Source organism: Lissotriton helveticus, chromosome 2_1 (genome assembly GCF_964261635.1).
Source record: "Lissotriton helveticus chromosome 2_1, aLisHel1.1, whole genome shotgun sequence".
Lineage (NCBI taxonomy): Eukaryota > Metazoa > Chordata > Amphibia > Caudata > Salamandridae > Lissotriton > Lissotriton helveticus.
The window spans coordinates 1,769,824,279-1,769,896,367 of NC_136059.1; positions in this window are offsets into that span (position 1 = coordinate 1,769,824,279).

Below are 72,089 nucleotides of genomic sequence, written 5' to 3' on the forward strand. Positions count from 1 at the left end.
ATACACTATACTCAATAGTATGTTGTACTATGTTATACTATGCATAGATTAGTAAATATGACCATAGTTAGCGTGGAGTGGGTGTCATGTATTCCTATAGGTTCTGAATCGATCCCCCTATTCCTGACCCTATTCTGGTTAAACTAACTATCAAGTTAACTAACAGTCAGCCCATGAGACAAGAACAGCCCCCATGATGCAGATACCGTTATCTGACGCAGTCACACTACGGCACAGGAACGTGTTATCTGATTAGGTCATAACGCTTGAGATCTAATTAGACAAGCGACATTCCTCCAGCCCCTGATAAGGCATACGACGTTCTCATAACAAATCAAACCTATGACAACCTGGAAAATCCGCGCGGCCATTGTTTTGATTTCACAGAGAACTTCAGTAAAAGAATGTGCTAACGAGCAAGTCGTATGACATCTTTATTGACGTATCTATGTCCATCCTTACGTCAATCTCGGCACCTTTAAGGTATAAATATTGCCGATCTTGCCCTATGCAAACACACGCGTGGTGACAAGACGGAGCAGCCATACTTGCCGAAGCCGAGAGCAGAAGCAGACCCCGCTGGCGCAGCCCCGCCTTCCTGACGCGCTGAGAGACGCGCTGCTATCTCAAGCCGAGAGACCCAGCACCGGCGCTTCTGGGCAGCCCTCGCAGGCAGCCTGGAATATCGAGAGCAGAGAACGAGATACCATTCCTCATTCATTCTAACTTCCAGGTACAGAACTGAATAACCCCTCACAGAGAATTCTTTAGTTATTCACTTGGCAAAAACAAACTTAACTTAAACTGTAACTTTCTATTCCCGCCCACGCATTAGACTTAGGTCAGGTACGCGGGGTAGGCGTATTTAGAAACACCAGTTGAGTACGTTTAGTCAAATGTATATGTGTATGTAAATATATTTTAATCATTTTAAACATCATATGGCTCAGAAACCATATCAATGTTTTTACAGTATTATTTTATACTATTGCCTTTAATGTATGCACTTTACTTAACTATAAGTATTGCAATAATATCGATCCATTTCTCTTGTACGAGAAAAGAGACTGATCAATAAATAACACCTTTTTATTGAACACGCCCGTCTCTTCCTTTTCTCTACAATCTGATGAGACTAAGAATGCACGTACTGACTGAGTAAAATAATTGCCTTGTGCTCACACGACTCTCGAGATTGACTCTTGATTAGGGGAGAGCAAAGTTGTCATGTTCTATGGTTGTCAGAAACTAAATCCCTTCTTGTCTAATCAGGGAAGTTAATTCCTCCTTGAACATTCGAGAAAGTTTCTAGCGAACTCTGAGCTACGCTGGCAAACCCAAAAATTAAGTCTAGTATCGACAGTAGTAGACCTAGTTAACGTCTGGTCTAGGCCTTTACTGCTGTAGGTATTATTCCAATGCGCAGAGCCTATTGGGAAAATAGGAGCTACACTACAGTATGCACCATTCTGATTATTTGAGTGTCAAGGATTTATTTTTCCTTGCTCCTTGGTTATCAAGTCATCATAGAATGTAAACATTCGTAGTTTCAAAAGTACCTTGTCATGCCTAGTATGTGCCATCTTATGCTATTTGTTTCTCAGTTCTTTTACAAGAGCTTTACTGAACCACACAGATGTAATTTCCGTCAATGAAAACATTGTGTGTAAACATAGCTTCATATGGTGATTGAATCAGTGATATACTTGATGATGTCAAATGTGATGCCAATTTGTGACATAATTTGTGATGTCATCAGTACTATTTATGATGGTTTGTGTGGGGTCATTATTAAGCAAGGTGGGTTCAATGTGTAGCTTGCCATAACATATACATTGCAATGTCTTTTGGGCTCTAGGCTTCTAGGCACTGTGTTCACTTAAATCTTTAAAATGCATATCTCTGGTTTTACTTATTGGATTTTTGTAGTTTTGGTGTAAAATTATTTATTATATTTTACTCTATTGTTCTAAATTGGTGTAGGGTGATTCTTCTGATTTTTTTCACTTTATTACTCTTTCAAGTGCTGCATTAATACTTTACACATTGCCTGTAAGTTAAGCGTGACTGCTTTTGTGCCAAGCTGCCAGAGAGTTAAGCACATGTTAATTTGGGGTTTAGTTGTGGCTTTACCCTGACAAGGATTGTGGTTGCTGCTTGATTAGAGTTTCACATTTCCTCAACCCGTAACCCAGTGTCCTACACTAGGCATCACACACACACCCTTGCAGTGTGGTGTAAGGGTATGCAAATGGCACAAGGCCTAAAGTGCAAAAGAGCACAGTGCTGTATTTTAGAAGATATAGCACTGTCCTCACTACCTTTCATGCAATGCAGTGCAACAACTTTGGTCTTTGTGCTGTATTGAGTGAGAATTTCGTACATGTGCCCCTAACTTTTGCTGCTTTCCTGCTACTCAAAGAATCGGAAGCTCAATCTCACAAGAAATTTCAAAGCACACACAAAGGAAAATGCTTTGAAAATGTTAGTTTACACCCAGCTTTGCCTTACATCCGATTGCCTGCAATTCACAAAGGTGACCCAACTTTCTACTGGAACACATGAATCTATTTGTGCATCATGGTGGTGATATATGTATCTATTGCTGCTACAAACTCTCTAAGGTCAGTTTCAAAATCATCAAAATGTTTGTGTAACTTCACAAAACAGTCAGATAGAATATGCAGTAAACAGTTAGATTATGCAACATCTCACAGATGTCTGCTTGTCATTTTTACAAGTTCTTTATCTTAATGTGATGTTCACCCAAGTCTCCCATGTCTGATTATCCTTATTTGTACTGTCCTTAACCCCTTCGACGCTCATGACGAGCTGGGCTCGTCATGGCGTAGCCTCCTCGCACGCTCATGACGAGCCCAGCTCGTCACGTAACATGCGCTTTCGCAAAACCCAGCGTACGGGCGGAATTCCGCCCGCACGCATGCGGTTAAAATTGATGAGTTAACTTCCTTTATGAGTTTGTAGTGGTAGCACTTGTCTGATTGCAGGCACCTTTTCCATGAGACCTCATCTTACCACAATGCAGCACATTCTTGAGAGCTTACCAGATACTGATATTCCTTCCCCACAAGAAACATTTGCATTCTTCATTATGGATATCTAATCTGTTGGAAATTGGGTTACAAGTTGAGGGAGGTGAAACCCTTCTCAATCAGCAGTGCAATATCTGTCACTGTGAAGTCACAAGCAAACCCCCAAATAATCTGTGCAGGTGGTACCACTTTACTAGGGACTTACAAGTAAATTAAATGGACCAATTGGATGTAATATCATTTCCACGTGTTTAAAGGAGAATGTGCACACACTTTAGCACTGATTACCAGAGTTCATATACTCCTAAGGCCAACAAAAATATGATCAGCAAAAATGTAGGTGTAAGGCAAAAAGTTTGAGGGGAAGACCACCCTAAGGCTGACAGGTCTATATTCTAGTTTTACACCAGATTAACCCCAGCCACCCCGCTGTGGCTGCTCTGTTGGACGCCACAAAGGCATTCAACATGCTTGAATGGCCCTTCTTATTCTTTCTTCTACCATGCATGGGCTTCAGCAATATATATTCGTAAGATATCGCTTCTTTATACTAGCCCTTCGGCTCGCCTCCGAATTAACGGGCAGATTTCCGATCCTATCTGTATTGAACGTGGTACTCAGCAAGGGTGCCCTCTATCACCTATGCTCTTTGCCATTGCAATGGAACCTCTCGCGGCCAAGCTTCGACAGCACCATACTCAGAGGGGAATTGGTTTCTTGGCCCTCTCTCTTCTCGTCTCCATGTACGCGGATGATATATATCCTTATATGTACGCCATCCCCAAGACAATCTCAGCCCTCTTGTGCGTGAGATCATATTGTTCAGCGGACTGTCTGGCATACAGGTGAACTGGGGCAAGTCCGTGCTGTTCCCTCTCACTGATGCCACAAGGCCATTCACAATGGATTTTCCTTTTGTATGGGCCTCTGATCCAACTCGCTACCTGGGCATCTGGCTGAGCAGGGACTTAGGCGAACTCTGGGGATCCAACTTCAGGCGTGCGGTGGATTGGCTGGAATCCAGGGTTCCGAACTGGAGTTGGCTTCCATTATCTCATGCCGGCCGGATCGCCATTGCTAAGATGGTGGTTCTGCCAAAATTCCTTTACTTCTTCTTGAACATTCCTATCTCCCTCACTGCTCATTTTTTCCGCAAACTGCGGTCATTAATCGTCTCACTTGTTTAGACCAGTAAACAACCAAGAGTCGCCTATGATGTCCTCACTCTTCCTATGTCGGTCGGAGGTATGGGTGCTCCAGACTTCAAACTTTACGCCTTATGCGCTCAAGCTAGCTTTCTGGATTTTTGGATCTATCCCTCTCCATATCAGCCACATGTGGCTGTGGAAACTGATATTGCACCCCCCTGGCTGTTGGCCAAGGCACTATTTGCTCCAGCGAGGTGCCAGCGCGCAGAGGTTGATATGGTCGAGACATTGCGCTGGACCTGGTCTGGTCTGTGCCGACTCTCTGATCTCTCGATGCTCTCGGCTAACGCATGCCGATTGTGCGTCATCCTGCTTTTCCCCCTCTCCAGACATCCGGCATGTCCAACCATGCATCTCTCCTGGGACAGCTGACAGTGGCAGGCTTATATCCAGGGAATACGTTGTATTCTCTTCCCGACTCTTCTGGCCTGCTTGATACACTCTTGTTTTATCAGTTGTGCGCGGTCTGCCGAGAACTGCACCCCAAGTTCCTCCAATCAGCACCTACGATGCCAGCTCTTGATTTTATATACACATCCCCGACCCCACACAAAATAGTCACTAAATTATATGCCATTATGTTGGCATCCACTACCATCACCACAGATCGAGCGCGCGTGGCGTGGGGTGCTGACCTGGGCATGGACATCGCACAGACCGACTGGCTCTATTGTTTCAATCAGATGAAGAAACTGTCACCCAACTACCGATTTCGTCTTATATACTTAAAGTATTTACACAGGCTATACCGCACTCCTGTTCAGCTCCACAAACTAGGACTCATACCCAGTGACAGTTGCATGCGCTGTGCTGCCCCTGCTGCGGACTTTGCTCATCTAGCATGGTTATGCCCTAAGGTGTCAGAATTTTGGCAGGCGGTATATGTTGCCATCTCAGAAATACCTTCCGCAACGGTGCAGCCTGATCCGTCCCTGTGTTTACTCGGCTTTGTAAAATTCTGTCCAGACGCCTCTCGCAGGCTGATTTCGATGATGCTGGTCCTTGCCAGGCGTAGGGTAGCCATGTGCTGGGGTCGCAAACCAGCACCCATGCTCGGTTGCTAGTTGGAAGATGCCTAGAGGTGTAAGACCTTGCTGTCAGAATTTTGGGACTTACTACCCGCGAGGTCTCGTCCTATTGACAAATGGGGACCCTTAGTGACATATCTTTACTACCAGCCCCATACAAGCCAAGCTGCCTCTCCAGCGCTCCCCGCCGGCACCCTGCCCATGGTGGCCGCCGGTGCTGGTCAGTAATTGTTTCCGTCTAATTCCTCTACCTCCCCAGTCCGCTGCACAGACTACTATTGCCACAGCTGCACCCACACCCCTTTTTGTGGGAGGGACAGTATGGGTACTTTTGATGTCATAAATATGATTGCACAGAATTGTTTTTTTTACAGATGGGAATGTCTTTTTCAACTGTGATGCTTAACTTGGAACTTACTGTGTATGTCGATCTGTCCTGATGCAAACTGTAATTTGTTTGTTTTGCATTTCTCAATAGCGGTTTTGAAAAATTTAAAAAAATGCTGACAGGTCTAACAGAACATACACGTATTTAATCACAAAGTGGGGAAGGAGGGAGAAGCGATAGTCCATTCAGCTTCCAGATAAAGTACAAAGATCAAAAAGAGGGGGAATGGACCACTTGCACCTGTGTTACCAGGGTCAAAAACGGATGGTACCTTTCATACAAATCCTCATACACGTACGTAGGTGGGAAGGCGGTATATCTTGGTTCTCTGCCTAATCGTAACATGACAGCATCATCATAGGGTCATTTTCGGTATTCTGACCTCCACCTGGAGGTAAAACCACTGGTATTACAGTAGTGCCCAGAGACCAAAACGGGAGAGTGAAGTGTTCAATGTGAAGTGAGGTTAAAACTCTTTCTACATCCTCGTTTTCATAAATATATTTATTGTATGGGGATGTGGAAGAAGTTAAAACAAAGATTGTGCATATGTGGATCGCGTTACTGATCTTACTCACCAGTGAAGTCCATATGTGAGGTCGACATGTTTCAGCTCCATTATGCCCAGCCAAGTCTGGGGGGCTTTCTTCAGGTCCTGTGAAAGTGAGATGTTACTATTTGTGCGGCAGTGTAGAGTGGGTTATATTTTATCCACTGAATTGGCAGGTCTTGAGAGCACCGATTCCAGAGTGAGCAGAAGCAAGTACTCCTACAGCTGCAGAAGGCTGGGAGAGACTCGCCGGTCCCCCATGGAAGCCTACAATAGGGATCCCAAGGTACTAGTGACCTGCCAATTTAGTGGATAAAATATAACCCACTCTACACTGCTGCACAAATAGCAACAGCTCACTTTCACAGGTCCTGAAGAAAGTCCCCCCGACCTGGCTGGGCATAATTGGGCTGAATCATGTCGACCTCACATATGGACTTCACTAGTGCGTAAGATTAGTCACACGATCTACATACGCACACTCTTTGTTTTAACTTCTTTCACATCCCCACACAATAAATAAATTTACAAAAACGAGGACGTAGAAAGAGTTTTAACCTCAATTCACAATGAGCACTTCACTCTCCCTTTTTGGTCTCTGGGCACTACTGTAATACCAGTGATTTTACCTCCAGGTGGAGGTCAGCATACCGAAAACGATCCCTATGATGATGCTGTCACATTACGATTAGGCGGAGAACCAAGATATACCACCTTCCCACCTATGTACGTGTGTGAGGGTTTTTATGAAAGGTACCAACCGTTTTTTACCCTGGTAACACTGGTACAAGTGGTCCATTCCCCCTCTTTTTGATCTAACAGAACTTATGTCTTGCCACGCTTGTGTTACCACTCAAACAGTCATAGAAGATTTTTGGGGATTCAATTTTAGTACTATACGTTAAGATCACATCATTCCCTTTGACCTGTTTCTATTCCCTGTTTTCATTCACAAAGTCTCTGTGGTCTGGGAGGGCATTCTGGGTCTTTTTACTAAGGTCTATTTATCAAGGGCTGTTTCTTGGAAAACGTTTGACTAATACAAATATCACCATCAATCAACAATGAAATAAGTGGACTCATCAAGGTGCAGGTGTAGGGTGACTAAAGATGTTCATATGTCTGATGAAAAAGCTTTTAAAACAGCCTGCACAGAATAAAATAAACTTTACACAAAAGGTCTTAGACCTCTTATCCTTGGGGTGACCTTCCCTCAAACCTTTTGCTTTTTGCCTTCACATTTTGCTGAATTTGTTTGTTTGTTGGCCCTAGTACTCTGAACACTTTACGACTGCTGACCATAAATAAGTGTGCAATTGGTATATACCTGATTGGCATATTTAAGTTACCTGTAAGGCCCTTGTAAAGTTGTTTACCACATATCCAGGGCTCGTAAATTCAATGCTACTAGTGGGTTTGTAGCACTGATTGTGCCACTCACACAAGTAAGTATTCAAACCTGTCTTAGGCCTGCCATTGGAGGGCCTGTTTGTGCAGTTTACTGCCACTTTGACTTGGCAGTTAAATTTACATGCCAAGCCATAAACTTGCCTTTTACTAAATATGTCACTCCTAATGTAGGCCCTTGGCAACCCTAAGGACAGGGTGCTATGCAGCTGCGGCCCATGCAGGTAAGAGTGGTGGGGCCCTGAAGGAGGGATTTTGACAGACGATGACAAGGGAAAATTAATTATTTATTTAATTTTCCCTCGTCATCATCCGTCGAAATACCCCCCCACCATGCCCCACTGCTCTTACCTGCACAGGCCGTGGCTGGTGCTATGTAAGTAAAAGGTAGGACAGGCACATTTATGTTTTGCTTGTCTTGGTACTGACAAACAGCTAAATTAGTTTTCACTACTGTGAGGCTAACTCCTCTCATAGGTTAGCACTGGGAATTCTCTTATACACTTTTTTTAAGTGGTAATTCCTGATCAGAAAGGAGTAGCTACTGCATGTTTTATGTATTTGAAATGTTAATGAGAAATCCTCCTTACTGGTGAAGTTCGATTTGACATTACTGTTTTAGAAATGCCACTTTTAGAAAGAGTCAACTTACCATATGCCAATACTGCTTTCTATTTTGGCTCCTTTTTTGAGAGAGGTTATACCGAACATCCAACAATATAACCTTTAGACTTCTTTTTCTGTCTGAAATGAATCTTTCTTTTTATTTTATTTTCACATATCAAAAAATTTGACATTTTTATTATCTTATTTAGTCATTCTAAACCATGTCACTAACACTTATATTTGACCCACACAACTACTCATACTCATATTCACAGTCTCCCATTTTTCTCACATACCACATTCAAACTGACTTTTCATACATTCATTCACCAAACCACATGTACACACCCTAAATATTTCTTATTTTTTTAAGTTTTAAATTCCTATTTACAACTGACAGCCATAGTCCACAATTCCCCTAACTCTAAACAATATACACTATTTAAAACATCATTTTCAAAATCTTATTACTGGTATCATGAAAATGGTCTACGCGTTTCGAACTCCTATCTATTTGGGAGTTCTCTTCAGGACCACGCTGTTGAAAGAAGAAACAAAAAGAATTTTTAATAAAACTCTTAGCGACCCACCCTCCCTTCTTAGGGTCACATGACACTTTATTCAGACAATTCTCACCTTCTCTCTCTTGAACTGGATTCGATGTGGGCTCTTTCATTTAGGGGGTCAGATCTAAAAGGGATTTAAAGAGGCTTGTGATCAGTATGTGTAATAATTCTGTTGTTTGTTGCACAAACGCAACAGCCAAGGTTGCACTTATATATGCTTACTGGTTGTAGCATTTCTCTTCGGGCTATGGAGACTTCTTATTTCATGGATTCAAAGACCTATCAAAACAAGCATTTAAAATGCAATAGGTCTTGCAGCATTAAAGTTTGAGTTATTGGCATTGTTAATGACAATGCCAATAGTTATAACTTTTGCAAATGTGACACCTATAGCATTTGTAATGCAATATGAACACAGAAATTCATATCTAAAGTATTCTTGATTAACACAAGCTAAATATCTGGTCATTTTTGCTGGTGATCCCGCTATGTTCTAGCAAGTCAGACACTAGTTGACCCTGGTTGCTCCAGATTGGGCCAAGAGGGTCTGGTACGCTGAACCTCTGTGGAGGTCCCTCCTTAGTAATGAAAGGAAACAACAGGAAAAGGGTAGCCAGAGAGTAAATAGAAGAATAGGCATCATTTAAGAGGAGACATGGGAGTGATGGCAATTAATAGGATTTAAAATGTAAATAATACCAGGTGTAAGTTATACACCTGTGTTTGGTCGCAAATCACACATTTTGCTAACATACAAAACATGTTATCTTACATAAGAGTAACAAATACATATTAATGTAATTAAGGGGAAATGACACAGACACCTTTGGACCTAATGCTATCTACTTTTGCATAGTTTATGCATGTCAAGTATTCACCCCCGTTCACTGTTACCAAAGGTTTAGGCTCATTGAAATCTCCCAGTCTCCAAGTATTTCTCTGCTAGGAGAATGTGGGAGCTCAAGTGCAGCTCACACCAAAACAGTCTCTCTGACATTATTTACCAGGATACTTTCCAACAATGACTATTGGTTTTCAAATCTCTCACCCACCATTGTGTCACCACGACCCCGAAACATTTCCACCTAATTTGCAGCATCTCCACATGTACCATTTATTTTAAGGTTTGGCGTTACCCAAGACCTTTTGTTTACAATAAATATATTAGACATATTTGCAGAGGCTTTCACTCAGCACGTCATCCACTGGTCTGCTGAAAATTTACTCCAATTTTGCTTCCTTCCTCTACAGCATGGGGCACAGGGTCAGCCCACCTCGCCCACTAAGTTCCCTGACTTGGTGAGGACATTCTGCTCTTGCAGAACGTGGAATTCCAACCAAAAGTAATCCCATTCAGTTCCAGGGATTACTAGTTTAATGAGTGCTTCTACATAAAGAAACATACATTTTGGCTTTAGACAAAACCTGTTTTCATACAAGTATGCCTTCATACAAAAATCATTCACTAACATCAAAATAATAAGTATTGGCAAAGTAAAAAGTTCTTCAGTCAACGAAAGACCGATTGCCTTTGCCAATTCTCGTTTTCCATGCAAGAGCTTATTTTAAAAATTCTCATGAGGGCATCAAATTCCAAACTAAAATATGCTTGAGGCAATAGACGGACATGAGGAGACAGAGGTCCAAGGAGAGGTGTGCCAGGTGCACAAAACATTAGAACGGAGGTGCAAGATCGTGAGCTTAGTTATGAGGAATGAGAAGAGTTCCTGAATATTTCTAATAGCTTACAAGTTTCTAAATATTACACTGTGTAGTTACATTCCAACACAGTTTGTTTCTAATGAAAGCATGTACATGTTGACCTTTCTGCCCCTTATTTGAAAGATTTCCCTACTGTTTTTTTTCCTCAACATTTCAGTAGCTGTAAAAAGAATTTCCTCAGACTTGGCATGCTTATAATAGTGACCCCCTTGAAACCATGGATTAAGATTATAAAGACTGGTTATCCAAATTCACATGCTAATGGATTCCTATAACAGATGAGCATGTGCATTCTATCTTGAGCGGTTCAATGTGAGCACTACATCAGGCAGTGGAGAATCGAACCGAGGAGGGTCAATCTTCGGCATTATGCATCATAATACCCAGTGCCAAGAGCAGCAAACAGAAAAAGCTTCTGTTTGTCGAAAGGATTCAGGAGAACGCGAGTCCCTTTTAGAATGTTGATGGCTAAACTACAGCTTCCCTGTGGGCCTCAGCATAAACATTTGTTAGGGCCAGTATAACTACATTTCACCCTGCACAACAGGTAGTGATTAGCTTTTAAAGTGCCAATGTATGCTTGCAGTTACAGTAACTGAAGGATGATGGTACACTACAACTTTTACGGTGTGATGTTTTTACCCGTATTTTAGTAGTGGTCGCCATTTTATTGCAACGATTTTTATTAACTTCACAATAAAAGTAATTCTGATTGTACACTATCTCTCCCAGAGACTACCAAACACCCCTCAATTCATTATCACGTGACAATTCAGCGTTACAGTATCTGCACCTGCAGGGCAGGGTTCATTATTATTGTACCTGGCATGGTAGCGCAGCTGTCAAACACATTTGAAGCCCTTTACAAGACAGCAACAGTCAATAATGCAAAAGGGCAGGCAGCAAGCATATAGTAAACAGAACACAAACACATGATATCCGTCACATGGCATAAAGAAAGGTACTGCTAACCGGTTGCCAAGCACACAGCCAACAAGTAAATAGACCAAAAGATAAACGGCCCAAGCTACCGGCTTTAGTAGTGTGTGCAAGATAACCATGAATTTGTGGCGAGTAGGCTGATTATTCCACTGGAAGTTATAATGCACGTAAGAACATTGCAAAACAAAAATCGGTTCACTTCCCAATAAGTGGAAGTAAACATGCAATACCATTTCTCATGTTGAACACCAACAGAAGGGACATAAATGCAGAAAGAAAGAAAACAAGCAAACAAATCCCCCCGGCCCTCACTTACCTAACGCTGGAACACGCACACCGCAAGTCGGCCTGGAGCACGCCTCGGAAGAGACGCGGGAGGACAGGAGCGTGACGCGCGTGAACGTGCACGTTGACGTTCCCGCGCGTTCACGGACCTGAGTCAGCTCATGCCCAGGTTTGGAGCTGCTCGTTCACAGCTCTGACTCCCTTGGCAAGGAGGAAGACGGCTATAAGTCTCGTTGGCGCCAGCGCTTCGCCCTGCAACGCCAGCGAGACCTAAAAACGAATTTGTATGAATTATCATGGTGGCGAGGCTTATGTTAAGCACGTAATCACATTATCCGATAGTGACTTACTGTTTGGGAATAATTGCTTTGTATAAATCCAAAAAGGTGAAGACCCTTTCTCCTTTTATTCAGTTCGGGATGTTATTTTATTTGATGGCGAGGTGCCTGCCAATTAGAGGAATCAGAAGCTTAGTTTATGCTTTTCAACGGTATTGCACATTTCAACCTGCATGTTGGTGTGATATTGATGCCTTACTTTCATTCCGCCTTCGATTTAACAGTGCAGAAAACCAAACAACACTGGGTTTGGGCTCCCAACAGTAAGGCCAAGCCTCTGTAACAGTCAACTTACCATATGCCAACACTGCTTTCTATGTTGGCTCCTTTTTTGAGAGCGGTTATACCGAACATCCAACAGTATAACCTTTAGACTTCTTTTTATTTTATTTCATTTTCTATTTTGGCTCCTTTTTTGAGAGCGGTTATACCAAACATCCAACAATATAACCTTTAGACTCTTTTTTCTGTCTGAAATAAATCTTTCTTTTTATTTTATTAGAAATGTTTATTATCTTCTTTAGTCATTCTAAACCATGTCACTAACACTTATATTTGACCCACACAACTACTCATATTCATATTCACAGTCTCCCATTTTTCGCACATACGACATTTAAACTGACTTTTCATACATTCATTCACCAAACCACATGTACACACCCTAAATATTTATATTTTTTAAAGTTTTAAATTCCTGTTTACAACTGACAGCAATAGTCCACAATTCCACTAACTCTAAACAATTTACACTATTCAAAACATCATTATCAAAATCTTATGACTGATATCATGAAAATGGTCTGCACGTTTCAAACTCCAATCTATTTGGGAGTTCTCTTCTCTCTAATAAGAAATATTTAGGGTGTGTACATGTGGTTTGGTGAATGAATGTATGAAAAGTCAGTTTGAATGTGGTATGTGAGAAAAATGGGAGACTGTGAATATGAGTATGAGTAGTTGTGTGGGTCAAATATAAGTGTTAGTGGCATGGATTACAATGACTAAAGAAGATAATAAAAATGTCAAATTTTTGATACGTGAAAATAAAATAAAAAGAAAGATTTATTTCAGACAGAAAAAGAAGTCTAAAGGTTATATTGTTGGATGTTCGGTATAACCGCTCTCAAAAAGGAGCCAAAATAGAAAGCAGTATTGGTATATGGTAAGTTGACTTGTTAAAGAGGCTTGGCCTTACTGTTGGGAGCCCAAACCCAGTAGTGTTACTTTTAGAAAGAGGACATTTCTCTTAACTTACTGCTCTGTGTGCCTACCAGCCTGTCTGCACTACACATCTGGGGTGAATGACAACTACACTTTGTTCATTCCCTCTAGACAACCACAAACACAGGAAGGATAGGTATGTCTGAGTACCAATCTACAGACATCTGCATCTTGATGGCTCTGCCTGGGCAGAATGGAAGAAGGGGCCAACACTTCACTGAACAGGTAGTGCCCATTCCCCTACGCAATGGGTTGATTTATCCCCAAAGATAGTCTGGCAGACAGGGCTGTATTGAAAGGAGGACCTAAGCAGTTCAAGGAGCTGCTTTGAAGTCACCTGACATCAAAGGCACTTTTGGGTATAAGTACTGGGTCCATGACCCCCTTAAATCAGGCACTACTGGATTTGTAACTGAAGTGCTGCCAGAGGAGCTGCTGTGCTGTTTAAAGGGCTCAACTGGACTGCTGATCTGTAAGGCCTGCTATTTTGCTTGTTGACTTGATGCCTGCTGCTTTCTGACTTTGCAGAAGGAGAGCTGGACTCTGCATTCACTCCAAGTGTGCTCAAAGGGCTTGTTGGCGTGCCTCCAGTTATTTGAGACTCGATGATATCAAAGCCTCTACCCCTGCTCCTGTGCCTGGCTTACTGGATGTTGCCCAGATACTTGCAACACGGATTCTGATGCATCTTCTGTATGCATGTAGCAAAACCAGTGCATCAACCGAGTTACCTGAGTAAAACCGGCACACCACATCGGAACCAGTGCTTTGCCTCACAAGATCGACACATGGGAAAGCATATCAATGCAGCTGTAGCTTGGAGAGATCAACGCATCCACCTGACTGCATGGAGATATCGGGCGCATTGCTTGACACCTCTTTACCCCGGCAACCGTCTACGGAACCAATGCATCGCCATCAGTGTGTGGAGAAAATCCACGGATCATCGACTTGGGGGACTCGCATCAACACATTCGCTGTTGTGACCAGGCAAGACACTTTGCACACCGGGGCCTGTGAGGGTCCTGTAGCCAATGGGTGCTCCATTGCGGCAGGCCCAAACTTTGACTTTGCCCCGGTCCAGCAGGACCTCAAGTAACCCCTAATGCGTTATTTGCTCCTAAGTGCTATTTTTTGCTTATTCTTTTGAAATTCACTATCTCAATTTCCATACATTAGATTTTTGTTGTTTTGTTCTTGTTTTGTTCCAAATATAATAATCTATTTTTCTAAACTGTGCAATGTCTTTTTGTGGTGTATTCATTGGGTTACTGTGTGCCTGTGTGTGTTGTACAAATACATTACACATTGCCTCTTTATATGAGCCTGACTGCTCTGCGCCAAGCTACCAGACGGTGTTCACAGGTTATCTTTTAATGTGTACTTAGCTTATCCTGACTAGAGTAGTGGTTCCTGCCAGGCCTGGGTGCATACCTCAGCCTACCAGGAATCCCTGTTCTAACAGGGGCTATACAATGACTCACATTATATCACTGAAGTTCAGGTTAAAAAACATAGGCTATCCGTTAAAGGGAAATGCAAAAACAACAGGTGATGGACAGAATGCAGAACAATGTCATAAATTCACCCCAGTACAGAGATCTGGGCCTAAGTCCATCGTTTTTTTGCTCACCATGCCTTTCTTGTTTGAACCCAGCCATATGCAAATCAGTCTCGACCATGTGCCCCATGGGAACAGTCCAGCCCGAACTGCCAATCCAGGTCCTCCCTGGACTGAAAACAAGCATCCAAGGACCAGTTTCGGGCGTTTAGCCCTCATCAGCCTGGATAGCTTGATTCCAGTGGCATGGAGAGCTCGAGACTCACGTCTGAGCATACCCGTCCCACTCGGGGTGACAAATGCAAAAACAACAGGTGATGGACAGAATGCAGAACAATGTCATACATTCACCCCAGTACAGAGATCTGGACCTAAATCCATCGCTTTTTTGCTCACCATGCCATGTCTGACCTGGGGTGGTGTGGAGTGCAAAAAAACGATGGATTTAGGCCCAGATCTCTGTACTGGGCTGAATGTATTACATTGTTCTGCATTCTGTCCATCAATTGTTGTTTTTGCATCCTTTAAAGGAAAACAAGTGGCTGGCTGGCCCACCAGATGAAGAGAGGTTATGCCTGCTCCCCTTTGACGATGACCCTTCTGGCAGATTTATATTCCCACTTACTTCTTCGAGATCTCTAAGCCTTCAGACCAATTATGAGTGCAGCAGTTTCTCCGAAGGCTAAAGAGTTTTCTGAGTGAGTACTATGTTTGTTATGCTCACTTAACTGAGTTGTTTTTTAAATATACAGACAAAACAGGAGTTTGATGTTGAAAACCCAAAAATCAATGACCACAAAGGGAGATTTCTTCCTGCAAATGACAGCCGTCGAGTGATTTCATTACCCAGGACCACCATGCCGTGCATGGCAACCCTGTGTAAGGAAATCCAGCGACGGTCGCCATGCCCTAAAGAGGACATGGTAACTTCCACTGTGATCTGATAGTCCTGTATCAGCCAGCCCATCAGGTCGGGTTTTCTGATGAAAAACAGTGCAACAAATATTTTTCAATGAGTGCAGCCTCGTCTCATCTTTATTAACTTGGCCAGATGTGTAACAGAATCCTTAAACAAAAAGGCTTGAAGATTTTCTGTGTAACAACAAATCAAACAACAACATGTTAAAAATAAATAGTAAGGAATTTAAAAATCAAAGAGTATTAAAAGGTATGGAAAAATGGAAATATCACAGTAAAATATAAAAATATAAAATAGTTACAAATAGTGAAGATGGTGCCAAGTGAGTCTTACACCCTTAAATTGGTGGTTTGTCCTAGTGCAAGATTCTCTATCTATTCACCCAGGATCTGGCATGACAGCCTTTTTAAGCAGGACCCTCCAACCATTCTTCAATTTTAGAAAGAGCTGAAGAAATACTTCTTCAAAGAACACTACATTATGTCATTAAACTCGCACAATTTAGAAAGTAAAACATATATTCACAATGTGTCTTCTGCTGTATGCATTTCAAGCAAATGTGTCAATAAGCTACAAATTAACTTTAATCACCGTCAATCCAGTCAGTGTGATACCATAGGAGAAAGAAGAATATTTATACATTGTTCACACAAAAATAATAATGATGTCATATGACATAATTAAATATGCCGTATAAGTAATTGTGCAGGACAGTTGGTATGGCTGCAGAACCATATAGTCTGACAGATTTTAACATTTTATGTCTGCCAGTGTCTGTTAAGATGCCTGACTTTAGGCGAGTCCCACAGTAGTAGGATTTATGAAAGCAGAAGGGAATTAGCATTTTGAAGAGAGCATACAATGGTAGACTGGTATTTAGTAGACTTCCTGTGACAGCTGAGGTAACTCCTCAAACCCAGAACGTGAAATCAACTGAACATACTCAAGATGCTATACACTCCATCCCCAGCCTAAACATGGATGAAGCCAAAGCTAATAATATTTGTAGGCTGTGGCTAGTGTCACGCATCATATTTCATTGAGTCTTTGCACAGGTCATAGGCCCAGCCTGGACAGGCTTTGGTCTTTATGAACTGTAAAGAGAATCGTGTATGTGCTTCCGTAAACAAACTGCATACACTTTTGCATGAAATGTGACTTGTCAGAATTGGTTTCAGGCACCCACCCTCAGGAAAATTCCTATGAATTTGAATATGGTGTTTGCTAGTCAGAACTATCTGTCCTTTTGTTGGCATCCATATTGAAGGTTAAAGAGTGGGTTTACTAAAGATGGGGAAGATCAGAATATCACCTTCAGCTGTTCTTAAAGATTAAAGTCTTTTTTGGACTTAGTAAGAAAGATAACTAAAAACTTACTGGGTCATTTGGAACCTGTCAGGATATGCACCTTTTCACCAGGGCAGAGTAGGGATGTACTCCATAACACTGGTAGTCACATAGCCATCAGAAAAGCTGTCAATACAATGGTTCCTCTAAAGGCCCTGAAAATTTGCTTAGCAGTTGACATTGTTAATGTATAGGCTTAGCATTTTTTTTATTTTACCAAAGCAGAAGTTTGTTTTGTAAAACAAAAATCTAATAACCCTGACACCTCAGGATAGGGGGATATTGTTGTTGTTTACAAAACAAAAGTGTTTCCTGGCAGCCCCAAAGAGAAAAACAAGTACATTAGAACATCTGTGCTAAATAGTGTGGACAGTCTCAGGTATTAGCACCAACCACTCCAAGTCCAAAGGTCACCGCCATCGGAAGGCCTAATAGAGCGGGAAGCCCATCCGTTTAACCTGCCATGTTTGTGGAGGAATACTCTGCCCGCCATACTGTAAATTAGATCCTAAGTCTAATCAGGTAGGTGGTGGCTATTCGTGGTCTTGACTTATGTGCATATTTACAAGTATTGCATTGGTGTTCGACTGCAAATTGTGTGCTGGTGCTGGCTGAAAGGCCACGAATGCACCATATTTTGTAAATACGGTGCATCCCCCAAATATTCTCCCTCAAAAATTCATCTGTATATGTATTCCTCTTGGTATCAGTGGCTCACGGCATAGCAAACAAACAAACCAACACCAATTGAATTTCATATTCAATTTGTTTATACAGAGTTATACTTGCCTTTCAATTTTCATTACAATAGTCAGTACCAAGAGTGAGCTAATACAGAAATTGTATACGTTCCTAACACAATCACAGCAGCAAGATATATGAGGAGTTATGCACATTTATCAATTGCCCCCTTTAAAAAGTAACACAATACTGCAGCTGACATTTAAGAGGTGTATTGACTGTGTGTTTTAATAAAGTCAAATGTATTATATGTATATATCTGTAGTTCTGCTGCGAATGATGGATGTGTCCATTAAAGATAATCACGTGCAGGGGAGAGAGCAGACCCTAGATGCCGAGAAAGGACAATAAATGGGCACATTACAGTATGTTTAAATGATTCCCTAAACCATGGTTTTAGCATGAATAAAACATCTGTGTGTTTGACGGATAACCATTTTTAATTTCTCTGCTTGTATGCTCACACAAGAAACTGTTTTTTGTTTAATCAATCATATAGAAAAATTAGACATTAAAGGAAAAAAGGTACATATCAAATGTCTTTGAATGTATATCCATTCATGAATGTCTTAATCGATTTTGAATTGGCTTACACTACAAATGTAACATTCAGTGGTGGGATGACTGCATCTAGCATTTTACATGATTTAAACAATTTTATACTTTGTAGAAGTTAAAAAAATTCGTGCTGAAAAATATAATTGATTTATGAATGTGTGCTTCCATTCATTTTCATGTTTTCTCTCACTGCTTTGATTTGTTCCATTCTCTACACGTATCATTAGTTTGATGTCTGCATGGTATGTCATCTACTGAAAAGAATGCATATTTATCATTTTTTGAAGCAGACCTTAACAAGTAGTGAAGAAATCATCCGATATCTGAAAGAAATAGCTTTTGATGCATTTTTCAAGCAAAAGAAATAAAATATTTGCAGAAAGAGACTAAATATGCCAAGTCCTGTCTCTCTCTCTCCCATACACTGTCATGCTCCATGTGCTAAACAGGGACGAGCTCTTTACTCTAGTGTGTTTATGTGACACATTTTGTGTCCCAGGAGCATACTGCTGCTTGAGACTCAAAGAACGCCTACAAAATAGGTCGTTCCCGATTAAGGCACTAAGCAGGCTACAAGGCAGTCAGAAAACACAGTTGTATTTGTTGGGCACTGTTTTGTCGGTTAAACCTCCCCTTCTATCAAAGCCCTTCACAGGACACAAGTTGTGGGTAGACAGCGTCCACCTACTATTTTCACAGGGTGGACGCCATCCACCCTGTCAAGAAGTTGGGCCCAAATAAAATGTGCTGAATTTGCCCGGTGTCGGTTTAGACACAGGGACTCATTCAGCAGCCACTGCAATGTTGTCTGCTTTCTTCCCAGGAGCAAAGGGGAAGGGGGTAACAGGCTTTCTTAATTTTAATTCTAGCTGTCCTTAAACAAAGGCCAAAGTTAATGGGCCATCAACCCTCCTTTTATTTGAGTATACTGACTGAGAGCTATCTGGAGCCTCATAACTAAATGCAGGGGAGGGGGAAACAAAGTCACACAGCTTATCACTTCACAGGTACTTAAAAGTGGCATGCTTTTGACTGTTTAGAGATATGCATGCTCTATAAGAAAGTCATATGTATTGGTCTGTCCCAGTACCTACACAAATATTTAAATACCACTGTTCTTTTGTATTTCTTTTATAGTGCAACTCATCCCAATGAAGGCTGTCAGAGCGCCTTGGATTTGGGCTTAAGTACTCCTTGGGTATTAAATTCCCATGCGAATTGTAATACGAGTGGGGTTGTGTATATGATCTTGTGCCCATCTTCACTTATTTACATAGGAATGACTACAAGGAAGGTGAGACAGAGGATGGTGTAACATTGAAGTGCTTTTCGATGCAAAAAGACCAACACCCGCATGAAGAGACATTATGTAGACATGACACATCCTGTGGATGACTTTATCTGGTTCATCATTAACAAACCAAAATATGACATTAATATGGGGCCCCTAGATAAGGTACTTTTACGCAGAGAACAAAGATGGGTGTTCAGATTAAAAGTTATATCACAGGATTAAATGATGATATTCCATGTAACTTGTTATAGATATTGATCAATAAGAATGAGGTGTTGCCAGATACACTATATATATTCCTCTAATTTTTGATTAAATATCGGTTCTCTTGATTAAATATCGATATTGTGAGGTGGTCGGTAAGCTGAAGACACATGTGAGTTATGGACATATCTTAAGATGAAGGATGTCATATACCTACAAATATTGATGACTTTTATCTTTTGGTGACGCTGTAAACTAGTTCTGACAATAGCTCTGTACTCCTATTAAGAGAAGTATGGGTTCGCGTTCACTATAGTACACGTGTGAACTACGTATTCCATAATGCCTTATATACATACATGTTTGGTTACACTCCTCGTATTTTATTATATTTATTTTTAGAGAGTGTCAATTTCTAGAGAATTACATTGCATTTAGGACATCACTAATAACGTTTTTAGCTAATGTCTTTGTTTCGGGAATTCTCTGGTACACGCTACGGGACCTGGAAGTGATTTTGATTATTTCCGGTTCAGGAGATGTGCGGAGAGCTAAATGCGGCAAATGGGAGTACTCGTTCTCCCCTTCTGGCCTCTCTGGTGGAAATATACTCAGAAAGTCGGTGAGTGGTGCGAGTGATCCGTAAGGGGCGCGGCATGTTGTACGTTCCCGCACCTAAGTGAGAGTCGGGTCTTGCATATGTATTAAGCGGTATGGCTAATTCATGGGTGTTCATCTGACATAACTGGAAGGCGCCTTGGGGTTATACTTGTATGCTACCTGAAGCACTATCTCCTGAGTAGAGCTATATTATTGAGGAGGATGAGAATGATATATAGAACTAATAATAGCGACAGGTTGTGGTTACATATGACAGTATTGCCTACTCGAGGAAATAGGATGAATGTTGTGTATAAAGGTATACAGCACATTCAAACAGAGTTTTGATTGAGAATATTTCAAGGATTTTTGATGTGGTATTGTGAAGGATTATTATTCACACTACTTTGATCTTTTTGCCTTAAGATTCCCAGTATTAGATAAGAGGACCTATTGAAGGTAAAAGCAGAGAGTTGATCTGCAAATGGTGAGAATATTTATTTAATCTATTTTGTAGTGGGTGTCATGTCACGTGTGTTTTGTCACTTTATCACCTGCACCTGGGCACTATTGTATTGAGTTGGTTGTGAACTTGAGAATATATTTTATGTGTTGCAGAGGGCGGATCATACTGAAGCTGGTCTTGAAGAAATCCATACAAAGAATTAAGTATGTTTTTTTTGTTTGATTAACTTTCACGAATTTTGGTAGAGTGACAAGACAATGGTCCTGAAGAATGCTACGAATTTACATCATTTAGCAGAAACATGTTGACCTAGTCAGATAGGGAACATCCTTATCCCTACTGTTACACTGTTTTTAATATCATCCATTGGGGATATCTAATAAAGATTATTTTCCCATAATTAGGTGGTTTTAATCCACACATTTTGATATTATTTAGCACTTTGCCCCTCACTCACATATCACATTGGAGTAACACCTCACGCTCCTCTTCGAAGAGGGAGTTGTAGCCCACATTGTGCACCTTGCGGTCACTGTGTGCAAGAGGGAACCCAATGATGAAGCATGTCACCCTATGGGTGAGTGAGGGTTCTCGTCTTTAAAAAGCAAATGACCTTTGTTTTGCTTTAAGTTCACTTCTTGTTTCTCTTTATCTTATTCTTCAAGCAACCATCTGGTTACCTTTTGTGAGAATTTTATGTTGGAGTGGTACCGTGGATGGTGATAATTCCTCCATTAGAGACCCTGTTGTGATTTAATAAAATTAAGAGCGCTTTACATCACACATAAAATGTATACATAGACACATTTGGATGAGTAGCACTATAAAAGAAATAAAACAAAATAGTGGTAATTCAATTGTTATTTGTGTCAATATTGTGGCAGACCTAGACATCTGACATTCTTACAGTGCAATCGTATGTGTTTTTTCAATGTACATGATGTGTAAAATAAGACAGTGAGGGGTAAAAGGTGTAGAAGCCACATGTCTCCCATAGCTCAGTGCGCTATATAAGAAGGATTACAATTTTTTAACTGCAAGTAACAAAAGGATCTATGTGTCAAAAGCGCTAACCTATTTGCATAGCTACATAAAAAAAGAAATTGTCATCTGCATATTACACAATGTGCTTTGCAGTAGACATATTAACCCTCTGTGATACCTTGATTAAAAACTGGGAGTAGACAAAACACAGATCTCTCCAGCAAATGTGTTTCCCTCCTTTATTATTATTCCCTAAGATTTACGGGGCATAAAAAGAGCTCGCCAGCTGGTGCCTTAACCCCATAATATATTTTAAAATGCTGAATTTGCAGCTAATTAAGCTGAACAGATTTACTGCCACATTTCTCCTTGCTGCCAATATGTTTGTGGCAGAGTTAGTAAAGAAGGAGGCCCTTATTTACAAGAGGCCTGCACTGGCAAAGCTTCACTTTTTATGATGCTCCAGTGGCACAGGCCTCCCAATCATATCTATGTGTGGACACAAAGGCACCCTGCGTGGCTTCGCTTGGCCTCATAGATATGGAGTAAGGAAAGGCAGCACAAAGCACTGCGTTGTCTTACTCTGCATCAAGGAGGTGTTCTATTGGCATTGCTGTGGCTGTGCCCACTCCACACTTATGGATTTTGACACTTCCCCAGATTTACAACATCATGTAAACCTAGGGCAGTGCAAAAATCTTAAGCCTTCCCATAGCAGACATAATGAAGAGAACATTTTACATTTCTCCTCGTCTTTTTCTCTTTCCACATATGCTGCAATCATGGCAACAGCACAGAAACCTTGCACCATGGTGCAAGTGTGCCGGCATTCGTGCTCGGCTGCAAATTGTGCACCAGCTGAAAGGACAGGAATGCACCTTATCTTGTAAATATGGCGCATTCCCGTCCTTTTGAATTGGCGTATGGCAGCATAGTAAAATGACTTGAGGCGCAGCTCTACGCCAATTCTTTGTAATTGAGGCCCTACATTTATAAGTTGAGACCCAGATTTTGCATCAGGGTTGTGTCACTTTTTTGGCACAATGCTGACATAAAATCTCACTTGTCAAATCTCACAATGTGCTCAAATATACACTCATGATAGAACTGCTAAACATATGTATGAGGTGTTAAGATCTGATTTCACTTCTTGTGATGTTACTTTCTGTGATGTCATGGATTTTGAAGTCCCTCCCTGTGAAGCTACATGTGATGTCATGCGCAAATTTGCCACGTCCATACTGCCTAACTTCGTTAGTCCCCTCGCTTATTTTTTTAGGACTTGTGCCCTGGTTGCTCATTCTCTGGTGTGCAAGAGACAAGTAGTGGTAAAATGCCCTACATTCTAAAACCAGCAAAAATCAGCACAGGATGAAATACAGGAGGTCAGAGGCAAAAAGACTGGGAAAACCACGCCAAAAAATGTCAGGTCTAACAAGCACCTTTGTTATTTAATTTGGGGTAAACCCTTATTGTATCCCTGAAACATTTAGGACCAAATTTTGAGTTGATGGATTAGACAAAAAGCCATTAATTGGCGTTATTCCTGTCCTGCTAAACTCATGATTATCCTTCTTTATTTCAACTTGCGGGAAGCACTGGGGCCATGCTGGCGGGGTCTCCGCTGGCTCCAGAGATGTAAATGTCTGACCTGGCTCATTCCCCATGAGTTTGCCAGGTCACAATATTGGTAGTTCTAGTGTTTGTCTCAATCCCATCGTCGTCGCCAATAAATGTAGTAAGTGTCGGAATAAATTAATGAGAATGAGACTCCAGGTAAGCACCAAAGAAAAGGAAACTTCATTTCAGTTGCAGAGAACCACGACAGCCCCAACGACTGCTCCAGCAGGCCGAGAAGCAAAGAATGAAGCCCACATCAAGAGTTCTAGATCACTGAGTACAGTGACCAAATGCATTCTTTTACATCACGTTAGAATGACATACAACTTTATAGATAAACAAGTAAATGCGAGAGACTTAAAAATAACCAATATACAACTCTCTAGAGTAGTCCTGCCTTTTTGAAGCTGGGGCAACTGTCACTATTGTACCCTTCCTGAGCCTGCCATGAGAGACTTGGCAGGGAAGGTCAGGAACAACGAAATATGCCGCCCACATGCAAGTAGGAGACTCTGTGTGTGTGTCAGGGTAATTACTTTGTTTTTAGAAAACAAAATTCACTCTTTAGGATTTTTTTTCTCAATATAAAATAGTTCACCAAACAGATACTTTAATCATGGCGACCACTCTGGAAACCTTCAGTTCCAAAGCGGAAGTGGACACCTTCACAGCCATGTTGTGATCCACTCCTGGCAGATAGGCATTTTTTTGTAGGATGGGCTGTCCTTTTCTAGAGTTGCAGAGGCATGGCAGAGCCTCAGTCAATCTACTGGGCCCAAAATTGTCTCCTTCAATCTTTCCCAAAATGCTGTCCTAAGGCCTCTAATCCGGAGTATGGCGGTGAGAGAGTTTGGCAGCGTTGGACAGGGATTGAAATTTCATATTTTACGCTATATATCACACTCCCTTAATTTGTTCCTAACCAGCCTTGTCAGGTCAAACCTAATTAAATTTACTGGGGGTAATATGCAAAAAACTTCAATACATGTGGAAATGGCTGACATAAACACCTATTTCATGATCTACTTGCCCATTTTCCTCTGGATAAATCAGAATCTGGGGTATTTAATGTAGCTATTATTACCTCACCCTTGGGAATTGGTATTTAATAGAGTGGTGAATACCTTATTGGGTTTTACCAAGCTCAGAGTAATGGTCTATGTAATTTATTAAATTAAATAAGGGACTGTCATTTTTTATTGTGGTAGTTTAGTTTCTCATTTCATCTCTAGACAGTTTCAACCATGAAACCATTTGGTTTTTAAATTTTAGGAGCCAACAAAAATGAGAGTTTAGTGATTCCAAACAGATTTCACATCTTTTGGACCTACTTTTTTTGCTGTTAAGATCACTTTCATGTGATTGGAAATGGAACCTATGAGAGAAAACATATGCTAGGTTATAAAAAAGGAAATCTGTTGGGCCATGATGTATGAAAAAACCCTTTCACAAAATAGTACGTGCCAGTTGAAGACAGACCGGTGCACGAAGAGGGCTGCTGGCTGTACTGCGACCCACGTGCTAAACAGTCACATCTCAAAAGGTACTTTCACAGGTGATTGAAAAAGCTCCTTCCTTATTAATATTAATGAGGGGGAAGCCAATTTTAACCACTCTGATTTCCTCTGAATGCAAGGATAAAAGCCTGGGGGGGAGCACACCTATAGCTCTGTGCTCTTATTACCTGGAGTTAAACATTATTTTGTAAAACCTGCTCCTATCCCCCTCAAAGAGGCCCTCTAGTGAATGACAGAACAGATCTAAAAAAAAATACACCCTCAAACAAAGCAATATTCCAGAATGCTCATTATAGGTGATTGGTCGAGGTGCAGGGCTGGGTAAAGAGAATAGTTTCATTTACCTTGAGTGGCCCCTTTAAGGTGCACAGGCTGATTTTAGAAATGTTTAGATCAAGTGGTGGCTGCTCCTGGGAAACAGCAGCGGGGAGAAGAGAGGAAGAAAGGGTTGAACATCTTTTTTTACTCTTTTGCCAGTTGGCCAGCTAGCCGGCCGCAGCTGCCTCTCCTCCGTGCTCTTCCTGGATTCTGTGCAAGCAGGAAGCAACCGGGCTCCCGTGCTGCCCATAGCCATTGGTTTTGAGCGACGCGGTTCGGTGCTCAGCAAGGGGCTTGGGACCTGGGCATGTTTTCCACCCAGGCTGTAATGCACCCTGGGTGAAGAACATGCAAAGTGCGCATGACGGGCCGGCCAAACAGTCATTGCACACCTTACAGAGGGCCCACCACTCCCTCCCCTTCTCTGAGAGCAGAGCAACCCCACCCCGCCCGCAAAGCTGCCAAAAAACAGGGTTAAATTAAATTATAAGAACATCAAGTTGCTATAATTTAAATTTTCTTTCTTTGCACTGCTAAAAGCAGTGGGGCAATGCTCCTTCGCCTTAGCGTAGGAGCCGCCACTGCTTAGATTCAGCATCTGACATTAGAGCATGCAGTGGTCATCTTGAAGTTTACGAGTCCTTTACCACCACAGGCTGGGTGATGGTATCTGATCAGTGGCTACCTGTTATGCAAGACAATTCTGTTCAAAAATAGGGGAGAAACATAACAAACCTGTTGTAAATCCGTGCACTGCTGGATGAGAGGAAAGATGGGAAAATCGGTGTCTGAGTCTTGTAGCGTGGCAATTGCAATTGGCACCACACACACCACACTTATAAAGCCATAATTTAAATCCCTATTTATTCCGCTCACCCAATGTTATCCTCACTCTCCCGAGCTCGTTTGTGCACGGATTGACCTTTTCCTTCTTAAGACAGCGCTGTCAACCCGTTTTGTTCTAAACATTGGAAAACCTGATCAAGATGCAAATATTCTCCGAGCACCGCGTGACTCATTCGAATTGATTTATGCTCTGGTAAAGGCACGTTTTTTTCTCGTGATGACATTTGACCTTCTGCTTTATAATTGGGTGGTGACATTTCCTTAAAAAGAAGCGAATTACCCTTAACATTTGGTTATGGTAATCGGGGAATGCTCACGTTTCAGAATATGTCAAGCAATCAATAACCAGGTTGGGATTCATCCATATTGTTAAGATTAGGAAAGCACGTTGCAGGAGAACAATAATCAAATGTCAAAATTAAAATATACACTTTGCAGCGCACGGTTCCTCACTTGGAAGTCTCTTTAAATTATTTTCTTCATTCCAAGGTGATACAGGCATGCACTTAGGTTTGTTTGTTAGATCCGATTGGCTATCTGGAGGTATTCAATTATTTTGGGTAGTTCCGAATCCGCACTAGTTAGGGGCGGGTGTCTTGCTAGTTCACTGCAGGTATTCATATTCCTTGTTATGAGGTTAAAACAGGTTGTTAAAGCTAAGTTGTTATGTGTTGTACAGGGCAAATTTCATTTCCTAAAGCAGGACCGGTTTTAGCACTGGAGGCACCCAGTGCGTCAATGATATTGGCGCCCCCCCTCCCAATGACCACCTCCGCCACAGATTCCCTCCCTTTGACAGTCTCCATAGCCACTCTCTCTCAGATGCATTTAATAAATTTTATAGCATCACTCATAAAAATAAAGGGTGTCAGAGCACTGTACATAACGCAAACACTACACAGAGACTATCAATCATAGGTGTGTATATCAGTGTATAGGACATGTTACATAAGACAAAGGATAACAAGGGGGGAATTCACATGTCATCCGTACAGGTAGGCAGTATAGTTGAAGAGTACTTGGTCTGGAGAAGCACAAACGCTGAATTTAAAACGTAACACAATGGATTGGGGCCCTCTTTAATGCCAAGGACTGATTTGTACACAAGTAAACCCTTTTCGCAACATTAGAATAATGAAAGTCTGGGGAAAAACCCATACGCTCTAATCTATATACCTTGAAGTCTGCCAGCAGTTCTTTGATGACAGTTAATAGCTCATTGTAAAAAGCAACTAACCAAAAGGAAGTCTCTGACAAACGCAGTAACCCACTGACTTGTTTATGTTACATTCACTTTGTGATCTACATGGTACATGTTCTGCGTAGAAGGCATATTAACCCTCTGCACTACCTAACAAAGAATCAAAACTTCCTTGAGTCAAAACTTCTATTAGACAAAACTTCGATCACCTTGAAGAACTTAATCACCAGAGTTTTCTTGACATTTTATTTGCTGCCTGAACATTGCTAGGGGCCAGGAAACGCGGCAGCAGGTGCTTTTAGACACAATATAAACTAGCAAACACCAAAGAGGCGCCCCGTGCGAAGTCAGCACCCAGTGCGGTGGCACCGGTCGCACCGCCCTAGAGGCGGTCCTGCCCTCAAGCAATGTGTAAGCTAACGTTGAACTTCAGAGGCATGTCTGCTGATCTCAAGCTCATCGTGTTCAGGGGTGAACCAGGGATTTCATGGCAGGCTACATGCGATATCCAGTCTGGCGGCTCAAGGTTCCCCACTTTCCTATTGGAAATGGGCTCTGCCTGTAGCATACTTCCTAAAATTATATTCAGTCACATTGGCGTCAATGGTCCCACTTGGATAGAAGACTTATAAACATGTAAGTTTTAATGTCCAACTGCAGCATTTGCGCAGCGATCACGTTACATAGGGATCAGTGAGTTCTACCACAATGTATTAAGGTGCATTAAAACTGAAGCGACGGGTGCTCAGTCTCAATGAATCTGGTGTCGTGTACTAATGCTGTGTCTGCTGCTAGCCCGCTTCACTCATTAACCTTCTATGGCCTTTCAAACCTTTACGAGAGAGCGGTAGAGGTGCAGAGAAGGATAGACATGGAAGAAAGCTCAACGTTATATTTACCATTAATGCAGATGGTCTTAAGAAATTAGCATGACAACTTTAATACTTACAAGACCCACAAGTAACTAACACACAGAAACGTTAGTACTCTGTGAATGTTATCTTGCAATGTTTAACGTAAAATAAAAATTGATTTTGCTTTGTAAATTTATGGTGCCAAATTAGGGAAAGACTTTTTTTTATAAAAGTTCGTATAAATATCGTTCTCATTGTGCGTGGCCAGCCCTGTGATCCACAAGAAAAATATTAGGGAGCTAGCATGGATAAAGTATGTTATTGTGTTCCCAGATCACTTTGGAGTGTATTTTGTAATAGGCAATAAATTACCCAAAGTTACTGTTCATCACATGATATTAACTAGGCTACGCAATGTTCCCTTTCACACTTGGACCGGATGTAATATTTAAGGAAACGCAAAAAATAATGAGCTAATAATGCGTGGTTACTAGTGGCTGGGATTAATTCAAGTGCGTCTACCTGAATAAAGTGGGCCTACTCAGATATGGGTCTCACGCTCGCTATGGAAGAGAAATCAAGCTGTATCTTACTGAGAAGACCCAGCAAGGCCAAAACAAGTGTTGATTATCCTGTGTACTCATTTAGAGGTGATGTTGACTGGTGCTTCAGGCTGAACAATATCCCTTTTTGATTGTGTCAAGTCTGATTTGTATATAGATGATCCCTCTCTGATATGGTATGGACCAACTAACACCAATGGACTGAAAAGCGACCCATAGAGATTGTCAGCAGTTGAGTGAGATTTAATTCAAACAGAGATGAATTCATGCGTAGCCCCAGGATTTGGCATCTGTGCTTCACATGGTATTGCTTGTACTTATTGCATGGTTTTGACCCTAAAAATTCCTGAAGGCCTGGGCTGGAGGAATTTGCGTCATAAAAACATAGATCCAAGTGAATTTTCACAAAGTTTGTAATTTCAAAGTACATTTACTTCTGATTGTAAAGTTACAGCTACAGTCAGAAAGAAGCCTAGAGTCTTCTATATTGCCTACCCTACACAGCATTTTCAGTAAATTTAATCAGCCTTAGTATGTCACAGTCACTGGAGAGAGATCCCTACGGTTGCACGAAGATGTATCAAACACTCCTTTCTACCACAGAAATACGATTTCAGGCCTCCTTCAACCCCATGGATATAATTTTACTGTAGTCTATTTTGTCCCAGAATATTAAACAGAGGAAAAGGAAACCCTTCTGTTCATTCCCTTTCAGCCATATTTATGCACTCCCTTGCCAGTACATCAAGATATTCATAATAATCTATGTTTAACTGTAGTGGTTCTCAATTAAAGGAGACAGACAACAGAGTGTATTTCCATAGGGAACTGTAAAAAGAAAAGCTAAGGAATGAAAAAAATAAATGTCTAAAGGCATAAAACAGAACAAAACAAATTTGAAATCACAGTTTTACAGAAACTAGAAGCGACAGCATAAACCTCCTTCATTTGAAGAATATGTTAGGTATGCATATATTTTCATATGCTGTTTAGCTAAAAGAATGTCTTTTTGATATTTCAGTGATGTAGCGGTAATGACTTATCTCGTGCAAATAGCTTTCTGTTTTGAAATAAATGCTATTTTTTTAGGGTCTTCGAATCTGTATTTGCATTATCTTGGCAGGAAACCTAAATACATTTCTTATTCACGGAAACCTAAATACATTTCTTACCTATTCACGAATAGCCTGATTCACTTACACTTTTGAGTAATTTCCACTTTAGTGTAAGTTTACTATTTTAAACTTATTCAGAAATTTGATTTTAAGATACTACTAAAATAAAACAAGTTCAGCACCACACATGGCCAACGGCTGGTAATGCAAAGTCCACCAATAGTACATAATGGAGGCAGGGAACTAAAATGAATCCCCATAGGAAATAACGTGAGATTAAATTATTTAGAATAGTTAAAACTATATATAAATATAATTTAATGTTAAACAAATAAAGGTAATATATACTATAATATATAATATTTACAATACTCTATTTTTAACTTTGAAAACTAATATAAGAATACGTTTTGTTAAAATATATCTCAATTAATTTTAAATAATTCTAAACAGAGTTATCCATAGCATGCATTAGGAGTGAGCAATAGAACATGGCACGCTGAAGTCTAGCATATTGCTTTGTCTTTTAGATATAAAAGCAAGTTTGCTCAATGAAATACAAAGTTTAAACATTTGTATATTTATTTATTGAGATTGCATACTATTTTGAGGTACAAATCATAGAAATTGTTTAGTTTAGGGTTTTCAAATTCCAGTAATGATTGAGTGGAGGTGCACAGAATTCAAAAGGTTAAGAAACACCGAGTTAGAATAGTTGTCATTAATATTATATTCACACATGAAATCCAGTATGCAGAAGACATTCAAGCTTTGTCACATATGTGATGTTCTGTTTTTACAAATATACAACCACAGTATGCAATGTTTGAGGCGAATATGTCCTGAAACGGAAAATCCACAGTCAAGCATCTTCATCCAGCCTATCATGGTGAAGACTGGCTGAATTTCAGTTTCAAAATATCATGCTTACCAGAGGCTAGTCTTTTGTCTATGCACCTCAATTTACCAAAATGCCAAAAGGTAGTGGAAGTGATATCATAGGACAGATAGCCCACGATTACATCACTGGAAGTGAACTTGTATTACCTTAAACCTCCACAACATCACAGAAAGTGACTTTATCCAACCATATACCTTGGTGGCTTTAGAGAAAATTGTGTCACATGTTCTTTGTCTCTGCAGTGCAACTTATTGTGCAGTGATCAACACACTAATCCTTATTAACATTAAAGGAAGCATTCAGTGAATGGTGTCACAACAAATCTCAAACCCCCCACATATATTGTCAAATAAAGTCACATTATAGAATGCTAATATTTGATTAATGTTAGTGATGTGGGACTGGGTAAAATACGTGTTTTTCTTTTTACTGTATGGTAAAAGCACATTTTTTGTTTTGCAAGTAAAATGATGGAATCTGCACAGGGGATCTGTTGCTGAGTCATTAATACACAAATATGCTGTAGGTACTGTGCAGTCACCTTTAACCTAAAATGCCATTGTGTATGGTTGCCGAAGACCCTTTTATCTCTGTCAGCTTTCACATTTATATTTCAGAAGTTTTTCTTTTGGAAGTATTTCACACGTTGACACTTCCAAAATTAAAAATGAAATAGACCTCAATAAATTAAGTTGAACAATTAACAGAGAAAAGGGGTGAACAATGGAAAGAAAACAAAGATCATCTAGAGACCTCTTTATCTGAGCCAGGAGTCACAAGGATATTGCCAGGGGCAGCAAATGAGAAGCCCTGGATCACAACTGCGATTCCTGAAGACCTCTAGATAACATTCATGTTTTTGTCGGTTTTATCGTGTTATGTTTTTGTATGTTTGTTGCCAACAAATGCTTCAATACAATTAGTACTCTCCAAATGTGTGAAGCTTGTCCATTTGATTGGACTTCACCTGGAGCTGAGATTGCTCCACAAAAAATAACTTGCAGAAGTATCTTCCTCATAATGCTTATTTTTCTGCAAAATGCTCCCTCAAAAATAGGTTCTCTGTGTAGACCCATTGCAAGACCCATATCACATTTAGGGGAAGATTTACAAGCCCCTTGCACCACTTTTGCGTCACTTTTCCCATTAAAAGTGACGCAAACGTGGCGCAAGGGACTTGTAAATCAACCGCTTAGTCTCTGATTACATGTTTAAGTAAACCAAGAGTGTACATTGCACAACCACTAATTACCACTACTAATTATCAGGGGAGTGATTTACACTTGATTGAAATTGCATCCAGCTACAAACGAGGATTAAATGAAATTCGCATATAGTTTCACCGTCAAGTGGTGCACAACCCAGAATTGCACAGAAATCTCTGTTAATATATGAGGCCTGTGTTTCCCTGCTGTAAATTCCGCACCAGGCACCATTTGCACCTGACTAGTAAGCTAGTTTTAGACGCAAAAGCTGGATTACTGGCTCCTTCAACACGATTTCAATCTTAATGCAATGAACGTGACTTGTCCAGGTATAAGGCAGATGGTCACTGGCCTCGGTGCAAGAGTGGTTTGACTTTCGGGAAGGTCAGTAGCCATCAATAGCTTGATATTAACTTTCATACTCGGCTCAGACAAGGTCAGTTCTGTAAAAAACCTCAGACAAATTGTCTGAATTCCATAAAATGACTGACAGATTTCCAATACCTACCTCACTTAAAATTGTAATGTACAAGCAGAAAACCAACTGATGTGCTGAGCTGGGACACGGGACATTAGGAGAGGTCTAATAACTTCTAATAGTCGCATACTCTGAAAATAGCCATTATGGCAAATAACAGGTGTTCTGAGAATGCGTATTAGAGAAGGATCTAATAATAATCATTCTTCCCAATTTTACAGTTTATTGGACATATTTTTGAATGAGGATATGACCACTAAATAGGTCTGGCATGTACAAACCCTATTTTGCAAGTCGGTAACCTATTATTGACTCTCAAAATAGGGTTTGTGACTTGCTAGTAGGATGGGGCGTGCCAAAGGTGTCCCTTCCTAATTAGCAACTTCCTGTGCCATGTACGAATGTTTTGCGACCGAAATGCATTTGCAAAACATTCACATTTTACTGCCAATGGAAAGTTGGTGGTAGATCAGTCGCAAAGAGAGAGGGGTCCCCGAGGGACCCCTTGCCTTTGTCAAATGTGGGCGCAAATACTTTTTAAGAGCATGCAGTGGTCTCATGGACCACTGTCTGCAAAATGAAACTGAGATGTTTCATTTTTCTTTTTGAAATGCATCCCATTTTTCTTTTAGGAAAGCAGGCTGCATTAAAAAACATACTGCTTTATAAAAAAAGCAGTCCCAGACACGGTGAGTCCCTGTGAGTGTAGGCCATTCCCAATGGGTTGCAAATTGCGGCCTGCCCCATGAATATTAATGGGGCAGGTCCTTTGTGACCCATTTGAGAATCGCAAACAGTGTCTCAGGCACTGTTGTACATTCTATTTTGTGAGTCACAAATTGCGAGTTGCAAAAAGTTGCAAGTTGCAACTCGCAAAATGGTATGGTCGTACCACTGGCCTTATGTCATCTACTTTTACGTGATACATTATTATATCATACCATGCTAATAACATCCTTCAGATAGTTGAAACTCCAAAGAATGTAGAGCAATGCATACCCCCATGCAAATTATTGTATGACCAGGTTACGTTTTAAACAATAAACCTACTCTAATGAAGGGAGGAAATGAGAAATTAGTCGCAATCATTAATTCCATGTGGGTTATTTGTAATCACCCTTGTGTGGTGCACATATTTATATCTCATATGCGAGCAGCTAACGGCTGAGTCACTTATCTGTCATTACAGATATCTAACCTGTGTGCAATGTCATACAGAGATTCCATCATGAGGATCGTACGTGCAATTGCTCAGAAGCATAGAAGGGAAGCATGTTTTTAAAGACTAGGATTGACCAATGGTTTGCAGAACATGGGTATTGTGCTAACTCTGCAAGCACCTGCACTACAGAATGGAAGCACAGAGCTGCAAGCATCACATATGAACAATGACAAATGTATAAGTTCATCCAAGACTGCGTAGAGCACCCTTCATACTCCATGGCTGAGGGTGTTCTGGCGTGCTGATGACATCTAAAATGGCGGGCGGGTAATGCGATTCCAGTCACTGTACGTCGTTCCTGGCTGAGAAACCTAGATCCAATTAGTTACTTCATTCCAGCACCTATCTGTTTGTTTCCCCCTCTCACAGCTCCCTGGCTGGCTCAATTGGAAGGATCTTCAATGCCGGGAGAAGCAAAGCACAGGCGGCCCACTCAGGAGGTGAACTGATGGCATTTCTTGCCTTTGAAGCCACGTATTTGAGCCAAGGCCGTCGAGCAGAAGGAGGATTTAGAGACAGCAGCATAGTGTCCCAGGTTCTGCCCAACTCCCCAGCCTCAGATAAGATAATATCTTTTCTGAAGAGGTGGGGGCAGCCATTCTGGGGGAAGTTTTATGGTTATATATGCTGCATATGCTGCTGACAGCTAGGACGTCCACTTCCTTAAATATTTACTTGTTTTTGAAGTTTTCTGTGTGATCTGTTGTAGGATTTGTCCCTTTTTGGCTAAAGTTCCGTAAACTTTTTGCTTTCCCCCTAGACTTTTTTTCTGACATGGTGTAGCCAGCTTAGATGCTTTGGGCACTTTGCCACTGCTGATCAGTGTCAAAGTGCAAGTGCTCCCATAAAGTGTAATGGTAATTGGTTGTCCATGATTGGTACGTTTGCCTTACTAGTCAATGTCAATGTCAATGTCAGATATTCTTATAGAGCGCACTTATCACCGGAAGGTCTCAAGGCGCTTGCAACAAAAAAAAACAGCGATACAGACAGCGACCTGAACCTGAAGGCATGCTCACTGAGGGAAAAGCCAGGTTTTCGGCTTTTTACGAAAGCATTTGTCGACCACTATTGGCAAGAGGTGTGATGCTAATTTATTCCATAGCAAGGGGGCAAGGTAAGAGAAAGAATGGCCACCGTTACGGGATACAAATGCGCGGCTGAACAAGGTATGATTTGATGCCAGACTTTAACGATCTTCCCGGTATGTACCAAGTACATAGTAAAGTCCCTAGTAAAGTGCACTATGTGTGTCAGGGTTGGTAATGCAAATGCTACTAGTGGGCCTGCAGCACTAATTGCGCCACCCACACAAGTAGCCTTAAAGAGAGAACTCAGGCTTGCCTCTACAGTGCCTGTGCGCAGTTTGTTAAACTGCCATATCGTCCTGACAAGTGCACCTACTTGCTAGGCCATACCCTTCCCTTTCTATGCACATCAGACACCAGTATGGTAAGTCCAAGGTACCCCCTTGGCAGGGTGGCGGTCATGAAAAAGGTAGGGCATGTACTAAGGTTTATACCACGTCCTGACAGTGAAATACTCTCCATTTCATTTTTCACTGTTGAAAGGCCATCTTGCCCATAGGAAAGAATGGGGAGGCTGTTTAATATGTTTTCCAGCCTATCTTCCCAAAGGCTTAAGATGGAGAAGTGGAGTTTAGTGTGCCTGAACTCATAACGTAATAACACATCTTTTTATGAAGGTGGTTTTTGCATTGTGTGTTTAGAAACCACTCTTTTAGAAGTGGCTGGGTTTATGTGCTCTAACATTTCTGTGTGTCTCTGCCTGGTTGTGGATTGACTGTCTGCATTTGAAAGTGATAGGATCTGGGGAATGTCTTGACCCAGGGGAGGAGGTGAGACAGCAACAGACTGACCTGCATCTGGAGTGCAGGGAGAGGAGTAGCCCCTAGAGGTGAAGAGGCCTGGTTAGCTGCCATAAAACAGTGGTCCCATCTCCTGCTGAGTAATTGAGAATCCATACTCCCACTAATCAAAGGAAGAAGGTGTCACTGGCAGGGAGGCACCCAAAACTGGTTTGAACAGGGGTCAGTGCCCCCCTGAACACAAAGACTTCAAAGACATTTAGGGGTATAACTATGAGAGCTGAGGCCCCTGAACTTTGGAGAAATGGATTGATAAAGACTGAAAAGGATTAAACCTACATTGTGGTCAAGAGGAACCTCTTCCAAGGAGGAAACAGCTGAAGAGACTGTAGGAAAGGACTGACCCTTGGTATGTGTTCTGGAGATGGCCTGCAGTTTGCTGCTTTAACCAAGGAGAGGCTAAATGTACTTTGGTGTGTGCTGTGTACCCCTGCTTGAAAGGACTTTGCTGTATGCTGAGTCCGGAAGTAACTTATCCTCAAGTGATCGTGCACACCCGGAGTCCAAGTGAGTCTCAGCGACGTTGAGTGCGTGTGCTTCATGCAGCCTGAGACCTTTATGAGGAGTGCCCTGTGATCGTGGACAACCGAAGCTAAAGTTAGACACAGCAACGCTGTGTGCGTGTGCCCTGTTGCAGCCTGAGATCTTCGTAGCACCAGCAGCCCTGACTGGCAGTCCCAGAAGAGCTGAGCCACTGGCCCAAGCCCACAGTTGCCAGAGCGGGACCTAAAACCAACCCCGTAAAGGGAGGGCCCGAGTTCCACTGCCCGAAATCCACAAAGTTACTTCCACGGCCCAGGTTGCGGGCAGAGGAGAGGAGAGCGAGGTGGCACCCCCCAGGTAACATGTGTCACTGCCTGGGGTGGAGTGCGGACTCGGAGAGAGATGCTCTCGGACATTCCCAGTCCTGCAGCATGAGCCTCTGCTTCGGCTCATATCGCGGCCTGTACTTGCCAAGGAGTGGCAGTACCGGGGCCGGAGTGTGGAGCTGCCCTTCGGTTTACACCATACCCATGTGGGGGCATCAGTTGTGGAAGCTGACCGCGAGTCAGTTAGAGTGGCGGAGAGACTGCCTAAGGCACTATGTTCGGTGCTGGAGTGTATTCCGCATTGCATTATTTCTGCATTACGAACTACCTGATTGTCGTATTACGCATTGCATTATTTCTGCATTACAAACTACCTGATTGTCGTATTACGCATTGCATTACCTCTGCATTTCAAACTACCTGATTGTCGTATTATGCATTGCATTATTTCTGCATTACGAACTACCTGATTAGTGTATTTACGCATTGCATTACTTCTGCATTACGCACTACCTGATTGTTGCATTTCGCATTGCATTATTTTGGCATTACGAACTGCTTGATTGTTGCGTAACGAACTGCATTATTTTTACATTGCAAAGTGACTGATTCTTGCATTACGAGCTGCAAAGCACTGCATTAGGACTGCAGTGGATCATTCAGAATTGCTCATTAATATCGCCAGAAGTTACCGGGCTGGCTGGCCAAACAACAGGCCAGGAGGAATATTATATCATGTGGTCTCATTGTATATCTTTTTATATAAATGTATACTTGTTTTTTATGAAACTCGTGTGGAGTCCATTTGTGGTGTCATCATTGGGTTACTGGGAACGTGGTTGCAAATACTTTACACACTTACCTTGAAGATAAGCCTGGCTGCTCGTGCCAAGCTACCAAGGGGGTGAGCGTGGGCTATCTGAGAAGGTGTCATTCCTTTCCCTGACATGGAAGCAAGGTTCCCTATTTAGCCTAAGGTACCTACACTAGTGACTCCAAGGTCTAACACCTACCATACCACACAATCATGCTGTAGCCATGGTGTGGTGAAGACAGCAACTTGTATTCAGGAAGGGAGAGGGGTGTCTGGAGGGGGAGTCAAGAGATGGAGTATGAGGCATTTCACAGTGATTTCAGGTCGCGACATTAGGCCATTGGAAGCACTCAATAACACACATCCTGGGATTGGTTAAATTGTGATTTGTGTCTCATAGTTGGCAGCCTTATAGCTTGTGTTTGTAAACACACCTCGTGGTTGGAAATATCCAACCGCTGGAAGTGAGTACTCCTGTGGAAAGTCACAGAGGCGGCCAGTGTAGTCGCGGGTGCAACTAGCTGCTCCACTGAGCAACTCCCAGCACTCCTTTCCATAAATGATGAAGAGTCTGTCAAGGAACTAGACAACCAAGAGTCATGTGGCTGCCAATCATGTACGTAATGAAAAATATTTCAGCCATACCACCTCTCCTAGAGGAACATGACTTTAATTTCCTGACACAGAATTACAGTACACTTCCCCTGATTGAATGTCTGGTAAAGGAAGCCATCAAGGAAAGGACAAAGTAGCTCCTCAACACTTAGGGGTAGAATTGGTGCAGGGCAGGGAATCCCAGACATCCATGGAACCTAAAAACAGCGTCTCTGCATCCCCTGATGCACTATGCATGGATCTGACCAAGGGCAATGCGTTTAGCAGGATTACATTGGGGAGGTCTCAGGATGGACCAGAAGTATGGAAGAAGAGGTCAAGCTAACTGTCTAACAAACCTTAAGGAACTAAGCTATTTCAAACATATAGTTTGTTATTTAGCACTAGGGCCAAGGAGTAACATAAGGAAGAGGGACATTTGACATTGAAAGACAATCCACCTCAGAGGCTCGAGAGAGGGCAGCAGGTTTGAAATTAGCGACTATTGCTTCTCTGTTACCCATGGGATGGGAAGGCAAACGGGCGAACGAGGCAGGTACGTTGGGAACATCAGCTCCAATATCTGAGACCCTGCAGATTTAAGTGAAAGAGCAAACCTTTGGGGTAGTCGAATCCCAAGCTGCATTGAAAACATGCTAGTCCATCAGATCTTAGTTGAACTAAAACAAATAAAAATCTCCCAAGAAGAGGTACATAAGAAAAACAAAGCAACAACTCATCTTAATCCACACACACATTTCTTGTGTGGAACGAGTCTATGATTTAAAGGATGCTAAGCCTCACCAGAAATCCCTGGTTGATAAACTACAGACTGAACAGACAGCACTTCGGATGAAGATGGATGATGCAGAGAATGGGTCACATTGCTCCAATTTAAGATTTACAGAGATTCCTGAGGGCTACAAGAATGGTCAGTCTGTTGCTAGCTTAGTTTCGGACCTTTTCCTTAAACAGGCATATCCAGAGGCCACCACACAAAATATAGGCCTAAAGATTATGCAAGCCCATCGTGTCCCTGCTGTTCAGTCTCCTAATGCAAAATATCCTCAGATGATTGTGGTGAACTTTGGGGACTACGGGATTTAGCAGTGTATCCTGGCCAACACCATCAGAGATAAAACATACCAGACCTCCTAAAACGTTTCTTTCAAGATCTTCTCTGACATGTCCATATTTAAAAGTTCTCTATAAGGGGAGGGCACACATTTTTCAGTCTGTTGAGCAAGTGTGAGACTTTCTACATTCTAACCAAAATCCAAGGGAGAAACAGGGAGAGACAGATCCTTTAAGTACATGTTTTTTATATTTTTTCCAGTCCAGGGAAGACATGGATTGGCAGTTCGGCTGGACTGTTCCCATGAGGCACAGGGTCAGACTGATTTGCATATGACCATGTCTGAACTGGGGTGGCGGAGTGAGCTAAAGATTGGTGATGGATTAAACTCAGATTAGTTGACTGGGGTGAGTGTTTGATTTGCTCAAACGCTCCGTCCATCATCCCCTTTTGTATCGCTTTGTTCGCCCTAAGTTGGCAGGGTATGCTCAGACGTGAGTCCCTTGCTCACTTTGCCATTGGATTCAAGATAGCCTGGCTGATGAGGGTTATGAACCCAAAACCGGTCCCAGGATGCTTGTTTCCGGTCCAGGCAAGACATGGCTTGGCAGTTCGGGCTGGACTGTTCCCATGAGGCACAGGGTCAGACTGATTTGCATGTGGCCATGGCAGAACTTGGGTGGCAGGGTGAGCTAAAGAATGGTGATGGATTAAACCCAGATCAGTTGACTGGGGGTGAGTGTTTGATTTGCTCAAACGCTCCGTCCATCATCCCCTTTTGTATCGCTTTGTTCTCCCTAAGTTGACAGGGTATGCCCAGACGTGGGTCCCTTGCTCACTTTGCCACTGGATTCAAGCTAGCCTGGCTGAAGACGGCTGATTAGCCAGAAACCGGTCCCAGGATGCTTGTTTACGGTCCAGGGAATACATGGCTCTGCAGTTCGGGCTAGACTGTTACCATGAGGCACAGGGTCAGACTGATTTGCATATATCCATGTCTGAACTGGGATGGCGGAATGAGCTAAAGAATGATGATGGATTAAACCCAGATCAGTTGTCTGGGGGGGAGTGCTTGCATTGTTCAATACTCCGTCCATCATCCCCTTCGGTTTGCTTCACAAATGCTATACACACTGCCTCTGAGATAAGCCTTCCTGCTCGTGCCAAGCTACCACAGGGTTGAGCAGGGTTTATTTTATGAGTGCAGCCCCCTTTCTCTAACTAGAAGCAAGGGTAGCTATTTGGATAAAGGTGCAAGCCATTGCCAACCTTAGACCCCCAGTTCTAACACTCTTCAAATATTCAAATAGAAACACAGTCAAAACACACCACAAAACGATCCCACTAAGGACCAAAACAACAACAATCCAATTAGTAGAACCAGTGATATTAAGCACTAAAAATGTTAATGAAAATATCACCACAAGGTGTAAAGCACCAACTGTGGATATCTGATCGTGCCAGACAGGGACATAGTCACAAGTTCAGGCCGACCACGATGGAGCACAGCCCACCTACAGGTACCTAGTTAGCCCAGTTTAACAAATTACCTTAAATCCTGGCTTGCCGAGCGTTGCGACAATCCACGTCGAAGTTGCAGCACGCAAGCAAAGTGATGCATCAGTTCTGAGATGCGACGGGGTTGAGGTGTGATTTTCTGCTGCATCGTCATCAAAGATGCAGCCAGCAACGGCTTGCGATGCAAAGTCCAGAGTTGGGGATGCTTTGCGCAGTTGAGACGATGCAATGGGTCCATAGAGCTGCAAGGGATGTGAGGTCCTGCACCGAGGATATGTCTCCCAGCGATGGTTCCGATGCTGCGACATGCTGTTTTGCGATGAAGGTCCTTACAGTGGTTCCATTCCATTCAGCAGTGGCAATGCAACAGTTCTGCTTGGGATTATGCAGCAGGGGAGATGCTTCGGTTCCTCTAGATCCATAGAGGCTGTCAGAGCACCCCAGACACACTTCTAAGGGGCCAGGACAGGGGTGGCACCACTTAGTAGGGCAAACTCACAGATGGCAGAGTCCAGATACAGAGTTGGTTGGAGCCTTCTGTCCCTGAGGCTCAATTCAGGAGGCTTACCAACTAGCACTTGGAGTCACTCTAGTGTTCTGGGTTCAAGAGATGCAGGCCAACTCCTTCTTACCCAGGCAAGAGGGCAGCAGATCAGCAAAGCAAGGCAGTAGTCCAGGAAAGCAGTAGTCCAGTAATCCATCAAAGTTGCAGTCCCTCAACAGCTCAGCAGTCCTTTTTCCTTGTAGAGTATCCACAGGTACAGAAGTGTACTGAAGAGTTGATGTCTGAGGTCCAATATTTATTCGTATGTGTGCCTTAGCATTGGGGGAGAAGCTTTTAGAGGTTTCCCTTTGAAGTCCCCGGGCATCCTGCCTTCTCTGCCCTTGCTCCAGATTAACTAAAGGGGGGAATGCAAACCTTTGTGTGAAGGCAAGACACAGCCTATTCAGGTGGAAGTAGGGCTCTGCTAGCTCCTCCCTCTCATATCTGCCAGTGATGGACCATTGTATGTGCCTGTCTAGAAGGAATAAACAGAGCCCAACTGCCAAATACACCCAGTCATGTGACCTAATGATTGACTAAAGGCTTTAAATAGCTGAGGCAGGAAAATGTCAACTTTCTAAAAGTGCCATTTTAAAATACGATTACATCATAAGTTAGGATTTTAAATTACAATTCCAAAGACACCAAACATGAACTGGGTACCTGTTCCCATTTGTATATTACAGCTTATTAAAAGTAATAAGGTAACTTCAATGTTAGTGCATGAGAGAGGTAGACCTTGCAGTAGTGAAAAACGAATTTAAGAGTTGATCACAACCAGGACATGTAAAACATAAATGACATGTCCTACTTTTCAAATACACTGCACCCTGACCTCTGGGCTGTTGCAGGCCTACCCCAGGGGTGGCTTATGCATTAAAAAGGAAGGTTCGGGCCTGGCAAAAGGGTTTTTTGCCTTGGAGACATGGCAGTTAAAAACTTCACACACACAACCTTAAGTGGGTGGTGCAATCAGTGCTCGAGGCCCACTAGCAGCATTTTAATTAACAGGCCCTGGGCATGTGTAAAACCACTTTATTAGGGACTTACAAGTACAGTAAATATGCCAATTTTGAATAAGCCAATGTTAGCATGTTTTAAGCCATGAGCATATGCAGGGGTAAAGTACGGGAGTTCTAAGACCAGCAAAAAACAAGATCAGCAAAATGGAGGAGGAAAGCAAAAACTTAGGGGGAAGACCACCCTAAGGCTGAGGGATCTAACAGGCTGCAGTAACTGCCAAGCCTCTGTCCCCATACCTGACAAATGATCAAGGACAGAATATCGAGGGATGACATTTGGAAAGAGAAGTGCATAAATAGGAGTTTACTATACCTAACACCACATCTACGTACCTGGGAAATATATGTACAGCATACAAACATATATGTGTGGAGTTAGGTACAGAAAATAAAAGACATATTATTGTTGTGTTTTATTTTTCAATATCATGTCTTCAATGTTCTGTCCCACTGATATTGTGGGATCGATATTCAGGGGGAATACTGTTCCTAGGAGTTGTTTTTTCCGGCCTGGTGACCCCCACTAGTGCACCTTTTTCCCCCTTCCGTAAACCTTTCAATCCCCTCCATTAACCCTCCTCCAACCCATACCTCACGCTCATATTTATCACCTGCTTAGAGCAGGTTGTAAATGTCAGCACCAAACCACTCTGAACATAGAAAATCGTGCTGATTTATGCCTGACAAACCTGGGTCTGCGCAGTCATTCCCCATTCTTAAGGGACATAACTCATCATTGCGCATCACTGGTGGGCTGTTACTACAGGGTAAGTGGCAATCTGGGGTGTGTTTGAAGTATGTGCAATGATTTTTCTAATGTATTTTATTCTGCGGTGTGTGCTTTTTCTTGATCGTTGTTTCCTGAGAATGTGGGGGCATATTATCAAGGACCGGTGTTAAAATTATCGCCGTTTTAGCGGCAGGAAACTGCCGATAAAACGGCGATAATGGGCTTGATTATACGCCCTTGTTAATTCCTATAGAAGCCCATGTAATCAGAACATGGGCTTCTATGGGAATTAACAAGGGCGTATTATCAAGCCCATTATCACCGACTTATCGGCAGTTTTCTGCCGATAAAACGGCGATCATTTTAACACCGGTCCTTGATAATATGCCCCTCGGTCTCCATTTTCAACCACCAGTGCGTGCCCTTTTCAGAAACTGTCATGCATGATGGTTCTTGGACTACAGTTGAGAACACTGTAAAACACGTGCATTCGCTTCTCACACCCAATCATATTCACACAAGCTGTCAGGCCGCATCAACCACCTATCTAGATGAAAGAAGGAGAGAGCGCCAGGCCTACAATTGACTCATTATGGTGAAATGGAGGTTATTGTTCTCTCACACCAAGAATCCGTCTCCCTGCCTCTGAGGAGAGCTGACGAACACAGGCTGAGGGATAGAATCCGTGTTTCATTGCGCGGAGTAAATCAGGAACAGTGAAATGGAATGCAATCTGACAGAGTGCTCTTTTACAAGTCAGTCAGCCTTTCACTCTGGAAAGCCGCGCCAGCAGAGCAGGCAAGTCAAGTGCTCTGTCATTTCAGATGTCTCGCCCTCTAGAAAAAAAAACTATTATATTTAATCACAGTTTCTTCCATTTGGCCACGTCTGCAGTATAGGATGAAGTGCCGCAATAAATGGTCAGCCAATTATACAGGCAGTTTGGCTCAACCTCACAGGATAGGCTGCATTCTGCAAAATAATCGGACGCTCCATTTCACCAGAGCGCAACATACAGTTCGCTCAATAAATAAAACATTACTGCGGGAAGAGGGACTGAAGCCATCTCTCAACCAGATTAATTTATAATACAGGAAAGTAGGGGTGTCTTCTGAAAGCTGGTGGAAAAATAAAGTTGCTATAAAGTTTTTTGCTATAATTTTAGCTGATTCCAAATTTAGATGCAGCTATTCCAGGTCACTGTACCTGCAAAAATACCAACTTCCAAGAAGTGGGTGGAATTCTCTTTGCTGGGAAAGACTGCAGTAAACGCTTAGGGGCATATTTATCATACAATTGCATCACCATTGCACCATGCAATGGGGCGCAAGGGCGACACAACTGCTAAATAAGATTTATCAAGCCATGCAAGGCCAACTTGCATGGCGCTGAGTGGCTTTATAAATCTAGAGTAATGTAACACAGCGCAAATCGCTGCATTGTGCTACTCTTCTCCAGGGAGCCATTCCACGGGTGGAGCCTACTTGTTCCCACGCATCCACCCACGGATTATGGCGCATTTCCAGATTTCTCGCTGGTGGATCTAATACTAGTATTCCTCTACACAAGTTGTGTGAGGCACCTAGTAGATACCAGTTTTCAATAATAACCCAGATGATGAGACTCCGCCAATGGGTGGGCTGATGGGTATCTTTTCATTCTATATTTCACCTTTCACATTGCTGTCCTTTTCTCTTCTTACAGTGGCTACTCCTTCACACTACATCTGAGTGTTTAGCAGTTTGTAGTCTCTTTACAGACCCTTAGCATCCTCTGTGTGTTGTTGTTTGTCAGTTCGGGGGACAGGATGCAAGCTGGTCTTTAAAAAAAAATTCCCCTTAGACCCTTCCTTACATTTTTGTTGTTCGTGCATTTCCAGATTTACCATTACTGGGAGATCTGGGAATGCCTCCAAATGCAACGACTCACCAGGTGAGACGTAACGAGGAGAAATATCTGTTTTTCTCCTGGTATTTTCTTCTTTGTATGTGTGCTGCAGAATGCAGCACGCATACAAAGAGGATATACCCTAGAGGATTGATTTTGTGCAGGAAGGTGCCCCTTGCTGCACAGACACAATCCTGTCTGCAACGCAGGCACACTTGCACCAAGGCGCAAGGGTGCCACCGTTGGCGCTAGGCAGCCAAAACGGTACCAGCGCAAGGAAATGCACCGTATATTGTTAAATACAGTGCATTCCTGCGCTTTCCCTTTCATGCAGTGTAGCATAACAAGTTTGATTGCTGTGCTGCACGCTTGATAAATGTAGCCTTTAATTTGTTTGATTTCACAATCAGTTGTCTTTATATGCCAAATTTCATATGCACATTGGGTAAATTCACAAAAACATTTACTCACTGAAGAGAAAAGAAGTGTGAATAATTTAAAATCATTGCCTTGTTATTATGATAGCGAAGTTGTATTGCTCATGCAAACTTTGCATACCGAATGTGCCTTAGAAGTTGCTGTACCTAGATAACTGAGACATGGCAGTTGTAAATAAGCGTGCTCAGCATCAACTGCTTAAATTTTTTTCTTACTTGTGAAGGTCATTGTAGAAATATTTTCAAACTAGGCAAAATGTGGCGTGAAAATTCTTTTTGATAATCTGTTTTTTTAATGATGCATAGAGATGTAAGCAATGAACTAAGGATGTTGTACTTGGAATGAGATTCCTATGCCAATTTGAAGTGTGAATAATGCTATGAATAGTTATGCCACATTTTTGTGTGATACGCCATTATTTTTAAAATGGGTGGCATTTCTAGTATTCTACTCAACGTGCTCCTGCTCATTTGCCCTCCCAATCAGTGCACAGCTGCAAAGTCCTTCCTTCCCTTGTTTCCGCAGAGCATAAATTGCGTATTGTGAATAAATCTTCTATTTGTGTAAAAAGTGTTATTTTCAAGGACTTCCGCTTGAAGTGTTAGTGTAGCCATGCTCATTTTATGAGCCCTTGTATAAGAAATGTTTAATCTGGGTTATACATCCCCGGAGTGCAGTTGATGAAGAAGCAAGCAGAAGATTTCCCTTACCTTAAGAAAGGGGTTAGTTGTAAAGATTTAGAGAATTATGTTGCAGTTTCTGATCTGCCAATATGAGCCTAACTATTATCATACCATGCTGAATTTGTAGAATCTATTACCAGCTTTTGTGATTTGTCTATAATACCTTTCGATTTCTGTCTTCATGAGAGATTTTTGGGAGATTTTGCTTCTTTTACCATTTTCCTTACAGGCTATTTGCCATATTCGACTTTTGCCTCTAAACTTGCTATTGGGATGCGGTCAGTTATCTTTATGAGTTTGACACTTAGAATCATTGCTTAGATTTTGCCTAACTATGAAGTTATTAAGTTTTATGATTTTGTTTTTATCTGTATTTTTGTAGTTGGTTTTTCATTGCAATTTATGCATTTTATTCTTTACTATATTTTGACTCTTCTCTAATTAATACAAGTTTTGTCTTATTTTTGATCCAGAACTCAGTCCTTTATGCTTCCAATATTTGTATTCAATTTAACTCTGCTAAATTGTGTTTTGCTGATGAGGAGTGCAGTCTCTAACCAATAGATAACTGAAAATACTGGAGAGAAAATAGTTTGGTAAAATATTGGGGTGATTAAATATTGGGGTTCTGATGATTATTGTGGTTCGACTCCCACAAAGATGGTAGCAGAGGATGGTTAGCATTAGATCACCTCCTCATAAAGGGCCCCCCAAAAGATTTATGGGTAAGATTTGGCCTTAAGTGCCTAGATCAAAGGAGAAAGGGTTTTTGGAGTTTGGTCAAACTTCACTTTACTGTATCGTCCTGTGGGATGACAAGCTGTTTTGCTGTTCAGTCTTGAATGAAATTGGAGTATAAGTATGAATAGGAAGATTTTGAATTTATGGGATTGCATGTTTTGTGATGATTTCAGTTTTTGTGGTTAGCTGTTTGGATATGTGATGACGATTGTGACTTGAGTTGGTGTGTTTGTTTCTATTTTGATGTTGTATAATTCGTATTTGTTAAACCATATGATTTTTTTGGGTTAAAGGAGTTTTTTATCGCATTTTCTCAAAAATCCAAGATTTCAAGATATTATTACTTTGTCTGTACTGTGATACGTAGTGTGAGGCACAGTTTACACATTGGTAGGGACTTTTTCAGGTTTGAGAAACTGATTTGGGTTACTGTGCTTGCCCTGAGTGCACGGGGTGTGGAACATTAACTCGGTAAATAGAATTCTGCTGGTCAGAAGTTTGCCTAGCGAGAACTCTGTAGGCTGTTTGAGATTCAATCCTATTTTCTGTCACTATTTTCTTTGTTTGCTTGAAACTGAGTTTCAACTGTCGAGAGTATTCTGAATTGTGAAATCATTATTTATTTTCCTTTCTAGGGTACACAGAAAAGGGATATATTAATTTCTAATGGTTTATTGTGGTTCTGTAGTTGTTTCCCTGTTCATGGAGAAACTGTGCGGTTACTGGCTGCTCAGCCAGTCAGCTGTGGTGTGATGTAACCACCAGCTGCAGTCTGATGGGTTGTTTGTCAGTATAACCGCAATGTAATAGGCTGATATTTGCCAGAGCAGTGCTGTGATTGGCTGTTATTTATGAAGTTTGTTTCCAGCATTCTTTTGACTTTTAGGTTGTTTTGAGCTACAGTAAGGTGTAAACATGAGTGGAGCATTTACAAAACTTAAAACTAAGAAAAAAGGATAAACCTAAAGAGGGTCACAAGATGCCAAAGGTAGGCACACCTGCATGCGGAATGATGCAAAAGGTAGGGTATTATACATGTTTTTGGATCACCAAATTGAACAAATATACAACACATGGTGAGAAATTACAGATTTCTATGGAGCACACCTTTAACTTTGAGAAATTAGAGTTTTTAAAATAGATCATGTACAGTATAAGTCCAATGCTTAGAACTACATTATTTGAAGCACTCAATAAATAGGATTGCATAGAAAGTAACAGAGAAGAACAGATCCATTAAGAAGTGCTTAAGGAGCAGGGGCTGTTTAGAAGTCAGAGCAGGCTAGGAGGAGGAGGTATGGTGATTAGATAATGTAAGTGTTAAGCATTTCCTGCTATAGTTACAGAAACAGAACACGTCAAATCAGATCAATCAAAAGAGAAAAAAGATGATGAAGAATTAGATGATGATAATGACAAATTCTTCAGTCAGTTACTGATTTTGAGTGCTCCTCTGAACACCGATAGACAGGCAGTACCAACCCAGACTACTGTTAAGGTTGGTGGAGAGGGAGACAGGGTAGCACTGCAAGCTCCTACTAGAATTGTACCAAATGCCCTGTCAGAAGTTCCAGCTACAATTGCAATGCCTAGTACAAGAGGAACAGCGAACACAGCAGAGGCAGTGATGAAAGGGTCACCACCTAAGGAGGTCTGTATTGGGATCCTTAACATAGAAGTTGGAGAGGTGCTTCAAGGTCATTTTGAAATTAAACAGACTATTAACATATAATGCTGATGATAAGAGATATCGTTATTGATTAAATAAGCATCCAGATGTGCCAATGAAGTGCATGATAAGTTCGAAGAATTGGCTGATGAATTAGATGTTTACATGAGTTAAATGAAGAAGGGCAAACAAAATTGCAAAATGGACTTACCTCATGATAAAATCAGGGAGATGGGTATTATTACAAAGAGAGCTCATATTAAAGATTGGAATGATATAAAGAAATATTGAGGAAATGGGAAAAGGGAATATTCTATAAGAGAAAGAAGAAGAACAGAGAGGAAAAAGGGGTTAATAGTGTGGCAAGTGATTCAGAGAGAGGAACAAGTACTGTGATTGAGTTTCATTTGAGAAAAGTGCAAAGAGGGGTTTTCATGCATGTTCCTTTGATGAAGGGGGGTTTGTTTATCTTTACGCATAATTTTCCAAAGTTGAGAGAAGACCTGGCAAGGTGGCATGATAAGGTACATAAATGAACACATCTTTCTCCAATGCTGTGGATAATATTGAATTTTTTGTTCCAAGAGATTTGTGGCAGGAGTATAAGGTGGCTACAGGGTGACTGATGCAGGAATCTCCTGTATATGGTCCTAACCATGCACTGTCAGCAGAAGTGACTGAGAAATACAATGCAGCGATTGAGCATTGGAGGAAATAAATTCCAGAAAGGGATATAAATTGGGCTAAGATTTTGAGGACAATACAGGATTCTAAAGAGTTAGTACATTCTTATTATGAGAGGTTGGTGCATATTTTCAAGAAGCATAGCGGAGTTGAAAATCCTGAGAAAAATACTGTTGATTGTTTTGTTTCTGCTTTCATGAATAGCTCACATTCAGCATAGTGACAAAGGTCAATGATGAGGTTATGAAATTGGCTGAAAACAATAGCGACTATTTTGAAAAGAAACATAAAAGCTGAAAGAGAAACTGATGATTGCACAAACAAAGCATTCTGAAAGGAGTCAGATGGGTTTAATTAAGAATTTTCCGAGAAATTAGATGAATGGAAGGAATGAGACGAGTTAAATGGTGCAAGGAGACAAAGTAAATGATATGGTTAAGAATGTTGAAATGTTGAAAAAGACAACAACTTGCCATTTTTGATGGTGAATCAGGCGTTGGAAAGGGGAACATAGAGAGAATCCAGACAGAATTTAGGACAACATACAGAAATACAGCATGTGCAGAGAAATAATGTAATGTTGAACATACAGAACATAGGACAGAACATGCAGAGTCAGAAAAGGTTTTGAATGCCAGTATCCTTTGCTCTGGTAATGCAGCAAAACATGAGAAATTAAATGCAATATAATTCAAGCGCAGTGAACTTGCTTGGAAGGGATCTTCTTTGCAAGATGAAATGTGTTATTCATTGCACACCAGATGGTGTTGCAGTAGAAACACAAGATGATGATTTACTTGTTAAACTTAGCAGAAATGACTCTAGAGCTGAGATATACGCTGTTTTGACAAAAGAAGATCTTCCTCCAGATTTAAGACTCACTGTCAGAGAGGATGTAGGGGATTTTTCAGGGAAGGGACCTGGATTGATTAAACGGCAGAACCAATGAACATAAAGGTGAAACCAGATGCAATATTCCCCAGAACTAGACAGTACAGACTAACTAAAGAGGCCTCAAGAGGGAATTAAACTAGTGATTGAGAAAACAATGGAGCAGGGAATCCTTTAAGAGGTCCTTGGCTGTCCATGCAATTCTCCTGCAATGGGAATTAAGAGATAAAAGGCTAGATGTACCAACATTAGGAATACTGATTTGCTAATCGTGATTATCCTTGAATCACAATTAGGAAATCGATATCCCTAATGTATGAACGTTTTTATTTCCAAAAAGCGATTCCTAGTCGGTTGCAACCTACCTCATGAATATTAATGAGATTGATCACAGCGTGAGACCCACTAGGAATCACAGTCATCACATGGATGGTGGCATGCTGGGATCAGCAGACCACCATGTTGGCGACTGGTTTTAAATAAAGCCATTTTTTTCTTTTGAAATGCAGACAGTTTTCCTAATAGAAAAATGGGATGAATTTTTAAAAAGGAAAATTACATTTTTAAGTTTCTCTTTTTACAAGCAGGCATTGGTCTGGTGGGGCACTGCTTGCTCATAAAAATATATTTTTTTACATTCTCAAAGGGTAAGAGGTCCCATGGTGACCCCTTCCATTTGGGAATAGATTACCAGCAATTTGGTAAAGCATTACTATTTTGAGACTGGAACTGGGTCAAAAAACAATAATATATTCCATTTCAAATTGGATTTTACTGAATTGTAAATAAGTTGGTACAAATACATACCAAAATGCATTTTGCATTCACAATTGGCCTGATTCTGTGAATCACGCCGTTTGTGAATGCAAATAGGCTTGACACATCTGGCCCCAAGTGGAAGATGAAGAATTGTTCAAGACCTATGAAAGCGTAATAACATTTTGGCTCCTTGTTGTCCTATGGTACCGAATCCAGCAGTATTATTGTTCCAAATTCTAGCAGAGGCAGATTGGTACACAGTCACTGACTTGTGCCAAGTGCTCTTTTCAATACCAATGCATGTGGTTTCACAGTTCCTCTTCGCAATCCCATCATGGAAGTTCTTGTTTGGTGTGGAACCCCACAAGGGTATACAGAGAGTCCTTCAATTTTACCCACATTCTTAAAAACGATTTAGAAAGTATGAAATTGCCACATCATTCAGTCCTAGTCCAGTACATAGACAATATTTTATTAGCATACAAAACAAAAGAGAATTGCAAACTTGATACAATGGCATTGTTGAATCATTTAGCAGAAAATAGGCATGAAGTCTCCATGTTAGACTTGGCATCCTTTGTGTGATTTTCACTGACTTCTTGCCTCTACCTCCTGTATTTCTTGATGCAGTGCTGGATTTCGTTTTTGCTGGCTTAGAAGCTTTGGACACTTTGCCACTGCTAATCAGTGTCAAAGTGCAAGTGCTACCCGTGTAAATGTTATTGTGATTAGTTGTACAGAATTGGCATATTTTATTTGCTGGTAAATCCCTTGTAAAGTGCACTGATTGTGCCCGGACCGGTAAATCAAATGCTACTAGTGGGCCTGCAGCATTAATTGTGCCACCCACCTACGTAGCCATTTAAATGTATCTCAGACCTGCCACTGCAGAGTCTGCGCCCAGTTTGTTACTGCCATGTCGACCTGGCAAGTGCACCCACTTGCCAGGCCCTAACCTTCCTTTTTCTTTCTTATAAGACACCCCTCAGGTAGGCCCAAGATACCCCCATGGACAGCGTGCAGCGTATCTGAAAGGTAGGACATGTGCTGATGTGTGTGGCATGTCCTGTTAGTGAAATACTGCCAATTTCGTTTTCACTACTGAAAGGCTAACTGTCCCACAGGATAGCATGAGAGTTACTGTTTGACATCTTATAAGTAAGACTTTCCATGGGGACAAGGTGGAAAAATGGAGCTTAGGCTCTCTGAACTCAGAATTTAATAACACATCTTTTTAGGGAGATGGTTTTTTATTTAACCATTCTGTGTGCCTCTGCCTGTTTGTGAATTGACTGTCTGGTTTTTGAGTGGCAGGACTGGTGATGGGGATGGCTTTTCCTGGATGACTCAGAGCTGAGCTGAATAGACCTTGGCTGCATTTAGAGTAGTGGGATGAGTTTACCTTGCACCGGAATAGGGCCTGTCTCCCTTGCACCAAGCTGTCTTCACACCCTGTGGTAATACTGCACCAGTGAGGACAGAACTAGTTTGGACTGGGTTCAGAGACCCTTGCACAAAGAAGAATAAAGTGAAAATGGGGTATAAGTAGTGCATCTTAAACCCCATAACTTTAGATTACTTCCGGGAACAAGAGGACCCTGCCAAGAAGATGAGCGAAAGGACTGTGCGGCGCTGCCTTTTCTGAGTGCGGGATAGGTTGGCCTGCAGTTGCTGCTTTTGTTTGTAGTGGGAGGGGGATGACTGACTCTTTTTGCCCTGCTGCGGTATCCTTCTTGGGAAAAAAATCTCTAAGGGCTTGTGTGTGCTGGCCTCCTGTTCAGGAAAACTCAGGGACATCAAAGTTTCTGTGTGCTTTATCCCTAAGAGTTCTGGGTGCTTTACTTTCCAAGAGCTTCGTGTGCAGTTTATTTCCACTTAAAATTTCAGAATCGATGGGATCTCTTGTAGTTCAAGATTCAAGGCAGATATTTACCAAGACAGCCAAATATGGGCAGCAGACTGGTGGCAATTTAATTTTTACTGGGTCACAGGGGTTCAATTGGGCATAGGAGCAGCAAAATCTGATACTGAATTCTGCAATTGAGTACCTGGGCGGGCCGGGTGGTTCACTTGATGGTTATCTGTATCTAAGAGCTGCGTAGATGATGGTACACATGTAGAGATAGTCCCTGGTACACACCCACTCCCAGAACCCTCAATGGCCAAGGGGCACTATGGACCCTGGGAGGGCCCCTGGCAGATTGTTGAACAGAGCCTGAATTCATGGTGGGAAACATCCATAACAACGCGGGAATTACCCCGCACTGCTATTACAACGCTGCTATTACAACGCAAGTTATTACAACGACTTGTGCTGGAGGGTGCTGTAGGATAGGGAATAGTTTAATTTTCTATCCAACACCTTCCCTACTGTCAACGTGGGCTGGAGTTGGAAGAGAAAATTAAACTATTCCACTATCCAGCGCCCCCCAACGCAAGTCGTTGTAATGACATGCGTTGTAAAAACTGTGTTGTAATGGCATGCGGGGTAAAAACCCGCGTTGTAATGCCGTACAACCGTTCATGGTAGAATTGTTCTACCCTGAATTTGCAAGGACAGGCTCCACTGCTGTGGCACTTGCCATATTCCTAGTGGCCATAATCTGGCAGAAGGAAGTTATTTTGTCAATGTTTTACTTCCAACCTATCCAGTTTCTCTGAGTGGCGACACCATACTTTTGATAATATCTGCTAATTGGTATAGTTCAGGAGCCCAGAGGGGTTCATCGAAGAAAACAGAATGGTTATAAGCCCCAGGACAAGTCAGATCAGTAGATGCAATGGGACTTGGGCTGACAACAACAGCCCTATGAACTTTCTCTTGCTTTTATTGGCTGGTGAGGGTACGGGTGAAGGAAGTGACCCGATTAGGGTCACCTGGATCACTCACATCCACCTTTCAGAGTTCCATACCAAATGAAGAGTCGGTCAGACAGTAGAGAATACAAACCAATAGTAGTTTATCCACAGTACACCCAGAGCAGAGCCCTGTCTGCCCAGTCGCTAGGAGTGCTGCAGAGAGACTGACTTCCGCAAGCATAACAATACATTATGAGATTTGACATTGTACAAACGAGTGCAGCAGCGTGCTCATACACACGATCCTGAGACTAATTCAGGCTGCGTGGTTTTTAAACTAGCAGTCCCGCTCCTGTTCGCCGACGGTAGCAGATTATCTAGCTTGCTCCTAGCAACAGCAGCGCACTGTAAATTTTATTACTCTGTTTATTTTGTTTGTTTTAATTATTTGCATAAACTAAAATCGTTAATCATGTCACTGGATTGATCGGTGTACCACTTATCTATTCCGCCGAGGCGTGTTCTACTACTCCACCACCAAAAGTTTGGTTGTGTGGAGGGAACGAGCACCACAACCGGAAGGTTCCCCCCTCCACTTCCGGTGTGCTACCACCAGCAAGGTCAGCTCTCTAGCTTTCCGCCTCCCCGCCGGTACATAAGAGCTGGATGGCGGCGATGACAGGTAAATTTGACATTGTACAAACGAGCGCAGAAGTGGGCTCATACCCACGATCCTGAGACTAATTCAGGCTGCGTGGTTTTTAAACTAGCAGTCCCGCTCCTGTTCGCCGACGGTAGCAGATTATCTAGCTTGCTCCTAGCGACAGCAGCGCAGCGCACTGTAAATTTTATTACTCTGTTTATTTTGTTTGTTTTAATTATTTGCACAAACTAAAATCGTTAATCATGTCACTGGATTGATCGGTGTACCACTTACCTATTCCGCCGAGGCATGTTCTACTACTCCACCACCAAAAGTCTGGTTGTGTGGAGGGAACGAGCGCCACAACCGGAAGGTTCCCCCCTCCACTTCCGGTGTGCTACCACCAGCAAGGTCAGCTTACTAGCTTTCCGCCTCCCCCCTGGTACATATGACGATGCACTTAGTCAAGCGCAGCGGACGTGCGCTGCGGGCACGCCGTCAGCGCACCGGAGTCGCGCCAGAGTCATGCCCGTCTGCGCCCGTCCACGCCTGGCCCGGGCCGCGGGCAAGTCTCCCTGATCAACCCACCCAATTCCTGACATATAGCTTTACTCAACTGTTAGCCCTTAGACCTTCCCTGAACCTCCCGCACAACTCACCTCATTACATTTTTTCAGAGCAGACCTGTGGCCCTTTTATTTGTAAATTTTGTACACGTCCCCGCCCCAAAGAGCATCGGCATAGACCACTGCAGGCGGCGCTTATAAACACTCGCTCCCTTCCAAAACACAAACTAGACATTTTTGAACTTATTATTGCACATTCTCTCGATTTACTTTTTATAACGGAAACATGGGGAGACGTGGCAGCAGATCCGGATTTTACAGCCGCCCTGCCACCCGGTTTCTGTGTAAATTGATTAGACAGACCGATAAAAAATGGAGGTGGCCTGGCCATTATTTATAGAGATCATCTGCGCACTAAAACAACCCCTCTTCTTAATATGAGTTGTGAGGCACTCTCATTCACGATCACACTCACTGGTAATCAGTCATTCTCAGGGAATCTAGTTTACCGTCCCCCAGGCCCGCGCACTAAATTCCTTGCCAGCATTAACAACCTTCTAGAAACTGTAGCAGGAACTCCTCATTTTACCATTCTCTGGGATTTTAATTTTCATCTAGAGGCTGATACTGATAATGATACGGTATCACTTCTTGAAGATATGACAGCTGCAGGACTTAACCAACTAGTCTCGGCACCCACTCATATCGCAGGGCACACTCTGGATGGGATATTCACAAACAATCTAGATATTTCCTATTCCTCACAACTGCCTCTTACTTGGACAGATCATTCCGCGGTATTTTTTGCCATTAGGCTTAATAACTCTACAGTCCCTCCGTTAAAACCTGCGTCCCAAGTTACTTCTAGGAACTGGAAAAATATCAATATTCCACATCTATCCGTTACTCTGGCCTCATTACTAGATACAACTGAAACAGATCCAGATATAGCTTCTAATAATTCTCTTTCTCAACTTAATAGTGCTTTAGATGTTTTCGCACCACCAAAAGTTATGTTCCGAAATCGCACTTTGCCCTCAGCCCCTTGGTTTTCTGAAAATCTGCACTTACAGAGACAATTCTGTAGGAATTTAGAAAGACACTGGCGCATACATTACAGCCCCACTGATAAACTTATATATAAAAGCGCTCTCAACAAATATAAGCAGCAGCTAGTCATAGAAAAAAGTAGCTACTATGTCACCCAGATCGAAGCAGCAGAAAATTCCACCAAAAAGCTCGTTCACGTAGTTAACCATCTGACTAATCCTCCTATTCCACCAGAAATAACCTCTCAAGAGCTGTGCAACTCACTGGCGGACTTCTTCACTGACAAAGTCACTTCCATATTTTCTGGTTTTTCTCCTCAAACTATGCCTACAGTTAAATCCCCGGTCCTTAACCATTTCCCCAATTCTCCGTCTTTTTCTTTTTTTCACCCAGTTACACTTGAACAAACCTCACATCTTGTTACCACTATCAAGTCAGGCTCACCACTAGACCCCTGCCCCCCTTCTATTCTCAACCGCATTCCTGAGGCTATCTCACCTGCAATAACCACCATTTGCAATAATATGTTCCAGGCAGGTACCTACCCGTTGGTGTGGAAAAAGGCGATCATCAGGCCCCTTTTAAAAAAAAACTCCCTTGATCCCACAGATCATGCTAGTTTTAGACCGATTGCATGTCTACCCTTTCCATCCAAAATCTTCGAAAGCCTTATGAACCAACAATTATCAGATTTTATTGATACTCACAATCTATTGGACGATACACAATTTGGCTTCAGGAAAGCACACAGAACTGAAACAGCGCTTATCAAAGCAGCGGATGAAATTAGACACACGTTAGACAAGGGAGGAGCGGCAGTCCTGATATTGCTAGACCTGTCAGCGGCTTTCGACACGGTCGATCACAACATCTTGATCGACCGTGTCGCAGCCATGGGGGTGAAACACAATGCCAAGGCCCTGATTGCATCTTTTTTACATAACCGGTCTCAAACTGTTCCTTTTATTCAGCTCCACTTTCCCTTCCCTGCGGTGTCCCACAGGGTTCCTCGCTAAGTCCGACTCTTTTTAACATCTATGTATCGGACTTAGCGAGGGTGATAAAGGAATATGACATCAGCCTTACCACCTATGCTGATGATACTCAGTTAGTTCTCTCAATACACCGGGATGGAGACAGGGTGGCCGCCAATTTCTGGGAGGCAATGTTGACCATCAGCTCCTGGATGGCGGCCAACTGTCTCAAATTGAATTCCAACAAGACCGAGATTATGCTTTTTGGCAAATTATAGCCCTGTTGCTCCCCTCAGTGGTGGCCAAGTGAACTAGGCCCACTGCCCATACCTGTCAAGAAGGTAAAAAACCTCGGAGTCATCTTTGATGATCGGCTTCTCTTCAACCATCATGTAAATAATGTTGTTTCCTCATCTTTTTTCACTTTGAGGAAAATCAAAAAAATTCTACCTTACATACCCACCTCGGCGGCAAAGACCCTTATCACTTCCCTTGTACTCTCACGAACAGATTATTGTAACGCCCTCCTTCTTAATGCTCAGGCAAAGGTGCTTGATAAGCTCCAGTTGGTGCAGAACGCTGCGGCCAGGGTTCTGCTCCACATTCCAAAATACAATTCCATTTCCCCTTTCATTTGTAAACTGCACTGGCTTCCAGTGAGAAGTCGCACAAAGTTTAAGGCTTTATGCATAGCATATAAAGCCATTAACAATACTGGACCTCAGTTCCTTAAATCAGCCTTTAGACCTTTAGCGGTACCAAGAACACTCCGTTCATCGTCAGCCCATCTTCTGAACGTCCCGCTCACGAAAAGGGTCAATTGGGGTGACAGACGCTTTATAGTGGCCACAGCCAGACTGTGGAACTCACTCCCCCTGTGCATTAAGATCTGCCCTACGCTACTCAGTTTTAGGAAACAACTTAAGACTTGGCTGTTTGCACAATAGATGCCTTGGTTTGTGCAGTTTCTGATCTTTATAGCGCCGAGACACCTCACGGTATTTGTGCGCTGAACAAATTGCAAAAATAAATAAATAAATAAATAAATGTACATTTCAAAACCAATGTAAGCACGCCCACCATGACATTTTCCAGAGAGATACAGCAGGGCCATAATTTACAAAGGAGTAAGTTTCGATTCTGGGGCCGGGCACACACTATCTACCAGTCAAGGTCATTCTGTCCGTACCCGCCACTAGAGAATTGGGAGAAGGCCTACATCTAAAAGGAAATGTATGCGCTAATAAGAACAGTGCATTCATTAGTGTAGCAAAACTCAGCTCTGAAGAAACATAACTTAGGGAAGGCAGTTTCTCAGAAGTGGCAAAGGATTGGTTTCGATCATAATACAAAATGAACCTGTACACAAAATGGTGCAGCGAATGCTAACTTACGTAAAACAATGTGAAAGCATGATTTTTATTCCAACACCAGAGAGTTGAAGGCTATAGGGAGGGGGGCCACCTCCGGCACTGGAGGTGGTTGCTGAAGAGTGAGGTTTTTCAAGGCCTCATTAATATCATGCCTGTCACCCGGATCTTACTCCCTAGCCAAATCCGACTCCACAGTAATTTCCACAGGATTGCTTGACCCAGCCCTACCCAGGGATAACCAGTGTTCTGCAAGGTCTAGTTTGAGATAACTCTCACAGCTTGTGCCAAAAATGAGGCAATGGTTGTGCATATGATGTCTACTGCTGACTTTATGCCCCCAGTCTTACGTTTACCCATACTGGCCGGTGGGGCCAATGATGCCCCTCAATTTAGGAAAGAGTTAGATCCCACACAATAAATCTCCAACGTGGGGAACAAAGTTGAGGGACAACAAGCGTTAGCCGCTGACTTCCTGAAGAAGGGCACAGCAGAACGTAGACAGATCATAACGGGAGGCCAAATCGCAGTGGCAGAGAGCTGGAACAAAGTAATCAGGACCAAGAGGGTGGGCCCAGCCCAGCCTCATCCGGCCATGGACTGGTAATGCTGGGGCTTATAGTTGGGATCCCCAGCTGCCGGTAAAGGTCTCCCATGCTGCAAAGATCAAGGAGTGAGCTTTATATGCCTCCTTGTGCGGAGAGAGCAATGGCTGCCCCTCAATGCCATGGGTAAGGCTGGGGCTTGAAGTTGAGACCCTCAGCTGCTGATAAAGGTCTCCTTTTTGGTATTCACAAAGTTACTAGTAGTAAAGTTACTAGTAGAAACGGTAATAGCAGTAACTAACCTTTGTGAATACCAAAAAGTAAACTTAAACTTAGGTTTAAGTTTGCTGCTTAAGTCTAAGTTGCTACTTTTTGGTATTCCCAAAGGTAAGTTACTCCTAGTAACTTTACTATCAGTAAAGTGAACACTAGTAAAGTGACTACTATTAAAAATCCTCATAGAAAAGTTACTAGCAGTAACTTACCATAGTGAATACCAAAAAAGTAGCAGACTTCCACTTAAGTCTGATTTTACTACTTAAGTATATGTTTACTACTTATAGGTATTCACAAAGGTTTGTTACTAGTAGAAACTTTACTACAAGTACACTTAATACTAGTAAAGTTCCTACTAGTAAAAGTACTAGTAGTAAAGTTACCAGTAGTAACTTACCTTTGTGATACCAAAAGGTAGTAAACTTAAACAGAGGAAGAGGAAGAGAAAGGTAGGTAGGTAAATAGATAAGGTAGTGGGAGAGAAATAGAGAGATGCAAGGTAAAACGACTGGTAAGGTAGAAAGAGGATCAAAACAAGAAATCAAATGTTTAATGTTCATTCAGGAAAATAGAGTAATGAGGCAGAGAGAAAGAGAAAGGGGTGAAGGGTTTGAAAGGGAGTTGTGGTGTAAAAAGAAAAGGAGTGAAACCGACATACAGAAGTGAAGAGGGTAAAAAGAGGTGAGGCTGACATTATGACTTAGGGTGAAGTAAAGTGATTGGTGTGATACAGAGAAAGGTAGAGACAGAGAGGTGAAGTATGGATATGTAAAATTTAAGAGTGGAGTGAAGAGATAGAAGTGAGGTTGAGAGAGTAGATTAAATACAAGAGGAGTCAGCGACAAATGATTTAGAGATAGAGAAAAGAGGTTGAGATTGAATGATAGCTAGAAAAGAGTGAGGTTGTGAGGGAACTGAGAAATGAGGTATAGATAAGGCACATATAGAGAGGTGGGGTAAAGAGGGATGATATTCAAAGTGATCTAACATAGATTAATGAGAAATAAAGGGAGCAAAGAAGTGAGGAGCGGCGAGAGGGGGCAGGTAGAGAATATTGAGGTAAAGAGAGGGACAAGAGATGTATAGATGAAGAGGTAGATACAGAAAGTCACAGAGAAATAGGTAAGGACATGAGAGACCACTAGAGAGAGATGGTGAGAAAGGAATGCATTAAAAGAGGAGGTAGACAGAGGTGAGAACATATATTTGGGGTAGGTACATTAACACATTTATGAGAGAAGGGTGAGGGTCAAGAGGTGAGGTGAAGAAAGGAAAGAGACTGGCTATATCGTGGGTGACAGGGGTGTAGTGATTACAGCGGGGCAGGTAGGTGTAAGACCACTAGTTTAACGACTGTTCATCACAGCTTCCACGAATTAACTGGCTCCTGGGATTCAAACCAACACATTCTATCATCATCACAGTGACATCATAAATAGTAAAGAGTACAGCAATAACAAGCTCAGGAAAGACTACTACAACATCTACTTTCTTCCCATGAAACAAAAACAAAAGAAAATAGGGATAAAACACAAAGCAAGAAACAAATGCAACAATAAATACATAAATCAAGAACTCGCAGCCTGCTGGGGCTTGAACCACTATTCACTGAAACACAAACACTCACAGCCTGCTGGGGTTTGAACCACTATTCATGGAAATACAAATACTCACAGCCTGCTGGGGTTTGAACCACTATTCACTGAAACACAAACATATACAGCCTGCTGGGGTTTGAATCACTATTCCCTGAAACACAAACACACACAGCCTGCTGGGGATTGAACCCCTGTTCACTGAAACACAAACACTCACAGCCTGCTGGGGTTTGAACCCCTATTCACTGAAGCACAAACACACACAGAGCCTGCTTGGGTTTGAACCACTATTCACTGAAACACAAACACTTACAGCCTGCTGGGGATTGAACCCCTATTCATTGAAACACAAACACTCACAGCCTGCTGGGGTTTGAACCCCTATTCACTGAAATACAAACACTCACAGCCGGCCGGGGTTTGAACCCCTTTTCACTGAAACACAAAAACACACAGCCTGCTGGGGTTTGAACCACTATTCACTGAAACACAAACAAAAAGAAAAACTAGGAAAAATCAAGTAAAAAACACACTGAGTCAACTGATAGAGCAAACTGTCTCCTGAGCATTGAATCCACTCACGCTGAGAAGATCCGATGAAATGTTCTCTGTCTCAGCAACACATAACGTCCGGTGACTGAGGACCTCCGCATAGATCACTCTGTGTGTCCGATGTGCCCGATGCCTAACTACGGCCAAACCACATTAAAGTATTGCCAAGAATCTAGCACACGCTACGTCAGAGAAAGAGCCTTCAGCAGTGCAGGAAGACGCAGGGTGAAGTGTGCAATGGCATAAACAGTGACGTGCCTCTTGCCTTCACCAGGGAGATGCAGGGGGACGAGCACAATGACAAGAGTAGTGACGCACCACTTGTCTTCACCAGCTCATATTGTACATTCCAACACATCATCTTAATAAGTTATCCGTGATCATGGAAAGATCTATGTGCCAATAAACAGCTGCGCACGTCAAACGGAAAACCCTGAGACCCACATAGTCAACAACACCTGCGCTCCCTTGCCAGCAAAACAGGCACAAATCACGCCACACGACAAGCAATGTCAGCGCAACTTACAGTTCTGCAGCGCTTACACCAGATGGCTCACAACCTCGGAGGGGAAAAGACGACTTGAGTGTAGCTTGCCAATAATGTGGCTCATGCAGAACAAGCGTACAAGTCAAAGTTCACTCCTTTCCCTTTCTCCTCTGCGATTCCAAAACCTCTTGACAGGGACCACCTGTGGAGAAACTGAAGCAGACTTCTGCAGCAATGGCTCAGAGAGGACCAACAAACTTCGGTGAAACCAGCTGGCTGTGGATTCAAAATGCTGGAGAGTACAGCACACGAGGGTGGAGAGAGGAACAGTCCAACTAGTCGCCAATTCTGTAGTGATCACTCTGGAGCAGGTAGGAGTAAGAGCATTTAGTTTAATGACAGTTCCTCTCCGCAGCTTCCAGGAACTAACTGGCTCCTGGGATTCAAACCAACACATTCTATCACCATGATAGTGACATCATAAATAGTAAAGAGTACAGCAATAAAAAGCTCAGGAAAGACTATTACAAGAGGTAACAAAGGTGGGCTGGTAGGGATGGCTAGATACATGGGATAGAGGAGTGGATATTTATTGAGTGGTGAGGCAGGGAGAGATGAGATACAACAAGATATAGAGGTAGAGAGAAGGATGAACGCGAGGTAGAGATGGAAGATGGAGATGGAGAGGCAAGGTAGGCGGAGGGATGGGTAGAGTTAGTTAAAAGTAGGTGGCCAAGATGCAGAGGGAGAAGTCAATTGGATAAGCAAGGAATGGAATGAGCGAGGACAAGGCAACAGATAGATTAGGTAGAACAGTGATTTACGTAGGATGAAAAAGGTGGGGGTCTAAAAGAGATGAGAAGCATAACTAGCAATCCTTTCCAAGGGGTATGGCCAATGTAACAACAATTTGGGTGCCTCTAAATGAGTCCTCTGTTAGTGCATCCAGACATATAAAACTGTGAACATATACACCTATAACAAGGCAGAACCACTGGTTTTGACAATGCTTGTTAGCACTGAGTTGTATTCAATGTGAGATAAATTAGTAACCAAAGTGATATGTTGTGAAAATGTGGAATTAGAAATGTTTCATTTTATAAATAGGAGACTGTGAATTTAAAACATTCCATAAGGAGTGTAAGGAGTGGTGATCTTGAGATTGTCTTCAACACTCCTGTCCCCATTCAAATGTCACTTTCTTCATCAATATCTCATTCTTTGTTAGTTAGTAATATCCATTTTCTTGTCACATTTCTCTTTTCGATATCCCTCTATCTGCAAGTCTTACACTGCATCTCTTTCCTCTTCATCACCGCCTTTTCACTCTGAGCTTCCTCAAGAACTTTGTTATATCACCCCCTTCTCATCCCCTTTTTTATCATACACACACTTCTCACCTTTAAACAGAGTATTTTACTTTCCTTTGGTAGTCAATATTTCAACAGCTCTGTATGCCCACTTTACACACCTTCACATAAAATGTTTTACAATTTGGCACATATGTGCTAATACTCGGTGCGTTCTGCAAAGAGGCTAAGGATTAGTTGAGTGGGTAGTCTGACACCGAATAACCCACTGATGGGCACTCTGAGAAAATTGCACTGTCTTAAACCTCAGCTCACAATTGTGCTACCTCATGAACACCCATCCACATACTGAACTCACCCAGCTGCCTTGGGCGACTCATTTCACTGTAGGCACTATAGAAGAGTCATTGGTTGCTTGAAAAATAAAACTACAGAAACACAGTATCTGGAAAAATAATATACTTGCTTATGGAGTGCATGATGTAGGAATTAAGGACATTGATATGGGATCAGTTTCTTCACTGGTCCCTCTTAAAGGACTGTTAGCGAAAGATTTGATAGCTTGGTAGAGTGTAATGGGGTGGGGGTAGGTATAGACAGAAATAAAGGTAAAGATTGCCAGATGTAAGTTCACATAGAGAGCAGCAGAGGAGAGACAAACTTTCAACCATTATGATTACTTTATTAGAGGACCCCTTGGCAGATGGGTACCTAGGGCAATTGTCCACATTGACTATACCTGAAAATTCCCTCTTTGTTTATGTGACGTGGCTAGAGAATCCTATAGGGTAGTGTCAAATACATTTGAGATTATTGCATATTGTACCCTTCCTAGCTTGCAACAAAGGTGTTATGTAGGCCTTCAGGACCTCATAATTAATTTTACTGTTGTCGTTTTGTCTAGGAAATTTAAAGCTAAAGCCCAATAGGGTTAAGGGCAACCTGACACTAAACTTTGGCCACCCCAGACTTCTTGAAGCGTTGAAAGGGGAATGGGAAAACTTTCCAGAACTGGATATGGGAGCTTTATAGGGAATTCCTCCACTTCAAAGTTGCCGTGATATATATAAATATTGGACCTCCAGAGCCACTCTTCACTACACTTCCAGATCAGCTGCATTACGAGAGGAAGGTCTACGTTGTTCCCCAGAAGACCGTCCTGCTGTGTGAGGTCTGCCCTGATCTCTGAGAAGCAAGACCTGACCCGCTCCCTTCATCCCAGGCTGCCTGAGGGATCCAAGGGTCAGATTACTGACCTCTTGTCGGAGCGACAGGGGCCTATCTGCAACTGCCCAGCTAACTTGCTGCACTGGACCTGCCTGGACCTGTAACGGGACTTGCCTCAGCTCTGTTGGTATCTGCTGGAGTGTGTCACTACAGTGACTGCTAGCAACGATCAACAACGCGAGATCTGCAATTTGGTCTACAGCAGCGACAGCCCACGATGACCGCCACCGTGAAGCCTCACCAATGACTGTCTCTGACACCCGACCGTCTCTTCATGCTACAGCAATGACCATCCATGACAGCAGGCCTGCCCTTCGCACTACAGTGTTGACCTTTCTGGGATGCTCTCCCTGCTCCTTGCGGCCTCTTCCACTATGACTAGAACTCTTTATGCTAGGTGTTGAGAAGGCAACTTTTTCAGCAGGGTTAACATTGTCCCTGTATCTGGCCCACGCTTCATTGTGGTCAGCCTGAACTTGTAACTTTCCCCTAGTCTAGCCTGACCAGATGACTGCAAGTGGTGCTTTGTGCTTTTAGTCACTATATCTCCTTAAAACTTTAAAACGGCATATCTCCAGGTCTACATTTTCATTGTTCGCGTGCTGCTTAAATACTTAACACATTGCTTCTAAGTTACGCTTGGCTGCTCTGTGCCAGGCTACCAGAGGATTAAGCACAGGCTAATTGAGTGGCTTTTGTTGTTCGCACTGACATGGATTGTGGTTGCTGCCTGATTGATTATTCCACCCCCTCAACCAATTACTTAATTCCTTACAGCAACTACAAAAGGCGTAATATAGGAACAAGTTAAAACCTTACGTTGGTCATTGTAGTATGTTGATTCTCATAGCAGCTGAAGAGAAAGAGAAGGAAGGTGATCATCTTCTCCACCCAACACATCACTGCATGGGAAAGAAATATGTGTCTCATTGCAGGGGATAAACCCCTTCCTCCGCCCCCCCCACATCAGAGAAGTGGATGAGGCATCATCAGTTACTGGAACAGATCTCTGGCCTGTTCCTTCTTCACCCCTGTCAAACTGTTTTCAGATGCATATTAGGTGTAGACTCCTTAGCTCTCTATAACGTCTTGATAAATTTGTATGAATCGAGATGTGTGGGTTCATGCGTATGAGCGGCAATCAGTTCCTCAAAAAAAAGCTGCTTGCTGCGGGACATTTCTGCTGCCAATACCAGCAATTAAACTATGAGCGAATGGTAAGAGTAGATTCTTAATTGACTGCTAGGAGAATATTAAGAGAATGTGCCCTGCAGGAACAGGGGCCTGGTATGTAGTAGAAAAGAGATCTTATATTGATTAGCCAGTTTCTCAAAACTGCTTGCACAAGTATCTTTGACCTGCAAGAGGTTCAGAATGTTTGAAAACGCAAAAACAGTTTTGCTATTCTCAACATTTGATTTTGCACTTGTAAAAGCTTTTACTCAAACAAGATTGAACTGGACAGGCAATGAGAGTTAGCAGACAGGAAAGCCCACATTAGTGGGTATTCACAAAATCTTCTCTAACACCTTCCTGTCCTGGAAAAGGTCACAGATTTACTCCGGCGAAGGGCAAGATTAAATTATTTTCAACGGTAAGGGGAGGAAAATATCATAGGTACATAAATTTCATGGGTGGGGAAGGGAAGAGAACACTAACAAAACTGGCGGGACTTCTCATTTAAAAAAATAATTTGTCCTTCCTGTAAAAATATCTAAAAACGTTACTAAGTGTATTTGCACTTGTTGAGGTTTCTGTGTTTTGTATCCAAGAATATTGGTGTGATTCCCCATAGTAATTTAAATCTAAAACTGACACAGGTTTCCAGGCCTTATCCGAATAATATTTGGGAATTTCAAAAATGTGTACATGTGTGTCACTGTCAGGTAGGAACCTGCGTGTGCAGATTTCCATATGTGTTTGAGGATTAGAGATTTGCACTGACAGCAAGTGCAGAGTATGTAGTCTTTGTGAACTTCGTGAGTTTGAGTAGATCTCCTGCTGTGGAGTTCTGCACTCCCAGCAGTAAAAACAAATAGCACAGTTGGGATGACCAAGGCAAGCCACACTTTCATAGTGCAGAGAGGAGGAGACAAACCCCCTAACAGCAGTTGCTGGATGTGGCATAACATAAATGGAAAGAACTGTTTCAGCAGATTAATCTGGAAAACAGTATGTCTTAACCACTCTACTGTTCAGTCAAACACAAGAGTCAGCCAGGATACCATGGTTGTTCTTTAGGGTGATTTGAACCACCATTGGAAAGTATTCCTCACACAGCAGGTGTTTTCCTTTCCTCACAGTTGAATAACAAAAATATCAAATGCAATCTCAAAGCAACAGTGGTGGCTGGCAAGTATTTAGAGTGGTAGAGTAGTTAAATTAAAAATAAATTTAAAAATGACACTTACCTTCCTGGTTTGCAGAAGAGCGGCCTCCTCGTCTCTCCTCAAACCTCTGGCACCCAGTAAACTGCGCTACCCAATCCTGGTGCTGCTCTAACAGCATGAAAGAAGCGTCACGATTGGAGGTAGCGGCCTCTCTCAGCATTCTTAAGAGTGCTGGAGGCCTGTGCTTTCTTTAAGTTTAAAATGCATGTGTCTGGCTGGCTGTCGCAAGACGGCTGGCCAAAGGGACATGCACACTTTAAAAATGAGTGCACAGCTCCCTGCTGCCACTCAGAAGCAATTGCCCCACCACGTCCTGACACTCGGTTGAGGACGGGCTACTGAAAAAAAAAGGTAATACACTTTAATACCAGTTCCTTGGAAAGGAGTAAGAGGCCTGCCTTGACGCACACTGCAATGGGCTAGTAGGGATGAACACTAAGTGCTGCTGGGTCCACTGATTAAAAATGACCTGAGAGAAATAAGATCACCCAAGCCAGTACTGAGAATTGGATCCTCACCTCTCATAGTCAATACAGCAATAGCGGGTTGTGGACAGTGAGAAAAATCATTGGCAGGTGTAAAAGAATGTGAGAGTTCACCCCACTACTGTCCAATTTCATTCGTAAATCAAATCATTGACTATTTACACAAAAACGTTCCTAGTAATAGATCTGATTTAAACCTTTCTCAGAATGGTTTTGGACTGTTATACTCTTTAGTATATAATTGATGTTATGCAGTGTCAGCTCTTTCGGGACACTTAGGTTTACATAGCAAAAGTGAGATTAGAGAAAATTTTGAATAGCATGTACGTTGAACGTTGAAGTAAATTCCCAAAACACTTACGAGGTTTAATGAGGTTTTAGGTGCATCGTCTTTATCACTTAATTATATTAACAACCCAAACTTAGAGCTGATGAGTTTATGGGCAAGATGGTAGCGAAGAACTCCTGCATATCTTTTATATAATTCCACAGCATTTACACATTTTTCCACCTGGAAGTATTTACCTGTGTACCCCGAACTTTTTCTGAATTTTCTGGTCTCATTTGGAGATCCTGGTAACGCAAAATTATCATTATTATGAAAACCATCCAGTTTCTGGAGGAAACCTTAAATATGTAGCAGAATCCACTAGCTAAATATGTAGGATAATCCAACGGATGAATTTCCTTCAAAATACAGTTGCTCTGAGACTATAATTGGTGATATTTCCGAAGCAACGCTCAGGAGACATTGCATCATTTTTGCAGAAAATCGATACTGTAAACAGGCGAAACTTGGCTGCAGCAATGTGAAGTACAGCTTTAAAATAGCTTGTGTGTGTTTACCACTGATGCATTATACAGTGTGATGATATTACGAAGACAGTACACCAGAAACTACTGAAAAATGTATAAGGATAAAGAGGGAACACCCCGAGGACTTCTGAAATCAGTAAGCCCCTCTGCTGCGAATACTCCACTTTTAGAGCTGCATGTAAAAATGGCGCCAAAACAACATTACAGAGTTTTTTGTCTATTTAGATTTATGCTAAACACCTTGAATGAAAATAAATATCATACCATATGGGTGAAACAGCTCCGAGATAAGCAGAGTGTACCAAGGGGATAAATGAAATCATTTTCTCTTTGCCTCCTGGTAGCTTCAGAGGATTTTCACAGATGTTCTGCCCAGCATGGCTTTCAGGATCTGTTCGCCCTCAAGGAGACAGGAACCAACTTAATTTCTCAGTGATGGTATTTTACGGTGTTATTACAGGAAGCACAAAGACCAAGCCGACAGTCAGCTGCTTTTCTGGCTTATTTCTCGAAACGCTGCACAGCAGAGAGAATTACTTGGCTATGCGTACCAGGAAGGGTGCAGGTGCGGAGCGCGTGCCTCCTGCACCAATCCTGCACTACACGGGTCTACGCGTGCTGCATTACCAATGCGTTAACAGAAACGGTACCAGCTGCTGGCATTAGGAGCAACTGGAAGAAGCAAAAATGGTTTTAATTCAAACAACTCTAACAGTGTTGCCCTTACTTCAGTGCTTCAAGCAGAAATCCTATAAATAGTTCTGTTCCATGTGAGGTTTGAATAATACCCATGCACGTCTATTTCACACTTAAAAAAAGAGCAGGCACCGTGTTTGCCAACCAAATGCATTATTTTGCTTGGGTTACAGTCACTGCGTTATGTTATGTTATGGCATGCAAATGTGTAGAGCGCACTATCACCCGGGAGGGTATCCTGGCACTGAGCAGGTGTGAGTCTAGCTACATCTAGGGCCCGGTGGGACTACTCGAAAAACCAGATCTTCAGCTTTTTGTGGAATTCAAGAGGTGAGGAGGAGGCTGTTCAGTGTAGCGGCAGGTGATTCCCCAATTTAGGAGCGATGAAGGAGAAGGCTCATCCGCCCAATCTGGGCTTCCAAAAGCAAGGGATACGTGCAAGTACAAGTCCAGATCAGGGGCGGCTCTAGGCTCATGGCAGCCCTGGGCAGGGAGAGTAGGTAGGGGGCCCCGGAAGAGGGGGTCGAGCGGGGCAGACCCCCTAGAGCTCAGGAAGGTGTTTAATAAAACATCCAGAAAAGGCGTTAGATGACCAGTACCTGCGGCTGCTCCTACCCTTCCGAATTCGTCTCAGAACGATAACATTTAGGAGAGGAGCCAGATTGCTCCTTCCTGTGAAGCTACAAAAACCTGCTGAGCCGCCTTTCTCTTTTGTTTTGAATAACCAGATTTGTGTACTCGAAATCTCTTCATTTTGCTTGCAATGTTATATAGGCCTGCACCAGCGGGCCAGCAGTGGGTAGGGGAAAAAAGAAGCCAATCAGGAACCAGGAGGAACGCAGGCACGGAGGCCAGTGAAGAGGGGGGGGGTCAGGGTGTTTGGAAGTGAAACAGAGCCGGAGGCCGCCAAATCCCTGCCAGGGGCCGCCACGCAAATATGTATCCATCCGCAGAGGAATATTAGATTAAGGATATATATTGGCGTGGCAGCCCCTGGGGTTTGGCGGCCCTGTGAAGGTGCACAGCTTGCACATGCCTAAGGCCGCCCTTGTTCAGAAGAACGGAAGTGTCTGAAAGATTTATGAAAGCAGATGCGATTGTTGAGGTATGCCAGTGTTATGTAATGCGTTGAAAGTATCTGAGTTTGAATTGTGCTCATTTGTGAACTGGGAGCCAGTGGAGCTCCGTCAGGTGTGGTGTGATGTGAGTGAGGCGTGGGAGGTTGGGAGTGATTTTGGTCGTCAAGTTCTGAAGAGTCTGCAGCCTGATGGTGAGTTTTTTTGTTACTCCCGGCATAGAGCGTATTCCAGTAGTACACCTTTCTTGTCAGCAAGACTTGCATGATGATGTACCAATTTAGACCAAATAGGTTTTATGAAAGGTACGTTCTTTGCTAATAATAGGTGCATTTGTAATATTCTATGCTCTACATCTTCCTCAGTATTACTAACTGGCGTATTCCTTTATGCAAGTTAATTGGTCATTTTATTGCAAGCTGTACATATATGTCATTATAGCCCTATCTATTAATATGGTCCAAACATATTTTGTACACCCTTCTGCCAAAATTATTAAAAGGGTGTTATTCCCAATTATTTTAATTTATTTAGATGGGCTCAGAAGGGTCTCACTTTATCCTGCCTTCTTTTTCTATTGGCAGTAGAACCTCTCCTATGTCTCATTTGAAATTTGGAAGACATCAAGGGTATAACTATATAAATTATAAAACTTAACATCTCAGCAGATGTTGACGGTGTTGACGGTATCTAATTCATTGCCTACCCATAAAAAGGTATTTCTGTTATTTTACAAATAATTTGAAAATATGCTTGCGTTTCTAGCTACATTCATAATAACAATAAAACTTTTTTTTCCACTTCATGTTCACGCGTTTCGGTTTTCCTTCGTCAGTGTCTGAGACACTGACGAAGGAAAACCGAAACACGCTTGTCTGCTGAGTGTTTAATAAAACAACGGAACTGAACACTTCTCCCGCGAGTGCCGGATTTTCTTTCTTTTGAATGAGAGGTGATCGGAGCGGCAATTTGTGACGTGGGGCACCACCACGAGAGGCACCCGTCTGAGAGTGCCCTGGTTTTTTGGTGCAGGAATAGAGCGGCGATATTCATATATATATATATATATATATATATATTCCACAAGTTGTTGCTTCCGGTGAACAGGCGTACACCACTAGTGTCCCGCAACAAAGAGCCGACCCAAAAGGTGCTGGTGCAAAGTGAAGTTTATTTTTGTAAAGCCAGCGCTGCCGCCATGACGCGTTTCGCCTCCAGGGAGGCTTGATCACATGACAAACTACACATGCTCTGCAAAGCTATTTAAAGTGACAGTGCAATCGATTAGACCATAGGCATGGACGAAATACTATAAAATAGCAACGCCACTATCGTGCAAATAGTCAAAGAGTGCCTCAAATAGAGCAAATGTATCAATGAAAAAAGCACAATCCATAAAATCATATAAAGCAGATTTCATGGAAAAAAGAGCATATTTACAAGGCAAAAAGACATGATAAAAAACCAAACGAAGTATATACATGACAATTGATATTATCTATGTACAACGGGTATTTTTCTCATAATCATGTAATGCCCCATGAAAAAACAGCTCGATATATGGGTTTTTAGCAGCGTTTGTCCAAAGCCATATGGAACTAAATCTCAAAAGTAAGGCCCAAGTGGGCAAGTCACATTAGAAGACTCAATAGCCAAAAAAAGTGCAAGAAGAGATAGTGCAAATATATCAGTAAAGTGCATTAAGATTTAAAATTTCTCAAATGTTAAAAATATGTTCCACAATATCACAAATTGTAAGAAAATCATTTCATCAGTAAATACAGTTATATATTCCAGGAAGAGCCATATATTAAGAACAACGAAAAATACTGCATCCGGACAGGTCTTATCTATGGAAAACTCCTACTTCCTAAAGACAGGTGTATAGATCCTCTCTATCATTGAGGCCATTAGGGTTCTTGTATATATATATATATATTTTAAAAAGGGCTCACGCACTAGGGATGCGTTTCTCCTGGCTATTACATGTCTCGTGGAGGGGCTCACACACCCTTCTCCTACAAAGCAAATACTGACACACTAACCTCCTAGGCCCTGGCCCAACACAGAGGGTGAGGGGGTTTCATTGAAAAGGGCAGTACTGCCCTTTTTTTACCACAGTACTTCTGTAAAATGTTTTTTACATTTTGACCCAGGGTACATATACTGACACAGTACCTTAAAAATTACAAAAAGAAATCCCCAGGGCACGGGGACTCAGTCTCCGAGTCCTAAAATGACTGCCAACCACTGTTGTTGACACCAGGCAGCCAATCTGATCTAATCTTTTGATCTGGTCCCACAGCATGATATATCTATACATTTTTAACCTTACTTTTTCAAAAAATGACTGAATGGATTAACACCCTATCATAAAAGCAAAATTTCTGTATACAACTCTAGCTTTCTTCTAGAATTGATGTAATTGTGTTCAGCTGTTTCAGTCTAAAGTTCCTATGGGAAAATACAAGAGAAAAATGTGATTTTGACCCCCATTCTCAACCCCTGCTTGACGGATCACCCCAAAACTTTCCAGGAAGGAGCTGAGGTAGATGAACCTTTTTTATGGAAGGTTTTATGAAGATTCATCGAATGGCACCAAAGTTATTAGCAAACCAAAAATATCATTTTCGTATGGGAACATGGTTCTAA